Source organism: Nothoprocta perdicaria, unplaced genomic scaffold, assembly GCF_003342845.1.
Source record: "Nothoprocta perdicaria isolate Ctin4 unplaced genomic scaffold, notPer1 scaffold_106, whole genome shotgun sequence".
In the NCBI taxonomy this organism is placed as follows: Eukaryota; Metazoa; Chordata; class Aves; order Tinamiformes; family Tinamidae; genus Nothoprocta; species Nothoprocta perdicaria.
This window is the reverse complement of record NW_020454161.1, coordinates 777865-849953: the sequence shown is the minus strand read 5'-3', so window position 1 is coordinate 849953 and position 72089 is coordinate 777865. Positions and strand designations below refer to the sequence as shown.

Genomic DNA, 72089 nt, shown 5'->3' with positions numbered 1-72089 from the left:
CAAGTGAAGTCTGGCTCTGGTGCTGTGAGCTGGAAAAGAAAGACGTGACCGAGGCACAAACAAGTGACCTGCACCTGATCACATTAGCAAGAAGGTGAGCTGTGTAAGCTGGATTCTGTGGATCCCTGCCTACGTACTGGTGTGCCCTGTGGGCATTGCTTGCAACAGTTCTGCTGCCCACAAAAGCATTTATTAGATGCTCCAAAGCATTTATTAGATGCTCCAGGAAGAATGATGTCATGAAAACCTGCCCAGTCTGCTCTGCTAGAAACCCCAGTGCTGCTGGCAATACTCCTCTTTTCCTGTGTCTGGGGAAATGAGCTATGCCCAAGAAAGCCAGAGATTTCCATAGCCCAACTAAGTATCTCATTTGGGCCTCCTGATGGGAAACTAGTGAGAAATTTTTTATTTGCTTTGAATATACAGTGTTACATATGTATATAAACCACTGATGTATGTACCAYTCTTTTGGTAGGCAGCCTTGTGTATATATTTTCATCTCTGCTTTATGAAATCCACAGAGCCAAAGCACTGTAGCTTAATGTTAATCAGCATGTAACCTTTCTTTACTTTTTTTTTTTTTTTAATTGAGGCCTAGTTTAACTTGTGATGCAAGTGAAAGTCAGGTAGTCCAGATGGAGTTCTGGGCAGAACTTGCTCTTCAGTGAGAAGTTTTGTGTGCTGTGTTTCATGATCGACTAATTGGACTTCTTGGAAAAAAAATCAAAAYCACATTATCCTATCATAAAAAGCTCAGAAATACTAGACAAGAACAAAGCACAGAAGGTACACAGGAAGACTTGCTTCCCAGTCCGTTCTGCACCCTTCCTTCAGGAGCTAGAGCAGTTCTTTTTCTGCCCACTTCATCATGTGCTGGTATTTTCTTTGTCTTCTTGCTTCGCTTCTGAGACAACAGAGAGGTTTGATCCAAATCAGCARTCACCAGATGAAAGGAAGTCAGAGGGAGAGGGATAGAATGCCAAACRTTAGTGTATTTGTTGTTTCTTTCTGTATTTTCTATACTTCACAGGCAATATGTTCATCCTACTCTGTTAGTATGGCTTATTTGMAGCAAAGTTAGCTACTGCAGTCTTGTGATGATGTGCAAATCTGTCAGAAAAGGAACACTTGTGAGCAAAGCCTTTGAAAATATGAGGGTTAAGAGGCTCAGAATTGAGAAGGCAAATTAAAAGAAACCAATTTTCTCTTCAGTACTGTTATCTTAGCCTAGTTTCGGAAGCATTTTGGAGACCTGACATACATTTGGAAGCAACTGGTTCAGTTATAATGCCCTGTGCCCCAGCAATCTCCTCATTAGGACACCCTGGCTTCCTTTCTTGCAATGAAGAGACCTACAGCCATGAGTCAATTGGAGGTGCAGTGTGCAGTACTGCAGAGCTGTGGCTACGGTTGGGTGTCCTCGAGCTACAGAAACAGTCTGCCAGTGTCAGCTGGTTCTGCTGCTTAATCACTGCCATCATCCRTGCACAAGCTGGGAAGCAATTCTGTCGTTTGGTCTTCTCCCTTGAAAGCACTGGATGATGATCTAACCCTCACACCAAATGCAAAGCAATGTGACTATTCTGGGATATGTTGATCTATTAGCATAGCTCGTGATTTTCCGGGAGTCTTTTTGCAAGCTGCCAAGCAGGACAGGTTTTGCCGAGGTCCCCAACCACCTCCTGCTCTTCCAGCTCCCTGGGGCCACCATTGCCCCAGGGCTCAAGACCCACCAGGTGCTGCCAGGGCGTCCTGCAGGGAGCAGCAAGGAGCTGGAGCAGAGGAAGGAGCAGGACTTGCCCCTTTCTGAAGAGCTGAGCTTAGTTTGGCTCAACCACCTCCTGCCACAGGACTGGGTAGGATGGAGAGGGGGCTAACGGAGCTGCCCTGCTGCAAAGGCAAATCTTGCAGCTGGGGACACACGGGACCAAATCCCCAGGATGAGGTCTGCAGAGGCTGAGGAGCTGCAGTGTGGASGAGGTTCCCTGCTCACACGCAGCATGGAGGAGGTTCCCTGCTCACACGCAGCATGGAGGTTTCCTGCTCCAGAGCAGCTGTGGGGATAGCAGAGATGCTGCCTGCACCAGCACCCGTCCAAGCTGCCGCCACCACTGGGACAGGCAGCGTCTGCTGTCAGGGTCTGCAGGGTGTGATTCCTGCCATGATCAAGTGTGGTCGGAGAAACAACTGGCACAGAGGCACCGACTGGCACCTTTAGGTGCATAGAAGGGCAAAAACACAACCTGGGGACTTCTGTTTTCACTTCATCTACCTGAGGCTAAGGAGAAATAGGAGAAATACATAATATAGCCTGGCATAAAGACTGACAAGGGGCACGTTCGTGTAAGCTGACAGGCAGATACAGAAATTTAATGCAATAATTAATGAATCCCTTGGTGTACAGGAAATTTCTGTCAGTCAAACCGTCTGGTTATGATTTTCCTTAAGGAAGACGGAGAGGGTGGCAGGTGCCCTACCTGCCACTGCCGGGGTTTCTCTGGGCACCACGTTGCTGCTTCCCCACATGGGGGCTCCAGCTGCAGCTTCCGTGTCGGCGCCACSAGGTAGAAGTGGGATCATTTGGATTATCCAGGTGTTAATTCCTGTTTGTTCATCTGCTTTCTGTGCAGTTTGAAGTCAAAAAGTAGGGGGTTCCCTTAGTGTGGTAACACAGCCTTCTTTTAACTACACGTTCTCATATATGTGACTTGAGAGAAGGAGTGAGCGAAGCAAGAAGAAAGGGATGAAGGCGGGACACCTAGAGGGGTTTGTGCCATTCTGCTTTCTTTCTTTCCTTTTAAAGAACAGGAATGGGTGAAGAATCCCCACATGAGAGCAAAGCCTCCAGTGACTGTGCTTTACAGAAAGTGCTATGGATCCCAAACAACACTGAATGTAAATCTACGCTGGACAGAGTTTTAAGTGATGGATGAATTTTCAAGTCAAAAATAATAAATTCCTTCTCAGTCTGAGCTAGAAAGCATTTTTCAATGGCATCTTTCATTTTGCTTCCCCCTTCCGTGCCCAGGGGAGAGATTGCGGCTCTGGGAGCTGCTGGCCAGTTGCCACAGGAGCAGCTCTTCCCTAGGGGAGCACCGGAGCCTGGGCTAGGGAAGAGCCCCTGGGAGCGGCTGGGGCCGGGAGAGCGTCGCTGCTGCCCGGACACACGGGCTGCTCACAAAGCTGTGTGAGCGCGGGGCTGCCCACAGCCACAGCCCCTGCGGCAGCAGCCTCGAGGCATTTTACACCCCTTTTACAGCACCCACTCTTAAGTGAATGATAGGCTTAAGAGARCTCGCTCCCCAAACCTGATTAGGTCTACTGCAAGTCATATTATGATATAAACAGGCCAACAAAAGCCAGGTAGACTTTAGGGCCCTCTCCCTATCATAAGCCAACCAGCTCTGTTTCCAGTCTTAATTCTGGCTGTTAGTGCTTGCCAGCCCCAGCAGCTCTCATGGCTGCGTCYGTGTTCGGGCTGAAGCCCAAGGGCCTCTCCCCAGGCATCTCCACTACCAACATCCATGCTGTTACTTCCAGGAATCCTGATGTCTGCCCCAAGTGCCAACTCCAGCTCGGAGCCAGAGAAGGGGAAGCTCGCAGCTCCGAGAGAATAAGATAGAAGAGCCCTTAAAATTCAGCTTTGCTCCAAACACCGTGTACATCCTTGCTAAACCAGTTATTCATTGCAAAATTTACATGTGTTTTATTTGCCATATTGACATGAAAAGCATGTGCTAGATAGTCATCAAATGATTGAGATACCTCCACACTTGGAGAGCATGTTTAGTTATCAGTCTTTAGTCAATAGTGTTGTTTTTATTTGTTTTTTTTTTTGTTTTTGTCACAGTGCTTATTCATATATATATATATATATATATTTACTGCTAAACTGGGTCACTCAGTTTGTTATTTTGCCTGCAGAGAAGGATGTATTTCTGCTCATTACTGGCTAGCACAGCCGCAAAGGATAGCTGGTGGGAGGTAGGTTAGGATTATAATAATGGGTTTAATACCCCCTGCAAACCTGGAAGGAGAGCCTGTATTCTGGCGTAATATCTGGTTTTGCAACAATTCCATTTCATGGGCTGGAACAAGAACCTTGGACAATTTCAGAATATCTCTGGATTTCTGTCATTTTAAGTGGCATTTTGTGAGAACAGCTAGCATGATTTCCTTGTGGAGACAGAATTTCAGCTTACATGTCATCTAGGCAGCTTGGTCCAGACTCTCCCACTGCTGCAGGATGGCAGCAACTTGTACTTCTATTTTTTTTTCCTTCTGAGGATTAGTGTTCCCAAGAAGACCACATGTTCCCACAGTGCCTGTTTGTGTAAGAGTTTCCAGGGTTGCATTGCAGCATCAGCACCACCATGTGTCCCCATTCAGTCACTCTTCCCTATCCACCTACAGCTTAACCTGGCTGCTGTGGCAATCATTTGCAGTTTAGGGTCGTGAGAACCAGTGGTTTCAACAACTCTTCAGTAGATATTTTCATATAACTTTGATTTATCCATGCTGACTTTTCTTACCTTCATCTGATTCTTGCATTTCATCTGTCCTATGCCATGTAAGTAATTTTTGAAGGTGTGTTTGCATACAGGCAGAGCATACATGAACGAACATCAGCTTTTTCTGTCCTTGAAGGGAGTGTCATGTTATTTACATTTAAATAAACCATCCAGGCATGTGTCTGCATCATTCCAGTTGCTTTTTGACCTCAGAATCCCGTGGTTGAGGGAGCCCCATTAGCTGTTGCTCTAGAGGGGCTGTCTGAAGACAACAGTGTTATTTAAGATAGTGAAATAGCCATTAAATCACAACATATCATACATGTAACAAATCACTAAACTATAACTAGTTGTTGTAAAAGTAATAAAACCCACCCACACCAACAAAACTGGGAGAGCAAATATAATAAAAAGAGGGAAAGTGAATATGGAGAAAAGTGAGTGGGAAGGCGAAGGCAGAGGCGAAGGGAGGAGAGGGAAGTGAGCGCAGTGTCCCGGGCGGGTTTGCTGCAGGGCGACAGCCCTGAACTGCTGCAGGCCCCTCTTTCCCCTTGTCTTCTGGGGAACCGTTCAGAGCCACCTCTTTCCCCTTGTCTTCTGCCATGAGAGGCACTGAAAAGTTCTCATCCTGCCGTTTTCCCAAGGGCTGGCACTTCTCCCGACGAGACGCTGCCCTGTTTGGGATGCTGGGAACTGCCGGGATTATTGTGGGCTCTAGCGCAGACTCCCTGGGCCCMAGAGCCCGCTGGCCAAGGGAGGTGGTCACCGTGCACTGCTCTCCCTGGGCCCTGCAGGACCTGCTGGCTCCAAGGGCAGTACCAAGGAGATGCTTCTTGTTATGAAACTGGGCTTAATGGGTTCCTTCCAAACAGCTTTTCAGGTTTGGAGGTTTCTGCATTCACCAATGTCTGYAGGATAAAGCAAAAGGCCAAAGGTATGAAATGTGTGATTGCAAAAAGTGCAGCTCTACTGCTGTCAACCCCAGAATCCCACTGTTGCAGTAAAATCACAGAAAAAAAAAAGTGTTTTTATAGAGCCATAACCTCATATTTGAATTTCTTTAGATWTTCAGCATAGTAAGAGAGAGAAATTTAGGGGCATCTTTAAACACATCATGTCCTTCATATTCCACAGGCTATAAATCACCTGCCTCTTTCCATATAGATAGTCCCCTTGTAATTTCCTTCTGCCCTCCTAGTACTCCCCACAATATCCTTCTGTTTCACAGGTACCATCAGTATTTTCTTTCAGGAGATCTTRTTGATACAAATCTCAATTTTAAAGCAATTGTTCTCAATGTGTATGCTTTTTCTTAAGGTTGCTGGTTTTATTTTTGACCTGGAGAAAGGCTGGTGCACTTGAAAACTTATTGATTTTTCCCAGTGGGACTGTTAGGGCTAATAATACATGTCTGCCTGCAAACGTTTTGGTCACATCCCTGGCTACATCCACAGTTCTGCTCTGTTGCTTCTTCTGGCTGCYGGCGTTATCCAAATATCAGGCATCCCAGTAACAGAGAGGAATGATATGGGGAGGATCGTGTTGATCTGCCATGGCTGGTCATAAACTGCACTGGGGAAAAGCATAAATAGAAAAATCTCTTGGGCAACTGATGTACTGGGAGTGACTCCAACGCAAATGCATCTTGCTAAAATGAAGTTGCCATGGTATGTGTAGCCAGTTTTTCATTCTGGGTTGACTCTGCCCTCTTTTTTTAATCTCTGTGTGTTCATAAGTCAGAGGAAGACGATGTTCACAGCTATAGATCTCCCACTGAGCCAAGGTCCACAGCGGGGCCTCACGTCTTTGCAAAGCCTTTGCAGGCCTCAGGGTGGAAGGTGCAGGAGATGTGGGAGCCAGGAAACCCGTCTCGGGTCTGCGGGTGCTCGTGCTGAGCACCGGCTGCTGAGGTGTTAAACGGGTCAAGGGAAGGGAGCTGGGGCAGCCGGGAGCTGTGGAGATCCCAGCAGCAAACGCAGCCTCTCGGGGAGAGCCTCCTCGCGCGGGCCCTCCCAGCAGGAGCCGCTGTGTTGCTGCTGCCTGGAGAGGTTGCTTTGCTTTTGGCCGTGCTGTTGGACACCCAAACACACAGGCAGAGCTGGCATGACATGCGGGATCCCTCTGGGAGAGGCAGGATCAAGGCCACAAGGCCCTGGCCTCGCGCCGCATGAGCCCCTGCGCCGCCTGGTCCCCGGTGCCCGTGTCCGGGCCGCGCCGCCCGGCCTGCGCTTTCCCCAGCCCCAAACACCCACGGCAGCTTCCCCAGCATCATTCTCAGCTTCCAGAGGGGCAGGACTGAGTGGTTTTCCTCTCCTGTTTCTTTTTTTTCCAGCAGTGTGTGGCTGCAGTGGCCCTTCTCTGAGGCAAGAGGCAACTCTGGAAATGTGGGAAAAGCTGAAGCTTCGTTTTGGTTTCYGAGTTATCCTTGGCATATTTGCTGAAAAATGACAAGGCCCACTTTTCCACTTTTCTGGAAAAGACACAGTCACGTAATCGATCCTTGTTTGGTTACTTAAGAAAATAAGAGAGTACAGCACAAGCAGGTGTGAATGAGTGGCTGCAGTCACCTTATGTAATATTATTTGTGCTACCTGTGGGGGAAAGATTGCTTTGTCTTAATCAACTCCCAACCTTATTTTAGATATTGAAAAGCTATGTGATTCTGTGAAAAGCTCCATTTTAAAACAGAAATGTGATTTTGAAGGTAGTTGTTCTTGTCCATGAACATGGCAGCAATTTAAAGCCAACCCCTTTAAGATGTCAGATACCGACTGCTGCAGTTATCAGATAACTTATTGTCACCGCAATAAAGCACTTTCTGAGAAGGAGTTTTGTTCTTTCTGACCTTTCTGCAGTTCAGACCCAACAGGCTGAATCACAAATCCTCCTCCTGGGCAGGGCTGGACCCCCCACTTTGGGCAGTTCAAGCTTTGGGGACAGGGCTCAACAGGACAAGCCGAGTTCAGGGAGCCCTCACCCCGTACAGCACTGCAAGGAAGACATCGGGCCACATGTTCTCTCCCTTTCTGCTCCTCCAGAGGCTTTTTCATTGCTTAAGAGCACAAGCTGCCTTGAAATACAGCTGCACTCTCACACACCCAGCACTGAGGACCCAAGGAACACGATGAAAGTTTCTAACTTGCCACCATTCAAGTGCCCAGCTCTCCAGCTGCAGGCCAAGCGACCGGCACGACATGGTTGGAGCTTTGAGGTCTCACCCAGGATCAGGGCCAGGCAGTTCACAGGAGAACTCCCTGACCTGTATCTTCTAACCAAGGAGAAGCGGCTGCCTCAGCCTCAAGACAGAAGAAATAGAGTAGAAAATTTTCTTGCACATACGTAACTCTATACAACACAKAGCACGAAGTGTTCCTGGGCTATGACTCATACAATATTACTAATATAGCTGGTAATAAATAACATATCCTGAATTATAGTTAAGGTCAGAATTGATCTTTTAAGATATTTTGAATAGCCTTCAAATCTTGTAAGTCAAAGAGCTGCAGAGCTGAAGTAATGCATAGCTCCAGTGGTGACATACAGGAAAGGAAACCAAAAGCAATTTTAACAGCCAGACAATCAGGTGGGTAAGTTTTTATAAGCAAGAAATGTCCAGCAATTTCTCACAGCATATTGGGGAAGAAGGCTGAATCACCCGTTAGTCATCTCCGCTGCCAGCAGAAGGAGAAGGGTGAATTCCAAGAAGCTGATYGCACTCAGGTTAAAGCATCTCTCCCTTACCAGCAGTGCTTCAAAATCCAGGTGTTCTGGTTCTCTGTGCATTTCTCAAAATAAAGTAATTGCCTGAAGTTACCAATGCTCTCAACAAAACTAAAATGTTTTCCAAAAGTTGCCTACTAGTTTAATTGCAATTAATTTAAACAATTCATGGACTAAAATTGAGCTGTAGTCAAAATATACTGTGACTGATTATCTTTCCCTATGTATTATGCACATATCTTCTATCAGTGCAGTGATTTTTCCTAGTCCAGTTTTTCAAAAATAATTTTGCATTTTAGAAAATGTTTTATGTATTTCTATGTATTATTTATTTAAGGATTTTTAAATATGTAAAGGTGATGCATAAATCATATGTAGGTTAGTCATGTTTATTTATAAATAAATTACCTAAATATATTCCCTATAATCAACATTTTAACATTTATGCATTTTAAATATATTTTAAATATGYATAGATAGTGCATAATATGTAAATGTCATGCTTATTTGTAAATAAAATTACATATTATCTACTTTAAATATTTTTTATAGTAAACATTTGATCATTTATGCATTTTATTTATATTTATATTATAGAATATATAATATTTTTATTATATAAAGTATATCAAAATATGTTTTCTATTATCAAATCTGCTTTGACACAAACATAAAAGGACAGGGTATTACTCAGAAAGAAGTCGCTACAGGAGTTAGGGTTCTTTGCTGAGCAGAAATATGCATCTGCTCATAGATATCTCCTCTATTCTGAACTTTCCAAATATTAAAGGAGTAACCTGATGAGAGAGAGTTTTGTTTGCACCATCATACAAAGACTGGGGATTCACATTTCATAAACTCTCTTTTAAGATAAGTAACTTGGCTTTGAAAGCTGCCATTTACCAGCATCTCACTTGCTTTTGGCATAGCTCCTAACTTCACTTTTTTTTTTCTTTTTTTTTTTTCAATCAGGACACAGCAGCAGAATGAGATGGAAGATTCATTTGGTTGTTACATAAACCCAACATCTGCTGCACTGGCCATTCATTCAACATCTGAACCCAGYGGGTGAACCCAGAGGCAAAACATGCAGCCAGTTTTGCTAGAAAACAGCACAGTTCCCTAGGACTGAACAAAGAGACAAGTTAAAAATCATTAATTTGCCAACTGGTTAATCAATTACCATAACCAATCAGTGAGAGTTGCTCTTGTGTAAAGTCTTAATGACATGCATACACCGTGGCAAAACAGAAAACTCGACAGCCCTGCAGCCTTCCCCTAGGCACCTCAGAGCCGCGGGTGCCAGCGAGGATGCTGGATGCTCCGGCCTGGATGAATTTCCTTTCTCCACCTTGGGAAGCAGCAAGCACAAGGCAACGGCCCCACTCTGCACACTCAAACGCTACCTCAGAGCAATAGAAATGGCCAATGCAACTAAAACTTCAGCAGGGTTTCAGAAAGGGGAAGACAGGGGAGAGATTTCACCTTCTAATTCAATTATCCCCATTTTGAAGTGCATCCTATTGCAGCCCATTGCACAACAGGAGGGATGTTTACAGGTCTGACATTTAGATGCTGTTGATATCTCCAAATTGGATGCAATATAGCATGTGAAGCACTTTATTTTTATGAAATGTCTTATTCATAAGAGAACTAACTCCAGATTTGAACAATATAGTGTTCACTACAATTTTCATTTCTCCAGCAGTGAAAAACTAATGTAATGGTTGCATTAAAGAAACACTTAGGGTTTGTGATTTTTTTTTTTCTGACTGAAATTCCAGTTCTGKGGTGGCTTTAAAAGAGGGTTGTTCTGCCTCAAGGGAGTTGCATCAAATATTCCGCCCAGATTTTAAATCCCATTTTTTTTCCACCAAGGGCTAGTCATTACATGGGTTTGTGCTGAAGCTYGGCTGACGGAAAGCAGATCTACTTGTGTTTGTGCTGCCACCYGGCCCAGCTGCTGGTTGGTACAGCTGGGCAGTTGCCCTAAATGCCAGTTAAAAGCACACATCTGCATGGAAAGTCCCCATAGGAATTGATCTGGAGGATTAAGCAAGGATTAAGCAGGSAGAACTCCTGAAAACTGGAATCGGGAGTTTTTACAGCCTAATACAAAACCACAAGCTCCTTCACGGTGCAGGAGGGCCGAGGGGGCTCCCGGGAGCCACACGAGGCCTGGATAACAACACGGGCGCTGGGAACGTGTGTGTGACAAAAGAGTCTTCTCCCTCCTCCCAGCAAGGGAGCCAGACTCCTGWCGCCTCCTGTACAGCCGTGGGGCTCAGTGTTTGCTCCAAGGTGCGCGTTGGGCACGGGCAGCGAGCCCTGCCCTAGGAGCCCCCGTTTCCCTGCACAGCTGTGAGGGGAGGCCACGAGCAAACCCACACRCCTGCGGACATGGAGGCCTCAGCGTGCCCAGGCCTTCCCTGGCACCATGGCCAGGCCTTCCCTGGGACCACGGCCAGGCCTTCCCTCGCACCGCGGTCGCTCGCAGGCACCGYGGCCATTCCCCACACCTGACTTGTGCCCCCCACCTTGTTCCCCCTCCAGCAGGCGGTTGAGCCGCCCCGCCGGCCGCTCTCCCCACAGCACGCTCCTTACTGCAGCCTTTGCTCTACGTCAGTGTTGAACACAGCTGGAGAAGTAGCTTTACGCCTGCCCAACTGAATACTCATTCATACCTCAGAAAAAAACACAAATTTTCATTTGAAATGCTTCTGTTAATGGTAGCTCTCTATCAGCAATCACTCAATACTTCCAATTTGTAGCTGCAGATTTGTTAAGAGGTCAATAATGCCTGACAAATTTGCAATAGGAACAAGGGCTGAAATGGAAAGCACCCAGCTAGCGCATCGATTCCTCCTTACCACACACAACTGTGTCGCTGTCTGCTCTGTACTGCTGTAGGTTACAGGAAAGACATTATACATCCCAGTCGCAAAGATCAGTATCTACTGCAAAACCGCTATTCTCTATCCCAAGCTGGCATTCAGGAGTGCTTGCCCTGTGCTGCTTCCAGTACGGAGAACAGCTTTTGAGACACAAATTTCACAACCCTGTGATCTATTGGTTGGCATCAAGTATTGACTTTTCTATCAGAAAAAATATCCATACAATCTGATAGAGCTTTTTGGTTTCCAATTACAAAACACACTTCATTGGTTAGTTATGATCTTTCACATTTCATTTTCACCAGTCAGAACAGAAGCCTCTCTTTTCTAAACCTTATTAATCCAGTCATTCATTAATAATGTGGATTTAATCCTATCTTAAAAGGGAAGGCTTTTTATTTGGAAATTCTGAATTGTATAAAGATAGCAGCTTTTTTCCTCTGATACAACTTGAATACTCTAACATTACCCAAGATGATGGGCAACAGGGAAGTTAGACCAACTCTGTGCTGTATTGTGTAATGTATTTGCATACAGACTCTTTATAYATGATGAGGCATCTGTCAACTTTAACAACTGAGCACTTGCTTCTGGGCACCAGTGTGGACAGCAAAGGGAGGAGTGGGGCAGGGGAGGACTCTCTGCAAAGAAACTCCACCCGTGGAAAATGAGCTGGTAGCCGTTGTTTTTCCGACCTCCTGCTGCGGGAAAAAAGGGCAAATTGGGAGAGGGGGCTCTTCAGGAGGTCCCACAGTGCAATCCCCACAGCACAATGACTTTTACTCATTCATGTTTTGAAGCTAATACTTCTAAAATGAGAACGGCCGTTGCCAGTAACTGCACGTAGCCAGAAGACAGCATTGACCCTGTGCCACGTGCTCCAGTGTCCCTGCTGGAGCAGGGGGGTTGCACTAGGTGATCTCTAGAGGTCCCTTTCAACCTCAACCATCCTGTGATTCAGTTATCACTGGCATAAATTTTGCACATGCAAAACTGGATGTCTGCAGACTTGTTCTTCTGCATTTTTCTTTGAGTTAGTAAATCAAATAATCTGCCTCAAATGACACCAAAAGCAAGGTAATAAAGATTAGATGGTGATCCAGTTACCCAAGGATGTTGATTTGTGAATGTATGAAGTAGGAAAATAAAAAGTCTAGTGACGTTCTTGAACAATTTTTACTTTAAGAATTATAAATTTGCCACTAAGAATTTACAAGACAWACACACTAGCACTACGAAACTAAGATATAAAAGCCATTTATTCAAAAAAWTGTGGTGGTGTCAAATCACATACACAAGCCAATATTGAGCTACAAACACGGACCAAACAGTTCTATAAACAGAAATTGGAGTGTTCATATACCATAGTACCTGAAAAAGACCGTTAATAAAAAGGAGTCCATAAGTATTTCATTTCATCTTTCCTATATGGCTCCTTAATGAATGTCTTTGCCTAAGTTAGTGTACAGTGAGCCAGAGGTAGAGTCCCAAGTAAAGAATCTAATGCCTCAGGGCTCCATTAAAAACCTTTATTCTTCTAAACAAAAGAAAAGCCTAGCCTATAGTTTCTGTATGACACTGAAGTAAAGCCTCTTTGCTTGAACAGTACGGCATTCCCAAGCGCGTTTGGCATTAACCTAGACTGAGACTGTGCTTTGTAGGACCGTCTTAGTTCTCTTCCCCTTCGGACTCCGACTCTAGAAAAGAAAAGTGAAACACATCAGAGAGGTTGCACAAGGACAGTGGCCTGGGTAATCCCATAAAATAGCAAAGAGACATCCTTTCAAAACTCAAATKGAAGTTTGCTTCACACCTAGCACCTCCTAGGGAAGGTTGACAGATTAAACAGAATAGGCCAGAAAGAAGCCTACAGCATCAGAAACCTGAGAGCTGCTCCGTTACACTCCATTGTGGAGATCTGTTACTAGAATGAACCCAGATCACTATAAATTATTCTGGTCCTAACCTGCAGGATCAACCAAGGTGCATCTGAGCTTCCTTTAATGAGAAACCAGCATTATTTGCTTGTTATTCTAGTCTCCATGAATAGGCTGTATGCAACTCACTAAAGAAGTGGTACCTTCTTAACTGCTTGCTCTGCAGACAGTAATCATCATCATTCAGCCCATCTCAAAAGCTGTGGCTTTTCTCTACAGTAGGCATGAAATCTGCTCTAACAAAAATTTCTTGCGGTTCATATAGAATAAGATGAAAGAAAAGGGAGCAAAAGCACTTTAACATAAGTGGCTTTGTCACTTCAAGCTACTTTGCATTATATTGCATCTCTGTCCTTCCACTCACCTGAAAGGAATGGGCTTCTTGTCAGTGAACATTAGACCACTTTTTCCAAACAAGCATTTGCAGAGCAAACACGTTCCACATTTTCATTTCTTGACAATAACCTAATTCCCCTGCCCAGTGGCGTGTTTTGCAGCAGCGACTGCGGCCTGAGCATCTTGGCCTCGTCACGTGCTGAGAGCACCTGAGAGCGGYGCAGGGAGCCGCACGTGGCCAGGGAAACTGGGGGCAGCTGGTGCTACCACCCGCGTTCCCCCCGTCCCGGGGCGGCAGCGAGGCGGCCCAGGCACAGCAGGGCTCGCCACTGTGAGGGTGACAGAGCGCTGGCACAGGCTGCCCAGGAGGTTGGGGAGTCTCCTTCTCTGGAGGTCTTCCAAACCCGCCTGGATGCCGCCCTGTGCTGCATGCTCCAAGTGTCCCTACTGGAGCAGGAAGGTTGGAMTAGATGATCTCTAGAGGTCCCTTCCAATCTCAACCACTCTGTGATTTCGTTGTTTAAATGAATCCGTACCTTCCTCAGCGTTTTGCAGCCACTCCACAAATTTCTTCATCTGGTCAAGAAACACACTTTTGCCTTTAGCAACGTGCGCTTCTTTATACCACTTCAGGATAGCTTCTTCACTCAGAACATCAGCTGAAATACACAGGGTTTTTGGAAAGTCAGTATTTTTCTTACAATAGGTTAGAAGATTTTYAACAGAAGGGAAAGAAAGGCAGCATCTACTTTTTAAAAGCAGCATAAAATACAATAAAGATCACTGTAGAACAAGATTTGTATCAAGAATATTAGGCTCCCACTACAGAATATCTGATATATATTCAGGATGCAACAAATGTCTGATGTGTTAAGCTTAAAATAAAGCTTCTAATATCCAACTTCCGTGAAGGATAATTTGCTATTTATCTAAGTAAACCATGTATAAGGCTACAAATCAATGTGCACATGTTTGAAGGTGCCACAGTAAAAAATACTGTGCTGTTTCTTGCTTTTGAACCACAGAACTGTGCACAGTTCTAGAAAACTGAAGTGAAAGCCGCAGTCTGAAACTTCCTGATTAAACYGTTAGGATAGAGACAAATAGGGATTATTTTGGGCATCTTTTCTCCCTAAAGGATTTACATTGGTTTCAGCTAATAAGTATTAAGGCCATCCTCAGGGAACTGACAGATACTGCAGTGACATTTTTCTGTTCAATATCAAGAACAAAGTTACTGTTGGGAAATGTAAGAGTAAGCAAGAAGCGGAAAAAGCCATCCTAAGAACAGTGGGGATKCTCAATATTTCCAACGGATGCAAAATGAGGTCTAGCAGCAGAGCTCTAGCCTCGGGAACAGAGCTTCTGCGCCCCAGCCAAGCCGTGCAGCTCAGATACTGATGGTTGCAGACAAAATCCAGAATCCACCACGGCATTTTGGCAGTTACGTAACTCAGAAGGTGAGAATTAAAACTTCTTTTGTTCTATAAAAAGGCTGAAACCAGCTTCCTACATCCCATTCAATAACATCAAATAAGAAAAAGAGTGGAAATTAAATAACCTTCTCTTGCACTGCAGAAACCAACGGATTTACATCAAGCGGCACTGCCTCCCGGAAGCCCCTGGCACCACCCCCCCAGGGCGCCTGCCCTCAAGGGCCACCACCCCCTTCAGCTCCAAGGGCACAGGAGAGGCGGCAGGGAAGGGCAGGAGGGCAGGTGGCATGGAGGGGAGCGAGGGCACCTGCTGCTGCCGAGCCCTGGCAGCTACCTGGGATGGCGGGAACGGAACCACGGCTCTCCCAAGGCATCCCATAGGGCCTGAAGACACAAAGTTCCCCCCTGGAATTTGGAATTTAGTGAAAAGGTGCCTGGAAGTTACCTTGTGTCTCAGATACTGTTTTCAAAATAAAACCTGCTGCAGTTTGCAGCAAGTGGGGAACTGAGAAAAGAGGGCTGCACTGCCCACGTGTTTCTTGCAGCACAGGTAGGTTCTGCTTAGAGAAGGGTGCAGGGGCCACSCAGAACCTCAACTCTGTGAAATCACTACCCACAACACTGAACTTGCAAACAAACAGAAACACTGAAACAAAGAAAGAGCTTTCAAACCTTCTGCCTTAAATACTGGCTGCCAATCCTTAACATCTCACAGCCGTTTCAGCATTTAACATATCATGATTTTCACTTAGCAGGCTTCAAAAGTATTTCACGTGGACTGTCATGAAATCCGAATTTAATCCCTGCAGCTAAAAAGCTGCACTGCAGAAAAAAAGTCCCTACAAAATCCTGAAAGTCCACACTACTGCATCCCAGAATTACTTAAGCTATGCCACACTTAGGTGTCTTTAGGGAAAAGCAAAAAAATCAGATGAGTTTTCAGAAAAAAATGAGGAGACCCGATCCCCAGCTAGATGCTGGGTGCTGTGGAAATGTAAAAGTGCAAAGTTGTCACGGGGAAGAACGAGCACAAACTGCAATGCAGTGACACTGCTGCGTATTTAGGCTACTGCAAAAGCCAGTCTCCTCCATCTGGAAGCAGGAGGGATTCAGGCCCGGGGCCTGGATTTGCAGCCTACAGGCACAATAGGTCTGTTGCAGAAGGAGAGCCCAGATTTTGGGCCAGCATTACAGCAGCTCTACATGGTCTAAATCCAGAATATCAAATCAGGGGAAAAAAACCCCATACAACTAAAACTGGTAGGAAGCTTGCAACCCCACTATGTGCCTGGAAAATTAAACCATGTTCATGTTAAACAGATGAGAAATTTGCCRGCATTTATCTTCATAGCAATAAGCCTCCTACACCAGCAGTGAAAAAACAAAAATACATTCAGCTACGGAGAGGACAAGCACACCTCTCCTCTCACTTCTGAGCAGCATTATCTGCAACACATTCGTGCCTCCTGTGCTCATAGGAGATGGGAGYCTCCTGTCAGCACAGAGGTGCTCAATTAAGCAATCAAGCAGGACAGGGGGTAGTTAATCACCCCCCTAGGTTGCTCTGAGGCAATGGGAACACTGCACGGGATGGGAGGGAAYGATTCATTTTACATACACAGCTCTCTCTCATTAAACTCAATCCCGGACACGCTCCAAGGCCGAGGGCTGCAGGCGGGCAGGCGCTCGCGGCACTGCCAGCCCGAGAGCCGCTTTTCYTGCACGGGCTGCAGCTCACCGCCCAGGGCGGCACCGGCACCGTCCCCGGCGGGTCCCGGGGCTCCCAAGGGAGCCGCYGCTCGGAGCGAGGCCCGAGCAGCCCCTCTCCCGCTGCCCTGGCTCCGGGCTCGGCTCCACAGCCCTCGCTCCACGGACGCTCCTGAGGCGGAGCTGGCCGCGGTAGAGGGACCCGCTGGCCCCAACCGTGGTCACCGATGGGCACAACGCCCAGAGCTCTGCTGGGGGCACGGCCTGGGGGCTGCCCCCCACGTCACTGGGGCGGCCGCATCCTCGTGGTGCAGCTAGAGGCTTGTGTGCTGCACTGAGGGAGGGAGACTGAGCAGCRGAAGCTTAGGGGTGGTTGTGCTCCMTCAAAAGGAAACAAAACCYGCCTGTCAAGCGGAGCTCCAAGACTGGCTTCACGCAGGGCAGGGTTCACAGTGTCTTCCTTTGAGGAGACATCTGCAGCTTCTGCTTGCACAAGACAACCGCAGAGGAGTTTCTCTGAGGCCAAATTATGCTGGAGCAAATCAGGGTTCTGCTGCTTCTTTCAGCATTTCACAAATGTTGACCTGCAGTCTAATGTAATGGCACAGAAGGTATAGCGTGGAAGGATGAAGAATGGTTGAGCAATTCTGAGTCTCATGAAAGAAGTGGCTCTTAACTTCAGTAGTGCCAAAATTTCACACCAGGAATCTCCATGCGGGACACAAACAAGCAGAAAGGAGACGTGGTGGGTGATTATGGCACAGAGCCTGTAGCCCCAGGCTAACCAGCATCGTTTGTACACACATTGCACACTGTGTGCAACTAAGAGACGCAGGGCAACCTGGAACCACCAAAACCAAACCAATACCCTACAGCTCATCTGCAGCCAGCAAGGAGCTGGCAGCTCCGCAGATGTCACTCAGGAAAATGCCATAAAGATAATTGTAGGATAAGAAAATTAAGAGTGGATGGCCAACATGAAGTTGGCAGTAACTTATTTTTTAATGAAGAAGTATAGCTCCAGCAGTGTCAAAGAGTATCGAAGACTGGTGCACTACCACACATTACAAATATATCAAATAAAAAGTAAYCCAAGGATTATTTTAAGAAGGAAATAGGGAGGTCTTCAATGSAAGTGGCTGCATACACCCATGTGAGATCAGTCCCACAACCGAATTCAAAGCACAGGGGGCACTTGATGCCCATCATCACGGTGACTCTTTTCACGCTCAGAAAATACTCCTGCATGATGAGTAATAAGCAATATAATGTCCCCGTGCACACTTGTGCTAAGCTGCAGCAGTGTCTGCGCACCCCTAGCACCTCCAAATGCCTTTACTGACACTAGAGACARTCCATGGGGTGCTCTGAAACCTCCCCAAAGGCTGCCGAGCTCAGCTCTGAAATGTGGCAGACAGGGAAGAGGGGCTTCTGTTCCCACCATCGCTGGGGCCAGGAACAGCTTTTAAGGGAGCTCTCTTGGACTGTTACAATAGCCACAGTAGTGGCTCCTGCGCTTTATTAGTTTCATTGCTTAAGCATCCACAAGCACTGCGTGCTTCTAGTGCTACGTGCGCACCGCAGAGCAGGGGAAGGGAGGGCCCACRAGCACGGACATGAAGCAGACACCTCGGATGGGGCTTGATCCCCACTTGAGGCTGGTATCTTTCCTACGACTCTGGAGAGGCCAAAGCCCCATAACGTTATGCAGGAAAGCAGGAGGGCTGGTGCTGCCAAAGTCCTTCCTGGCTAATCCAGTAGCATTTCCCTGGCCACGGACTGCGTTGGACTCCAGGGCTGCTGCAGGTGAGCGGAGCCGACGCTTGGGATGCTGCGCTTGGGAGGGCTGCAATCCCGAGCAGGCTCTGGCACCTCCTGCCAACGGGGCGGATCCCGGCTCTGGAAAGGAGGACAGAGCGGGTGGCAGCTGCACAACCACGCAGGGAAGTGGGTGCATCCACAGCCTCTCCCTGCCCAAGGGAGCCCCGAGGGAGCTGAGGGTAAAATCCCTCATCCTTCCCAACAACTCTTCCCACAAGGATATCCTCAGAGCCGTAACGAGGGCAGGTAGTGCAAGCGGAAGAGATGGGGGCTGGGCTTTTGGAGCAGCTGCTGAAGTTTAATGTACACTTTAGTGATTAAAAGAAAAAAAAAAAAAACACCAAAACACTTTAGAATGACAATGTTGCCCTTGCAAGCTAATGCAGTAATGACTTCTCAAAACTTTTGTGGAGAATCCCATACAAAATTATTTCTGTTTTAACTGTAGGTTATGGTTTGAATACACGTATGTTTTGAATGCACAGTCATTACACTGCCCAAAGCGAAATTTAAAAGAAGTTCTCACTGCACGTCACAGTTTCAAGTTTTTCCTCAGTCATTAACAAGCTTTACACATTTTAGAATTTGAGGTCAGACAGATAGCAAGATTATCATCTTTTTCATTTAATCATTGAGGCCCCATATTGACCCMACGAGGATGGAAATAAATCCAGCGGATTCGTGCAGCTCTGCCTTCTGAGGCCGGGTAGCGGCTCCAGCAATCCGAACCTGTTTGCCTTGGAAGTGTCCCGGGGCGCAACTATGTGAGCAAGGATGATACTGGGTTTCTGCTCCTGCTGCTTTTTCTTCTTCAACTATTTATAGCAGGAATGTCAGAACAAACCGCCCRGCACCCACCCATCACACACAGTGCAAGACTATTAGTCTCTATGACAACCCCATCTGAATAGACCTGCTAAGAAGTCAGCTTCACAACATAAATGAAATCCCTCAAATTACTGCATCTGCAGGAAACCCACAAGAAAAAAAGAAAAGGGGAAGGGGAAGAAAAAGGGGCCTGCTCTTTCTTTCAGTAAGGGCAAAGCAAAAACTACAATCCACTTCAACAAGAAAAAAAAMCAACATCTTTTAAGAAGGAAAAAGCTTCATTCTGCCTGAGGAGAATAACAAGAAAACCATGATCAAAGAAGGTTTACACTTTTAATGCTCTCTAAATTCTTCTCCCACCGCCACAGAACATCAGAGACTTACAGGCAAATCTTCCTAGTCCTGCTTTTATACTAGGGCTAAACTGTGCTTGAGCAGAGAGTGGATGTTGGTGGGATCCTGCTTCCTGACTACAAGGAAAAGAAAGGGCTCCTGACAGAAAAAGGGCGGGCTTGTTTTGACTCTCCCTGGTGGCACATGAAGCACCTCTGCAAGGCACTTCAGAGCTCAGTAGCCTTTCCATATCCAGAGCCCTTCCCCTATGCAAAATCCAGACAGAAAACTTCTGTTTCCTCTGATACCAGAGGTGAGTGAGTGGCACAGTAACTGCCACAGGAGAATCATTTGCCAGGACAGCTCTTCCTGCAAGGAATCCCTTGCTAATCAACTGGCCTGGCAGACCAAGAGCTTAGCCCTGTGTGCAATAAACACTAATACCTGCTTAATAACTTTGCAAAACACGTGCAAGTTAATGCCAGGTACAACGTTTGTGGACAGCACACAGCACTRGATATCTAGCATTACCTTTATAAAAGAGCACCACTATCTTCTGAAAGGCTTTCATGAAGTGGATGTTGTCATAGCAGTACTCCTGAACCTTCTGGAGCAGGATCAGCTCCGACTGGCCTTGAGTGCTGAAGACAGCAAGCAGGGGGGCATATTGCTGAAAGAGGGACAGAGTAAAAAAAATGCATGTTAATACATTGAAAATAACAACAAAAACTTTTCTAATGTATGGTAGCATAAATTTCATCCCTGAAAGATCGTTTCACTGAAACCTAGGATTTGCTTTAACTTTTGCTAACTATATAAAATGCACATGCACAAAGATCCATGTAAGATATSCTGTGAATTGAATCTCAGTGCTACTTTTAAACACCACATTTTGTAAAAGGAATTAATAAAGTTCATGTATTGGAGTACTGTTGCTTGGATATTTCACAATGTCACCATGGTGCTGAGTCAGGAATAACACTTTTTTCCCATTCAATGTCAATGTCCCAATCAAAGGATGAAGCCCCTGAAAACACAAAGCTCCATTTTCACAAGGGTTTCAGAAATCTTAAAGGAAGAGAATAAAATTCAATTATTCCATGATAACTCTGATCAAATGTCATCAGTTTTTCTCACTATCACTCTGAGACTTTCATGACGTCGTTTTCTTTGATAAAGAACTGTATTTTCAAAGCCTGGTATTAAATGCTAATGWTATTCTGACAAGATAGTGGGTAGTACATCTCACTGCCTTTACCAGGACGTGAGAATAAGTTTTAGCTTTAAGAGGTTTCAATGTGAGAAAAAATGCTTAATGAAAATTCGATTTTTCTTTTAAAGGAGCAGCTACCTTTTTTATCTTTTCTTATATTACTAAAATCCCTCAAAGAAAGAGACCTTAATTCATGCACTCTTTTCTGAATGTTTTRTTCATCTTTCCTATTTCTTATTAGCAGCTTTAGCCTATAATGAGTCCAGCTAAGCCTGCAGTCTTAAAATGAACCCAATATTAAAGGTTTTTTTCAGAGCCAAAGAGAGGGAAAATTACCATCGGTGTTCAGAGCCACTGGCCAGATGTATTTTAATACTATTAACTATATTGTTTGTGCATTGATCAGTTCAGCCTTCTTCATGATATTCACTGACACTGTCAGTTTRGGGTTTTTCAGTGCACTGATTTAACAACGTTTCAGCTTGTGACAAGGGCTGCTAAATGATGCAGCGACGGCGAGACACCAGCCAGTGGGACGGGGCACTCAAGCTTAACGTGTCAGGACTTTTTAATGAGGAATTAACTCCTGAAGTTTTTATTTAACATATCCACTGAAAAAAAAAAAAAACTATTAATATGTATGAAATTAAAACTTGAAAGCTTGGTCCAGAGTACCTTTCTGCAAAATAATTATCAGTTACTAATTTACAGAAAGGGAGAGCAGAAAGTTACATAGTTGTAACAGCCAGCTAGGCAGGCAGGAAAAAATCATTTCTTTTGGAGGAAACTCTTTCACAAAGCATCCAGGGAAAACAAAGCAGCTAGCTAGGAAGCAGCTAACCTTAGCAAGCAGTGTTTCCTTTCCCTCCTGCTCTGACAGGCTCCACAGGGGCGAGCACGGGACTCTTGGCCGTGCGGGGCCCAGGCATGTCCCGGCCGGAGCTGCCTCACACTGGGGATGCCGCAGGCCCCAACGTGGACCCAACGACTGAGCACCCCAGAGCAGCGGCCCTGCCGGCCTGGAGGGCCCATCCCCACGGAGAGGGCTGCTCCAGGGCTGCTCTGGACAGCCGGCACCTGCCCCTGCCCACAGGGCTCGTGCAGCCGCGCGCCAGCCCTGCTCTCGCTGGGGGCAAAGGCCTGGTGGCCACGCAAGCCTGCGTGCAGTCGGAGCCACAGTCAGCRGGCCTGCGGGCCCGAGGACCCACCTGTCTGCAGGGATGCTTGGCGAGGAGAAACTAAAGTATAGTGTATGGTACAGGCGGCCCAAAGAGGCGAGAGCAGTGGCTGGACTGTGTAACAGTTGTTAGGGAATCCTGACTTGAGGATTGTCCYGCAAGGGGTGAGTGCAGCCGCTGCGCCGGGCGCCTGCTACTTGAGACCTGGGGRAACTCAGAGGTCCTCAAGGAAAGGGTGGGAACGGCCCCTGTCTTGTGCACCCAGGACTGAACTGCAGAGTAGTGGTATGTATAAATACATTCAGTACTGTTATATTTCTAGCTCAGCTACACMCATTGCTTTGCTATAGCCTCGTAGATCTAAAATTCTTACACTTCTCAAGTGATGATCTCTTGAAGTCAGTGCAGCTAACCCCAGAACCCCAAAGAATCCCTGTTGCTTGCTGCCAGAGGGGAGAGCACTCGTACAGTGCACAAACTCTGGGCCCAGCTCCATGCAGAACCAGCTCTTGACTCATTACCTGAGAAGCAGCTTCCCAGCTCCCATAGCCAACTTATGCAGGAAACATTTTCACACTGACTGAGCTAGGACGCTACGCAAGATCAACCAGCTCTACACAAAGGCAGCCCAGGTGCCGCCTCATCATGCCCCAAAACTTCTTTGCCCCTGGCAAAGACATTGCAAAAACAGTTCCAGCAGGGTTACTAGTCAGGTATGAGCAGAACTGGTTCTCAACATTTGTGCAGCACTGTGGCCAAGGCAGGAAGGCTATCAGAATCCACAGCACTAGAAAGAAGAATGAGGAGACACACGAGCCACGACCACCTTGCTTTGACCTAGTTTACTGCACTGCATGATCCCACAGTATTTATAATCTCAACTACCTCACTTCTGCCTCACCTTCTCCAAAGGGGAACAAGATACGTTCCCTCATGCAATATATTCAAATATGTAGGTATCGGTCATGGTGAGGTCGCACCTGGAGTCCTGTGTCTAGTTCTGGTCTCCTCAGTACAAAAGGGGTAGGGAACTCCTGGAGAGTCCAGTGCAAAGCTACAAAGCTCATCAGGGGACTGAAATGTCTGTCCTGTGAGGAAGGGCAGAGAGAGGTGGGCCTGTTCAGCCTAAAGAAGAGAAGGCTGAAGGAGATCTTCGCAATGTGTACAAACACCTTAAAGGGGATGTCAAGAGGATGGGACCTGACTCTTTTCAGTGCAGGTCAGTGACAGGCAATGGCCACAAACTGAAGCAGAGGAAGTTCTACCTGAATTTGAGAGAGACAAAAAAAATGACTGAGGGTGACAGAGCTGTCCAGAGAAGTTGTAGAGTCTCCTCTGGAGATATTCAATACCCGCCTGGGTGTGATCCTGTGCAACCTGTTCTAGGTGATCCTGCTGGTGCAGGAGGGTTGGGCTAGATGATTTCTAGAGGTCCCTTCCAACCTTGAGCATTTTGTGATTCTGTGTTAGTCCTCAAGACTCTAAACTTTCTGGATTTAARTATGTAAAAACTTGAACATATTCTGTTATCCAGCCCTTCCCATCTCCCCCCATGCACACACCTTTAGATGTTTAAGGGCTTGCTCTGCGACYAGCTCTTCCTTCTTGTTCCACTCCACAGCATTCATTACACAAGTCCAGAGGAGACCAATCACTGCTGGCTCTGGTAGCTCGTTTCTTTTCATTTCTTCTTTTACATAAAGCACTACCTGAAGCAGGAAATGAACTGCTGTCTTAAGCAATATTTCCAGTCAACTCTGACTTATCAAATATTTACAGTCATTTGCAAGCACTACCACAGTACAGAGATAATAAGAAACAAGAGTAGCATAATGAAAAGGATTATTTAACATGTTTTTATTAGCAACACTACTGTTACTTGGCTACAAGTTTTCCCCATCCCAACCATCCTAGCAGTTAAAGTAGTTAAGTAAAATGTATTCTCATTGAAGACAGTAGGACATAAAATTTTAGTGAGCTGTACTTGAAAATCTAGAAGGTGTTTTACTATTTTAGTCTTTTGAAAGCAGACTGAACTGATGAATAAATTGAAATAACTTAAAGGAAATCAGAGGAAGCCTATTAGGTATCTATACCTGATCCTCTCTACCTACTGTTTAAGTCTTTGACTACAATTTAAACAAAAACAAMCAAAATCCCCATTTACCTCTTTAATTGGGCATTCCTGAGAGAGACGCTCTTGTAGTTCTTTTTGAAGCTCTTTACGAGTCCCCAGGGACTGCTGAACTCTAAGGAAATCTGAGAGCTCTTTTAGACCTGCATCAGTAAAATACTTGGCAAAATGATCCACATTCTGCCGGTTGGCTGGAAATAGTTCCTAAAAGACAGCAATGTTCTCTGTTAAATAAATACCTAATTATTCTTTCTTGATAGAGCAGAACGTCTACTTTTTAAGAATGAAATCCATGAGTCACCTTTTACTGTGCTTTACAAAAAGGTCAATATTTGCATTACAGCTGAAAAAGTCAACACCTCATTCACATTGTTGCATTTCACTAAAGGAGTCGGAATATGAATAATCCGCTATACAGAAAACCAACTAACATTCTCYCTAGATTTATATTAATAGTTGTGAAATTAAGATGTCACTCAGAACAACCCTCAGAGGCATCACAGCTTTTCCAAATTCCRTAAGTCTTCTAGAAGATGGTAAAGTCATTATATGCTCACCATATTCACTATGCCCTCCAAGTGCTTCTAGACACTTACCTCTTAAAATATTTGCCTCTTGGGCACCTTGACCTAATATCACTATTCAATTAAATTTTGAGCCTTTCTCACAAAAACTTTTAAATGGCTCATTAGACCACATTTGTTTTGCAGACTGTTGGCATKACCTCTTTTAGGCATGTGAGACTGCTTATAGCTTCTTACTCAAAGACACTGTAAATCTACGATTTCTGAAAAAATCTACCTATTGAGAAAMAGTTAAATGATTCTAAGAAAATGCTGCAACTAATACCCCAGTTTGGCAAGGATTCAGTGGTATTTGCTTGCAGTCCAATTCTCAGTGTCTAAAAGAATGATCTTTGGCCTGGATAGCCTTTTTAAAAATACGTAACAAAAACTGCAGTCCTTCAATCTGTTTGCTTTCTGAACAGCAGATTAAGAGGAAACTTTCATCAAAGCATCTATGCTAGGAAATATCATCTCTTTGATGGCTTTTTAATATAGCAGCATAATGAGAGTAAACAGCTGAAAGCTGAAGTCAGTATGAATTGAAATAGAAATAAGACACACTTGGCTTTTATTTTCCTCTCTAATAAACAGTGTAATTAGCCAGTTTTCCAGCTATGTAGCAAATTCTTTATGATTTGGACTCTTAAAATCATATCAATTGAAGAGATAAAGGCGTGCAGGAAGATGTTTTGCTTTTGAAAGATTCTTGTGTAAATATGAATTGAGGCAGAAACAGGAAATACTGGTGAAACTGTGTGTGGTACTACACAGGATGCAGCATGTGGCAGTGGTTTACCACAGCAATCTTTTTAAGAATTAGAAAAAAGGGTACATTGATATTCAGACCTTCAGAGAAACACTGCAATGAAAGGCACAAAACTCTTTTGTCTGTTCAATTATACATTAAATGCCATGGGCCACTGCTACAGACTCAGGACCAGGCTTAACTAAAAACGCTAGAAGTTTCCTGCATTGCTCCCAGGAGCTCTGCTGCCATCACCATAAGGCCATATAACCTTCTGAGACGGACACTGCAGTGTGAAAATTAGCTTTTCTTGCTATCTCTATACTATTTAAACACTTTTGCATCAGAAAGCTATTTTCATTTGGGATAATTTGTGATCACTTGTGATTATACAAACCCTTTAATTATACACAAAGGTAAAATATTTCAGGAAAAAAAAAAGTCTTAACACACTGTACTGTATGTGGTTTATTAGCAGCTCTCAGAGAAAAAATAATTCCTGAACCCCTTTCAGAAGATATTTAACTATAGAAATACAGAGACAAAATGGGAAAATGTGTGCTATTTAATTCTCCTGAACCTCTGTCAATGCTACAGCCATAATAATATTGTCGTGATTCAAAATAGTTTCAAAATGTCAAAGGGAGTCYGAGAGGGGGCTAACATGCTTACAAGAAACTGCCACCTGAATTTTATTTTCTTCCTTTCCACAAGGAGAAACAAGAATTTTTGAAAATATGTGGTACTTACTAGCAATCTTTTATCTAGGTTGGCTTTTCTTAAAGCAGAGGTAACAGAATTGGCATCTTTCTCTGCCATCCATGCCTTAAAAAGCTTTACAGCAAAAGAAGCTGCAATCCCTGTTTGAGAAAAACAGAAAAGATMCTTCAGAATTTTTGACATGGTTGCAAGAATTCAATATGGAATGCAAATACATTTCATGATCAGAGGAACAAACATGTAGAGCTGAAGTGTACATTTTTTTTCCTTAATGCAGTTCTGATTTTCTGAAGTATGTAGGGCTGTTTGAAAATGTTCTCACTCTGTTTTACCCTTCTACCTTCAACTATTCAAAGATCTTCCTTTCTGCTTTTCCTGCCATTGTTTATTCTTCCACTGCAATTAACAGTCCAGGTTCAATGCAAAACAGAAAAATCTAAATTATATCAGTTAGGAAATGAAGGCAGGAAAGACTAGGCACGATGAAGAATTGAAAGACTTAATTCAAATGACTTCTTAGCAAGTCCTGGGCTTGCTAAACTGTAAGGCTACTCTTACCACCTTGCACGAGGCATTAGCTGGTAGGATCACACAACTACTCTTTGAAGGGGACGCAGCTCTGAGCCCCAGCACAGGGTCTCTGTGCCTTTCAATCCAAAGGGCTCAGCTTCAGTCAGTCACAGCTTTCCTGGGGAGGTGAAAGCCCCACATGTCACTGCTTCTCCTGTGCTGCTCAGCGTCACGTGGCACAGGAAGCAGCTGAGGTGCTGTCCTGCAGCTGGACACGTCCTCTTGGCTCGAGAGCTCTTCCACAGGCCGCCCTGCGTCTCCAGGGCTCAGCAGTATCACCATGTGCCRGGATCTCGAGGATGGTGGCGATGACAACGCTGCTCTACGCGGCAGCCATTCACCACAGTTCTCTACCTCACCTCCAAACAGTCCTCAAGCTCCAAGAGCTTGATGGGACTGACCAGTAGGAAGTAGCTTAGGTGTCCTTAGGCACTTTAGAGATCCATCTTTCCTGCTTCTAGGGTACATTGATTAGATGAGCCACCAAACAAAAAAGGGACTGTTCCCCAAGCAGCGTAAACTTTAAGAATACTCCGTGCAAATCTTGCTTATTAAGGCATCTGTGCCACCCTGATTTCAAGAACGTAGCGGTAAGGCACAATTCTTAGAGAAGTACTATATTACCKAGGAATGTACCATGCCATAGAAAGGAGCCCTAAAAATGCTACTTTGTGCTTGTTTTGTGTTTCAGSTTCCACATAAAATCAGCATGATGCAGAGATTGTAAACAAGCGTGACCAGACTACTCAACAGTGACCAAGTGACAACTTTTCTTACTAACAACRTACAGGTATCACAGATACCTATCACCTATAATTCTGAATATGAAAACACATTTTACGAGTAGATACATATATTAATATGCATTCCAGAGCTTTGGCAGCGCTGCATGAAGATGCCAGAAGCATTTATACTAGCTATCCACAGCCCATATGTTCTGTGCAATAAGTGAGAAAAGCGGTGACAATATCAGCCGTTCCTATGGGAGGGCAGGGGAAACGCAAACAAAACCCTTCCTCTGGGTCATCATCATCATAACCTCTAATCAGCTGTGCCTGCCAGCACATGTCTCAGTTTGGTAGGAAATATGTCTTTTAATAAAAAAAAGACAGTAATAATCCACACAGCAGCTTGTTAGGTCACACGCTACTTCTTTATGAAACAAAATATAAAAAGCAGAAGGACTGATCAGCTGCAAAAAAGCACAGCACCAACAAGGAATACACCCAGCTCTCTGGAATGGTTACCAAAATAAATATTGTCCTTGTCCCCAAGTATCGTCCCAACAGCCCTGTCCATAAATCTTTCCTCAAGGTTTACCTTTATATGAGATAAATTAGATGCCACAAGCATTATCAGAGAAAGGTTGTTTCACTCATCTATAATTTACAGTTCTAATAGAATATAGGAACTGGGCAATCGTGTATTTGTGGACAGCCACTATCCTTTCCTGTAAATAGCTCTTTCCTTTTGCTGCATTTTCCTTGCAGCCCTGTTTGCAGAAAGCAATTTCCATCACTCATGTTGTTGATTAACCCCGTTAGTTGTTCTTTGCATTTGCTCGTTTGTGAGCACGGGTGGCAATAAGGCCTCACTTAACCCCCACAAGGTCTCAAGAACACCCAGCCACTTCTCTGCCTCTGCAAGAAAAGTATTAGATGTCCCCACAAACATTTCTTTCCTCGCAACACTTCCCACTATGGCAACACTGAAAAGGGCAATCCTAAAAACGAGTTCAGTTATTGGTAACATCCAACRAACTGGACAGATCTCCCGTCAGCAGAGCCCACCTCGGCCCCCCACTTCAGCCAATTCTTTGTGAGTGTTACAATATTCTCACAGGGATCAACAACCTCAGYGTTCACCTAACTCTTCTGCCTGCGGTCTACAGATATTCGCAGCTGCCTTGTGGTTTTTTTTGTTTTTTTTTTTTTCCACTCTCCTCTCTTTTAAATAATCCACAGGAATTTATCCTTGCACAGTTGAGGTTTATTCCTTGATCTTTTCTCTGCTTGTATTTTTAATTGTATTTTTAATATATTTCCCTAAGAATAAAACTGAAACGTTAACTGAACAACCATTTTCTTCAAATTTTCTTCAAATYTTTCAAATGCTGACACAAATACATTTTTGGTAAATATGAACTCAGACCCAAAGGTTTAAGTGAGTTTCTAACAAATTCACAATGAGAAATGGCATTTTTTTCAATGAATTTTACCTAGCAATCGAATTCTGACGATATTTAATTTAAGATATAACAAGTTATTTATAAAAAAGTTTTCAGATGCCTCTTGTGTTCCCATAACTAAATACAGTCTTTTATTTCATTACAGACCATTGTCCTAAGACACAGATTAGTGCCTTTGTTTGGATTTTCTCCTAGTTTAGTTCTGACTGTGAAAGCTGTGGGCGATGACAGAACAAGGCTGCAGCTGTGGCTTTTCTTTCTACAGCATTTAGAAAACAAATGTAACAGCAAGCTGCAAATGGGAATGCTTTGTTGCTGAAAGAAGAATTCATGATAGAATATATTATAACTCTCACATTAAAACTGTATTTTAAGTTAATATATAGCTCTTCCAAAAATATATATCCGTAAAAACTGTCAGCATTGGCAATGAACTTGCAATTATTCCAGGTAATCAGTTACTAGGAGGGAAAACATATTGCCAATCAAGCACTTGGAAAATCAAGATTCCCAGGTGGATGATTTTAATTAAAAAATAATAATAATAATTAAAAAAAAAATAAGGCACCATGCCCTGAGATTGGAAGGACGATTACCTACCGTATGATAGAAGTCAGTCCAYAGCATCAGTGATTTACCCTGATTATTACTGGGAAGAAGGCAAAACAGAAGGTTTGTGGGTTTTTCTTGTTTTTCTTCTGAAATACCCACTCAGGCTGCATGTCCTCTCTGTCCCACCTCATGCTCAAATGCACAAAACCCTAGTGGCTCTTGAAAAAAAAATCGGTACCAAGTACATCTCAGGAATAGATGCTATACTTGTCATCCTCACAGTAATTTGGACAGGAATTAAATTGTGTGTGTGTACACAATATATAACTTATACAAAACCTACACCCTTTTTCTGTGCTTTTTTTGTTGTCATTTTCTGATTTTTGATTGCCTTCTTGTCAGATTTTCTCAAGTATTTGGCTTCTGCTGTCAGTATATAATTTAAAATACTGCTTTATGTTGATCAGTTTCAGTCTTCCGACTTTTAAGATGTTGTATAAAATATACCTCCTTATCCTGGTTAACATATAGAAGAAAGATCAGAAAGAAATTACCTTCTTTGACTATATTGTCAGTGAAAAGGCTTGTTAAAATCGTAGCAGGCAGAGTCCCATTGGCTAGCAGGATCCCACTGAGCATCGCCAACTTTTTCTGTTCTGTTTCAGTAAAGGCTTTAAGAAACAGCAGCAGCTGTGGATCAGAGCAAGAAACAAAACAAAAAAAAAAAAAAAACAAAAAGGAGATACATTAGAATCCCAGGCAGCAATAACAGGTAGAGAAGAGTATTGATGAGCAGGTTATTTTTCCTCCCCAAGTGCTGCTGTAATTAGAATCATGGACCATCATGGTTGGAAAGGGCCTTCCAAGCCCAGCCACAAGTCCCTCAGCACCGCACCTGCTAAACTGCATCCCTGAGCATCTCGCTCACCCACACGTTTCTCCAACATTGCAATTATTAACAGTATGCAAAAATTAACAGCAACGTAAAACCTACCTTGAAGCAAGCAGGGCTATTGCAGTARTTACTTACAGCTCACCTTGTTAAAAGTCTAAGGCCTGCAGGACTCCATGGGACACAGGCCTTACCGGGTGACGGGAACCTGCCCATTCCCATGGCCTGGATTGGAGGCGCTCACTAGAGCTGAGGTCCCTTCCCTCGCTGGCACAAGCCACACGCCAACAGTGACGATGCACTAGCGGGCTGGGCTCCAGCACAGTTAAAGAGATTTTTCTACCGGCCAAAATCAGAAATAATTTTCAAATTCAGATATTCAGCAGTCCTCACAAAGCTGATGGGAAAGCCAAGAATACCTCATAATTCCCATCACTAATAAAAATAGGAAACGATTAGCCTGAGGAAGAGCAAAAATCTCACTGATGTTTGAAGCTCTAGAAAATCTGGATTTAGCATTCACCCTGTAAAGTCTAAAAATAACTAATTACATAGATGGATTAATTCATTTATAATCCATAGACGGATTTACATTCATTCATTTTAATTATTCCATTAATTGAAATTCAAAAGCACACAGATGCAGCACATTAAATCTCCTTTCCTTTATACCAGGAACAACATTGTACAAAATATGATTTTGTCCACAGCATTGCTGCTATTGTTAACAAGAACTTGTTCTCACCATGTTAAGAAGCATAACGTAGGTGCGGAGAAAAAGGATGCTAGACAGCAAARGGCAGCTTTATTCATTACAAAAAGGCATTGAATTCCATCAAGAGCTAACACCCTCATTCATCAGTAAGGAAAAAAAAAATCAAGAATGTAGGAATATGTTTCTAAACCACTATGAATAGAGTGACATTTTACAAATCCAGGTAATAAGTTATTAAAACACAATGTTTTATTGATACCTCTATATCTGTGAACATACGAAGAGGGAAAATAATACCTCATTCATACTAGAGTGCTTATATAACATCAGCTTTAAGGAACAGTTTATATAGATCTCAACGATTCAACCATGGAAAAAAGTCATTTGGTTTTTATTGGGCTTCTGCCAAATACCTGTAAAACACAGCTTCAGCTTCAAGAATAAAAAAAAAATGAAAGGTGTAATTTTATTTCAACCAAATAGGACTACAAACCAGAAAATGTAAGAAAATCTGGGATGCAAATTAATGGAATTGTAATTTCTAAATACACGGATGAAAAATCACTGACATGCTGTATTTTCAAATGCAGCACTTCACTGGTATATAATGGTGCAGGATAGAAAAATGGAAGSGCCCCCTTTAATGGGAAGACTGAAATCATTTGTACAGAATTTCATTATAAACTAGTGCAAAATACTTGACTRATAGCCAGGATATTTCAAATTTCTTTATGCAAGCTTCATCAAGAATATTCTATGAAAACACAATATTCAGAAGGAAAAAGCCCAGCTGTGACTTCTGCTCTTCTAGTGCGAGCAGTGAGGCTGAAGCTGTTAGCCAGGACGAAGCAGCTTCAGGTTAGCAGCAAGATTTGCAGGTAGCCTGCTTAGCACCYGCTCCTTCTGTCTCTGCACAAGCAGCAGAGATTTCGACGAGAAGGTGGCCGCTATTTCAGCGCTTCCCGATCAGTTGCTGGGGTGCAGCCCGCGGGGCTTTGCCAGCGAGGGCTGCACCGTGAAGAGCCCCAGGCAGGCGGCGGCCCGGGGCAGCGGCGCCRGTCGCTGCAGCTCCGCACGGAGCCGCGCAGCCCGGCGCAGCTCTAACAGCCCCAGACCTTTTTACCCATCGAAGGACAACAGCCACTACACGCTTACATGCTGCTGTTGCTCASAAATGCAAGGTGTCCACAGGAAGATGATGCAAGAAAACTTTTTTTTTTCTACATAGTATTAATTCTAGCAGGAAAAAAAAAGGAATATTCAAACATTTATCAGCTAAGAAATCAGTATTTGTTCAAATGTTTGGCAGGGCCTGAACAGCCTCATCCTCTCTCTTTTCACCGTGCTTCTTGCAAGTATTTTAGAATGAATTTTAATTATGATGCTCATGACCTGTATTGCAGTGCTGCACCTTCAGAGCAGGGGCCTGCCCTTCCACACGTCCCCCACTGCCTAAAGCGCTACTGGTRCCCTCACATAGTTTGTTTTATTCATATCTTGAAAAGTAGTACTAGTTACCTTATAGGCTGTTTCAAGTTCTTCTACTTAAGAGATATTATTCTATACTTTAACATCATTGCAAAACGCAGCCTAATTTAGAGGAAACCCGAGTGATGCAAGGAATCAAAACCTTCAATTAATTTACTGAGGAACAAGCCATCAAAAAGAACAAGCTGTTCAGTTCTGAGCTTTTCTTTTAGATTTTTATTGCCCATTTCTTTAGAAGTTCTTCTTTTGCCATCTCTTTCCAGAAAGTCACAGTGTCCAAATTATTTCAGAACAGCACCAAACCACTCACAAAGCTCCGGCCTGATTTTTACCTGCTGTTAGACAAGTGCTGCTATTACTGCATTTGTTAGGAATACAGACTGTTTCCAGGCGTAAAATGCGCAGTTCTGGCTCACAGTGTTATACTCCTAACAAGTCTAAAAGCACTCCCACCTATTTCAGTGGGAGTTTAGAATGCCTAATACACACAAGATCAGACCTAATATGCTGTAAAATGCTATTTTTGCTTATTATATGTGTGTGTGTGTGTGTATATATACGTATATATACGTGTGTATATATATATATGTGTATATATATATATATACATATATATACACACACACACACACACACACAAACACCTTTAAGTCATGAGAATTCTGTGCATAAAAGATATACACAACCAAAAAAAAAGGTGGATACACAACATTTAAAGAGCATTCAGAAATACCAGCATGTCTGGTCTTTTGGAAGCTGGAAATCTTAACAGTGAAAACTAAGAAATTCTGTCCTTGCAGAGAATAAGGTTTCTTTTAATATGTTTATCAGCCAAAGTGGTCTCTCGCTTTAGTGGCTGGCAGTTTGTGACATTTGTAGACAGCGCTGAATTGTCCGCAGTGCAGAGAGCAGCTAACACAACGGATACCTGAGGGCTGAATCTTACCTCCTCTCTAGATGATTTAGAGCATCTCTGTTTGCTCTGTATTTAATCTCCAAATGCTACTATCCTTATCCCTCACAATTCCCAGCCTAATTTGGGGTTCCTTTGTTAGGACCATGATCAAAGGACTTTATAAGTTCTCCCTGTATTTCATACACTGTGATACAACTCAGTAATTTATACAACCTGTACTTTATATGCAGAACACTAACTAGATAAACAGGTCTGCTGGAGCATAAACCCTCCCACACAGACTACTAAAAAACACTACTTAAGTATGCATATGTACTATACGGGCAGTTCATACTGCATGCTTTGTCCATGGACTTGAACAGAAAAACACACATAGGGAGATGAACACAGTCTGGAACAAAGAATTTCACTTCAATTATTGCAAAAACTGACCACTGGTCTATGCAATTACACTAGGCAGCCACAACATGAACTTCAACCGACTATATTAAAAACTACTGAGAAAAGCACTTAAACATTTTATCTTACATTGAAATCCCTTGCACAATATTAAAAATTCAGATGTGAAAATTTAAATGTATAGTTTGCTTACACCATTACAGAAAAAAAAAACTGCAATTTTGGAAGCAAAAGTTAAGAAAAAAAATCTGGAAGTTAGAATTACAAAAGACAAAAGTGCCCACAAATAATAATGYCCTTAAGGACAAAGTTATGAAGCAAATACTTGCATGCACACTGCCACGTGAGACAATTTCTCTTTAAAGAGAGATTCTTCTTAAAGAGAAGTCCCACTGACACCATCCGGTTCCCGCTGCTCTCACTCAGGTTTTTAGGATGCCTCTTTCTGCAGGAAGAGCTAATTTCCTCCCAGTGTTCTGAACTGCCTAATAAGTCTGCTAGAAACATCTCTTCCTTTGCTGGGGCAGGGACCAGAGACATCCTGTGCAAGAGGCACCTTCCCGCTKTCTAGCCTCAGCCTGTGCTCGCTGCCATTTGCACTGCTAGACCTTGCACGGGCACCTCTGGAGATGTGAGCGCTCCTGGCCTCACCGGCAGCTGCTCACACACCTCCCTCTACACACTGATAAAAACATCAAATAGTCAAAAAACCAGCAGCCTTGCTGGTCAGGAGAGGGCAGCTGCAGGGTGGTTTTCACAAGGACAGTGGGAAGAAAAAGGCAAGAGAAACTAAAAGCAGTTTTCAAGAGTTTWAAACTAACTGCAGTGCTGCAGCTGCCACCTTCCTAGTTTCTCCTCCTCTGATACAGGGGAGCACAGGACTCTCCCCACGGCTGCCTCAGCCCTGGCAGACACCTATTCTGGCTGAGGAGGGGAACGTGCACAGGGCCCATGTCAAAAGGCCAGGTCTTTGGGAGCCACTAGGATTAGCACAAGGGCACAGAGGTGATGGAGGGACAAGATCACAAAATAACTGCTGTCCTCGGTCCAACACCAAGTATAACTGGGTGGCCTCTCTTGCAAGCTGACATCTGACTCAGAACAACACTAGGTCCTCAGAGGGACTCCAGGGGAGAAAAAAAAATCACAACTACAAAAAATATTTTAGTCTTCAAGGTGGACAAAACCACTGAGCTCCATGCTGCCCCAGCTTAGGATGCTTTCAAAAGCTTTAGTTAAGCCTTTAGGTATCAGAACTCCAGCCTCCAATTCAACTATACTTGAAATTTGTGCTYTGCTCCAGCTAATGCAGTTAATCTTCAAATCAGAGGCATCTGATGGATGGATTAGGATAGACCTATCTAAGTTGAGGAACACCTCAAGAGTCGAATTATTCCATATTGACCACCTTGTCACTTGCTTGCAAAGTGAATTCTTATACAGGATTCAAAACCAGGCAAGTTATAGAAAGGAGGAGGCAGTTTGAACTGACATGGCATTTGCTTAACTTGCTGCACACTCTGCAGCTTGAATGCTGTGAGTCAGCTTTTCTCATGTCACTGATTATAGTAATTAGCAGCAAGAACATTAGATMCATGCAGGGACTGAGGTAAATTTAGGTCTTTAGAGTTGCACATTGTGTAATCAGCATCAGTCCCTAGGCATTCTGGTCACAAGCGCAAAGTAATTTCCTATATGAGCAAGAAGGTATAAATGAGAGCCCAATTCATTCAATCACAGAAGATGGTGAGACATCCCTCCAGACTTACCCTCACTTAACCCTGTACTGATGTTTCTAATTTTTAAATAATATATAAATATACTTTTAATTTATGGCACAGCACTATGTTATTACTTTTCTAGACCATTAAAAACAAGAGAAACATGTTACTAGGAACCTGAAATACTTGGAATAGATATTTATTCTTCTCAGAAATTTCTACCCATACTTCTCCCATTTCCTTAGTAGCACAAAAAGACAAGAGAAGACTGCTACCACCATTACCTTTTTGATTTCATCTTCAAATGCCTTCTCCAAATACTTGTATCTCCTGATAAGTTTATTGAAGACCTAAAGATAAACATAGATTAATGTTAAATAGATAAACACAGTAGCTACCCTCTTTTATAAAAAAAAAAGGCAAACAGAAACTCACTAAAGTAGGTTTTGGCCATATCCATCATGAGATTCATTGGGCTTTTTTTTTTTTTTTTTTTCCTTTTTCCCCTTAACTGTCCACAATAGGGAAAAAAGAATAACTAGCACTGTTGATTTCTCCTACTTTCAGATTCTGCTGTGCAAGGTTCTCTTAGACGTTAATAAAGACAGTTTCATAGTTTTCAGGAAACCAGCAGTCAGAAGGGTAACACTTGTGCAATCCTCTGTTGCACTCTCTGTTGAGTTACCCTGAAACACCCTCTTSTGTTAGGCTGTTCAGAAATGAAAAAATTAGAAAATAAGCTTTGCAATTCTTCCTCTATGCCAGTAGTGTTTGAATCACAGAGCAYTTACTATCATTTGAGAATTTTCTTTTTTCTGACTCTCAGAAATTTTTTTGCTCTCCTTATTTCCTTATGCATAGATTTAGAGATGGGGCAGGAAACAGGAAAAAGCTAAAAGTGAAGGGTTAATAAATACAGGAACTTCTMACTCTACACCCTCTTCTCTGATAATGCAACTTTCTGGGGCAGCTGTCAGGTGTGAAATAAGACAGCAAGGCAGGCAGGTAGCACTATCACTCTTGATATAGAATCCTTATCAAATAAACTAGCACAAATGCTTGCAAAATATGCTCCAGCTACAAACATTGGGAAATCATTTTCCAGRGCTACAAAAAATATTCTCCTGAAAGTGATTTTTAAACCTTTTTTAATCCTATCATGTGACCAAATGATTTTGAAAACTGAGAGGTAGAGGATACTCTCAGATGGGAGAGATGAAGTAAATAACAAATCATCTGCACAGCAAACTCAAATAAGCAAGATAGCTTGTAGTATAAATTGTTGCCAACTGTGACAAGATCCTTCTTAATAAAAATCAGAGATTAGATGGAAACAGGGCAGGTCACTGCTTAGACRAGTTGTCACTTACCCTACAGCAGTCATTGCAGGCTGTTTGTCCCACTATAATCCCTTTTCATTCCTAACTGGAAAACAGTATTCAACAATTCCTTTARCAACCCTCACCTGAGCATAGTTGCGGATGGCATCATGATCTTCATCTGCAAAAAATACACAGTGGTTGGTCATCTTGGTCTTGTCATTGTCATCTATGCGTGTGCCTCCAGGAGCTAAGAGAAAGAAAGAAAAAGAAAACACATAAGGAAAACAAAAAAATCTCTACTTAGAGAGTGTCCCACAAATAGAAGATTTAACAATTCTTATATTAGTATCACTAAAGTAAAAGGTGGAGTGGGAAGAGGGGGAAAAGGGGAGAAAAGAAAGTAGAAGGSAGAAAGATAAAGCCAGAGCTTAATTAAGCTGTAGTGGCACCTGTCACATCAGGCAGCCAAYATGCTGTGTATTAGATCACACAGACCTCTATGGCCCCAAAAATAAAAATTGGTAACACTAAGAAATCTTAGCAGTTTTTGAGACTGTGTGATCAAATAGGAATTGGTTGGAGCATAACTCACACTCTTGCACTTAAAATAAGTGTTGCTTTAAAACATTAGAATAATGTAAGTCCTTTCCAAATGGAAAAGTAGTAGCTCTGTTACTAATTCGAGGGCTTGAAATGTGCTCCTAAGCTCTCCAATTGTTAACAGCCCCACGTAAACACTGAAAACACCAGCGCAAAAACATTTCTCCTGAACTATTTTGTTGACAACTTTATTTTTAGATCYACTGGTTCTCTTTTCCTGCATTTCTTCAATTCTTCAGAAATAAAATATTTGTTTCTTAGGTACCAATGAATAGGAAGCAGGAATTCAAGTGACATTGATCAGTAAAGACTGACAACTGATTCTAAATCCAGAGGAAGGCAAAGGAGGGGAGAGCTTCTCCCCTGCTGCCTCTGTCATGTGGGATTCCCCAGAAGCARCCACAAAGCCTCCCTCTCATCCTTCCGATCTCCTCTTTGCCTCCCTTTCTTGCAATGTTACAAAGAAATCTTTGCAGCTCCTGGGAACCTGCAGCGCTGTGTTACACATTCTGATGCTAACACGTTATTCTCTCATTTTAGCTTCTCTGTTTCCGCTTAGACTGAAGGATTCACACAGCACTATCCATTTTCTGTTACATTAGTGGGATGTGTCACACAGCCGAGTCCCTAGGTATTCCTGCTGTAACAAATAACAACTCTGTGACACTGGATCCCAAAGGCATCTAAATAACTGAAAAATAATACAATTTATAATTTCTACTTGGTTCAGGAGGACAGTATCTTAAGCAAAGTAAGGGTAATCCTCTAAATTCTGCACTGGAGGCTGCATTTTACCTAGCATGCTGCCAGCTACCAAAATATCGAAGAGCGTGTCGGCATAGCGGCGATAGTCGAGCCGGGAGCCTGCTGAATCCAGGAACTTGGCTATGGCCTCCAGGTCATTCCCAGCTTCATTGAGACCTTGGACAATGGTATCCCTGAAGACTGTTGGTTCAAATTTCTCCTTTTCATCTGAAACAGAGATTAAGGAGAAGAAAAAGGAGCAGCAGTCAGCTTCAGTTTTCCAGGAAAAAAAAATCCTCACCCTCAAAAAACCTGAAAATACATAGCACAAACAGGGATAAATGAAAAGGAGGAGGGAATTGAACGTACTGGAATTATTTTCGGATTTCATTCTCTTTACTGCTCTCGTTGAACATTTTATTCTATGTGCATACTTTCAGATATTGTTAAATTTGATAGCAGAATAAAAGATGTGTCAATTTTGTCTAAATAATCCCACTCTAGGAACACTCCGTTTTTCATTTCTTGATATTTTTTCTTTAAATAACTACAGCTGCATGGCTAAAAAGAGACGGCTCCAGGAAGAGAGGGCAGCACATCAGCCATCAAAACCATATTTCTATAAGTTTTGGGCACCCTGTACCATGGCGTAGCCCCAAACCTTCTTTTTCTTGTTCATGGCCACRAGYAGCCCCGGGAACCCAGCGAGGCCGCGCTGCTTCCGCAGCCCTTCCTGGCTGAGCTCAGGGAGCGCTCGGACACGGCCTCCCTGCGGAGGCYGCGCGGAGATTGAGGCCTGCGGCYGCCGCCGGCCTCTCCGCGCCGCCTGGGCCCTCCCGAGCTCCCTAGAAGGCCCCATCCCGGCCTGATCCATGCGCAACGTGCGTGACCATCCAGACAGCTTTGCACTTCAGTCATGCAACTGCAGGAGGTTTGTGACATTCCGAACAATTCTAGATAGTCATCACCTATCTAAAAGGAATGTTGATACACCTAAATATATGACATCCTGAACGTAAATCCAGAGGTTTTAGTTACTGAGATGAATAGGAATTGTTTTTAAAAAATCYTGCCTAAACATGTGCTAACGCAGTCTGAAACTTGCCAGCTGCAGCTCTTAACATGTATTTTTTTAATGGTGTTGGCAAATAACCTCTAGACGTTCCCCGTCCTCAGGCTGCAGGATTTCTTTCTCTGCAACTCATGGTGCACCTCTTTTAATCCCAAGCACTAACCCCAACCAGCCCACAAAATACCTTCGAGTCCAATAATTCTCCCGCCTATTTTTTTCCTACTATCACCACAGCCTTAAAGCAATTAAATAACTATCTTGCTATGAATAGTTTCACTAGCTTTAATATTTTTTTAAATAGAAACATTTGCATCTGTTTTTGTTTCTCTGCACCTGCTTGCAGTGCAAACACTCCTTGCAGTGCAAGCAGTGGCTTCCACCATCCAACAAAAACAAGGCCCTTTTCCAGGCTACCAGTAACTCCTTCCCAGGCTTCCACCTCACCCTGACCTTGGGGATAGTCACGCTCTATGCCTTATTTTGATCCTCCGCCTCGATCAAGATCTAGAATCTGCATTTGAGTAACCATCATGGAGATCTGTGGGGCACGTGCGCAATGGACAAGTCCTATAGGGCTGGCTGGGAAGCTGAAGGACCCACCTCTGCTCTGGGAAGATGCCCACAGAGAAACACCCTGTGGAGTCCCACAGGGGCTATGAGACTGCTCAGCGACCACCTTCTCACATACAGCTCTCTTCCAACTTGATCTATTAGGACAACCAGAAACAAGCAACAGACCAAGTAACCCACAAGCAAACAGGGCTTCTACTYAAGTCTAAGCACTTCAGCATGTGTGTGTCCTCTGGGTGGTCTTATTTGCGCACAAGAAACACAGCTCCACCCATAAACAAATCTGAGTATCATTACCCTCTTTGGGGTCACCACATAAGTACGTAGTATTTACATGGCAAAAAAGCACGCGTGACGACTCATTGACCAGCAGAAGAGACAGTCTTCTGTCTTGAGAGATAAGAGGAAGAAAGAACTACTTTAGTTTTTCATTTTATTTAATTTCMATTTTATTTTTGTCAGAAGGTTTAGGACATTCTGGTGTTTAAGCTGAAAGATATACACTTTGTACCATGGATACATAGATCTCAGTATAAACACAGCCACCATGACTTATATTTGCTCAGCTCTTCAAAAAACCGGATCTTCTTCTGCCTTTTATCTGAAGTACCCTCCTATTTTCTTTTCTATTATAATCTGAAAGCACACACAAAGAGCAGGTGTACTCAGCTGCAGGAAGAGTGTCTTATAACGTCACCAGAACTTTTTCCTACCGCACTAATACACCGAGGAGCCACGTGAAGAGCCTCAGCAAGAGGCTGAGGGGGAAGCCAGCACCAGGACGCGGCGCTGCCGAGGACACGGTCACTTCCCCGCGCGCTAGCGGGGCAGGGGCAGCTTGCAGGCGCAACGCGAGTGACATCCAGCGCAGCAGGGCTGCGCATTTGCATCACGTTCCCAAATCTTTATTTATTTTCTTTTGCTTCTAAGGAAATCATAAAATATATTTTTGCTCCTTAAGAATTAGTCTTGACTCTTCAACAGAAGGTCCACAGTTTGCTGTGGAACAAAGAAATGAGAGGCTCGGTTTGGTCCCCCCCTCTCTTCTCCCCTTACCGTGAAGGTTTTAAACATTAAGAAAGCCTTTTTACTGGCTAACTTTCGGGAGGAAATTATCAGCATGCAGCTACCTACCGTGCAACATTGTGGTCCATGCTGATAGGAGGTTAATCCTATTAATTATTGCAGCACTGTAACATCTTCTTACATATACTAGAAGTTTCTTTAATACTAAGCACACTTACAAACATGATATGATAGTTAAGGGCACTTATAGTTTAAGAAGTTCTACCTATATGAGCTTTGCAAGTCAGAGAAAATTATTTGTGTAAAGGAAGAAAGATGAGACAAAATAGACAACAGATTTTAATAGGACTGCAGCTGAACTATTCCACAACTCTCACCCAAGTTTCACAATCTTTCTATATCTTAAGGCATTCACATCACGAATTCATAACAGATGTAGTAATTTTCTGAGAAAGGCCAAGCACTTTTTGCTTCTCTCATTCACGTGGATAAAGTACTTTGTTTACATCATCACCATGAGTAGCTAAGGGCAGGTGTTAGCTTTTAATCACAAACAGAAACGTCAAGATAGGGGAAGTTATTAAATTACAGACAGGAATCCCAACCGCGCTTGCCAAAATCATCTGCCACTTCAACAGAAAACTCTAGGCTTCCCTTTCACAAAGAAGGCACTGTCCTGAAAATATTTAATTTCTTAAACACGCATTTACTCCCTGCTTCCAAGTGTTGGGCAGTCACTTATTGCCGGACACCTAAATCATAAAGAAAGAATTTTAAGCTAGCAAGCTATGATAGAACAGCTATCATGCTAGCTAGCAAGCATGATAGAACAGCACTGAATGCTTTGATACACAGGATAATTAGCACTACGCAGCTTTCTTTGAAAAATATGAAATATTGTATATAAAAACTTACCCCTCTTCCGAGTTTTGAACCGCTGGCCTGTTAGCACCGGCTTCTGATTCTTATTCATAAAATATCTGGAGAAAAAAAAAAAGATATTTTTACTGAAATGTTTGCAGACAACAGGAATACCTAAAGCAAAGCAGAGATCCAGGGCAGTGAGCGCTGGCGTGTGGAAGGGACAGCAAGTTCTCAGTGCTCATTCCCCCAGTAAGTGCCCCGTTCCTGTATCACTACCCACAGAGGGGCGGCTGCGGCGGGCGGTGCTTCCCGCAGCGCCTGGCCCGCGCGCCTCGGCTCTGGCCATTCCCACTGGAGACGCCAGCCCAGCGGCAGCTCCGCGTTCCCGGTGAGGTCACGTCACCTGGTGCTCCCCACGGAGCTCCACAAGGGCAAGTTTCAAGCATCGAAACCTCTCAAATACTCTTCTCTTTCCAAGCAGCAGCAYATTTCAGAAATCATTTGCTCCCAACACACCTACCTGCCTCAGTAGCAGCGGAAGAGGAGCCRCTGTTTTGAACTAGGCAGATACTCCTAAGAGTCAGCAGGGAAAGCCTGGGAATGGCCCCCAGACCAGCTAGACCCRACAAACCTACCTGCTCTTTTCCTGTGCCCATGAATCATTTGTAAAAGACTGTAAAGTGTAATATTCACCGGGTATTTTTGATTCTTCATATGCCTTGTTGGTGCCCACAACACATTAACATCCCTCTTACTGAGAATAAAAACGTCAGTTTTAATCCACTCCAGGAGGGGCCCATGACATGTGGAAAGGAAGCATCAAGCAAGCACCCAACACACACGAACCAGCTCTACTGCAAGGGCTCCTGCAGAGCGCAGCCGGTTATCAGGCTGCCCGCAACACTGCTTTACGTCTTCAGGAAAAAAACAGAAGCCCTGGGGGCAATGCAATGGCTGGACTGCACCGCGCTGGTACCAGTCTGCTTTGCCAGTTGCTATGAAGATAGACACACACATTTCTATTTTTATATATACATATATATATACATATATATATACACGAAGTTTCTAGAACTGGACTTTTTTCACCTCCTTTGCTGCAATGTCTTTTCCCACTACTTAGAAGCTCTGCACATGCTTGAAACTGGATTTTAAAACTGCTGCTGGATTTTAAACTGCTTTTTGTACTTATAAAAAATTTGTCTCAAGACAGCTGGGAACAGCAACAGCAGCAAAGTTAAACCCACCACTGGTAGCAGCTTTAAGGACCATCAGTTCAGTGCAACACAAGTCTCCTGAACAGTTTGTTACTGCACACAGGATCTGCCTTAATCTATATTTAGCCTTAAGTGCATTGCGCTCTAATCTGCTCCAGCAAGCGACGGGCTTTATAAGGCRCTCGCTCCCTGCCACGCAGGTCCGGGAAGCGAAGCGGCTCTTTCATCAGGAAAGTCGGGACACGGAGCCTGGCAAAGCCGCGGGCAGGCCAAGCCTCCGAGGCATCGGTACCACCAACGATGCTGCTAGAGCTCTTGCCACCCTATTGGGGGCCTGAATGGGTGTTTAAAATGATGAAAGTGAATCCAGTGCAAAAAGTGGGTATTTTGTTTTTAATACAGAATATGCACCCTCCAGTGATGACTTCTGTCCTGCTCAGTCCAGCAGGGCAGTGTTTAAGCGTGCAAGGAGCATTTGATTGCGCTGTGATGCAGCCCGACTACCAATAAGCCACAGAAACTCAAACACAGCTTCTCCATCCCGAGTTACAAGGTCTGAGCAGCTCAAAGACCAATCTGCAATGGCAGCTGGGTACGCAGCTGGTTTCAGGGGACTTCAGCTAAAAGGGATGGACAAAAAGAAGAAACACTTTCTAATACAAAACCCCAAACATGTCATTCTTTTATCTCAGAGCCCAACATTGTCCAGTACTTGTATGAGTTGCCAGCAGAAAACAGGGCAAAGGAGGTGGAAATAACAGCTCCTTTGCACACCTTTGTCAYAAGCATCACTGCTCTGTCAAAGATGGGAGAAGCTCCGCAGCAGCACTCGGCTCTTGGCTCTCTTTAGGAACTGGAAAAGTTCCTGTAGAAAACTCATGATTTCAAATCCTACACTGATTCCTGAGTAAAGCTAGGCTGGTAGGAGGYGCCCAGCGGATGATGGAACAAGACACCACACACTGCAGAACAGACGCCCAAGAAGCTCCCCATGAATGTGGCTGCTGGCAAATAACCTGCAAAATCACCTGCAAACCTGCAAATCATAGCCAAAACCTTAACAAATGACCTGAACAGCTTCCCAAATTCCTCTCCCACTTTAGTTAAGAGGTTTCTACAAACTAGGTTCATACTTAAAAATATGCAAGTTGTTGAGTGGCTACTCTCTCCTGAAACTGTCCAAGGTTAATGAGTTCAGCTCCTTCTGCAGTTGGTTCTCATTTATCTGATAATCTGACCAGTTAAAATGAGACTGARGGACATCTACAATTAAAGCTATTCAGCAGTTTTTATAATTGACTAGTTCTTCTCAAACRACTCTTGAATTAATAAAAACAGCAACAGATTAAAAAAGAAAAAGTTATTTCAAAGCTTCAGCAAGTTTGAATCAGAAGTGTAGCCTTTTCCCCCCACTCCCATGCCCCAGGGAAATTCCTATGATGCTTAACTCCTAAATTATTTAAATCTTTGATAAGGTTGATGTTTCTGCCAAGCTRAAATACTGAAAGTGTTTGTTCTTGGAAACATATGCCTCAAATTGAAATCAATGTTGCAAACCTATACCCAAATCATTTTTATTATGATTTGACCTTATTTATTTGAACAAAAACTGCCTSATGAATCGTCTGTGATTCTCCAGACATCAGCACGCTAACCATGAATTCAGGAACTGCAGCTCCACAGCAGCAAAACTTTGCTGCCCTGGTTGCAAGAAGAGGGAAATCAATGCCAGACATCAGAATAAGATGATCTATTTAGTCAAACTCACTACCAGGCTTTTATACCCCTCTGCAGCGCGGGCATCCCGAGCACAGCAGCAGCCCCACGCAGGGGCATGCCGCAGGCTGCAGCCCCCCAGCGCCGGCCCCGCTCCGCGCAGCAGGGACCGGCACCGAGCTCAGGAGAGAGCCCTTAGAGAGCTGCACCGAGAGGGCACCACGAAGCCCACACGCTGGCCAAAGATGACTCCCACCTTTCTTCTCATGCTCCAACAGCCTAAAAGCCATCAGCACAYGTTATATAAGGAGGACACCAAATAAAATGGAAGGAAAGAGGGATGCTGAGATTTTCTATGAAAAACATGCATCAAGGCCAATCTTCCTCCTCCAGAACTGGAATATCCAGGACATTAAAAAGTTTTACTGGGTTCTTCTCATTCATGGTTGCTCATGGGTGTTTTTATCCACTCACCATTTCAGATTTAGACTTAAAAATGTGACAAGCCAAAGGCTTATATTAAAGCTGCCTGCAGGAGACTGGTGACACAGAGGAAGAGCTGCCCTTACAATCTTACCAGGAAGGAAATATGTCAACATCAGGGAGCAGCTGCCGCTGCTGGCTGGGGAGGCAGACATCTAGATTATGAGCTAACCAAATCTGTAGGTGGAAAATTCGTCTATCATTTTCAGTAGAGAAGAACAAAGCATGTTCAAGGGATGACAGGGGAGAGCAGATGTGAGGTAGCCACAAGCTCTTGCCAGATTCTTGAAAAGCTTCCCATTTTCCACTACGATATTCAGCCAGTGCTGCGATTCTCTTCTCCTCTTTTTCCCCAAGCAGTTTCACAACCAGTGAGCACGACGGGAGCAGAGCAAAGGCTCCGGACATCTGCAGCAGGGCCTGCTCAGCCGCGACGGAGCCACCTCGGAGCGCCGGCCTCGCGGCTCCACGCGCTGCCTGGGCCCAGGGGCCCTCTGYGGCTGCCAGCGCTTCCCTGGCTCCCTCTCCGGGAAGGGAAAGCCCCTTATTTACCCTCGCGAGTCACTGTGTCCGCTGGCCAGTGCTGTGAAGAGCTGCACTGAGGCTCCCTGCAGCCTGCAAGGGTTACTTTGATATTATTATAAAAATAAGCAAATGAAAAGCTCTGTCTTTTTGCCATTTCTGGCATTTYGCGTGTGTTAATTAAAGGAGCAGAGCAGTGGTGAAAAAAACATCCCCACCTGCCCTGCATCTCCCTTACTTCTGAATAACATCGGGCTTCGGAGCGACTAAGGACACCCAGGGGGGCCACACATCCCCACATTGGGTTGAGCTGCTGGGAAACAGCCCCGTTTTCTTTACACAACCCGGCTTAAACCATCTCCTCACCATTCTCCTACTCTTGTCCTCTGTCCCTAAAATACTGTTCTTTCAAAGAGAGACCAACAGCTTAAGAGGCTTTAACTTTAACCACGGAAGCCACAGGTTTGTCTTGTTGCTTTGCCCAGAGGCCACTAGAGCAACGATGCTGGTGACACCTTTATCCCAAAGGCCTCATCCACCCCAGAGATCTGTTAAAACAACAGTCAGATTTTTCACCAGGGTAAAATTCCCTCCCACAAACTTATATTCCATAAATGATCTCAATAGTAACATTTAAGAACTACATAGTTACATTACTGTATGTAGATTAAATATAATCAACCTTGCATTTCAACRTTTACATGCAATTAAACATTGCTCCTAACCCCTCTGTTTACTGCTGAAAACTCCATCTTCTCTTATGGATTAATTTTGCTTATGACATTACAGTACACGAAGCAACTTGATAGTGACCTTTAATTTCATATTTGGAAGGGAGCTTTAGTTACCCTGGATATCAAGTTTAAGAGCATCTGAAGATAGCGTGGTAGCAGGTTTTGACCAGCCCCGAGCACCAGCCCTTTCCCCAGAGAGCCTTCCAGAAGCYCCGGGGCCGCTCTCCACCTCAGGACAGCTCTGCGCAGTGACCGTCCACGTGCGCTGCCATAAAAGCGCTCGTCTCATACTACTGCGCCTGGTGGGAGGGAGAAAACAGGGATGAAACGCCTGGGATTTGTTTCGTACTGTAGCAAGCACTCAACCAGTAGGAAGCAAACAGCAGAACGGAAGGGAATTTACCACACACTAAGCAAATAACCCCCACCAGCATTTCACTCATGCAAGATTATCTAGCCAAGATTTYGGAGTAATCTGTGATTAGTTATCCAATTTAGAACCAGACATAAGTCAGAAAACAGACTCATTACACTCATTATAACTCATTAGGCTCATTAGAGCTTGCACTATAAATCACATCACCTGACCTTGCATATGTTTCTTAAAAAACAGTCCAGAARTCACTCCCACCAAGTAACGTACAATCACAGCCCAAACAAGACACATCCGGTGGGATGTATCCCAAGATACAAGGGAGCTTATTGCAGGAGAGCAGGACATTTCTACAGCCATTGCCAAAGAACCTCGGAGGATGCTCCTCTGAATGACAGGGTCCAACCGAGAAGCCTCCCCCAGACAAAGGCAGGAGGACCACAAACTGCATCACCAGTCAGTGGACTTCTATGTCTAGCAGCCAGTGACAATATCAAATACGCACAGGCAAAACAGAGAAGAAAAATCTTAACGGTTAACAGGTGAAACACAGGTCAGGAAAGCCAAGCACACGGGCTGACAGCCACACAAAGTCATCTTCCAGCAGGGAGGTTCTTTCAGCAACCGTGAGGAGGAAGGAGACACAACTGCCCAGCGCCGCGGGTCACCAGGGGCTTCTCACTGCCCGTTCTGCTCGCAACCCACTTCGCTCCCAACTGAAGTACTTCAGGATATGGAAACTGTGCTGCAGATCTCTTCATACACAATTAATAATAATTTTAAGGTAATGGCTAGTCATCTAACTCAAAGCCTGCATATCTTGCCAGAAACAAAACCTGTTAGAAAAAGAACAGAATAAAAAGTACTGGCAGAGACTGGGGTCAGATTAACTTAGAAAACAAGTAGAAAACAGTATTTCTCCCAACTTAATTGTCAAGGTGTTTCTTCTTATGCAAGACACCACTTGCTGCAGGCTGTGCAGGTACTAAAACAGGATTCTTTAATTGAAAGGGACATTAACTGTACAATGTATACTAAAAATGCAATCAACTCAGCAACCACTGTAAAAARTGATCAAGTTAAAGGAATATTTTAGCTGAAATTCCATTCAGTGCTGAACTGGGTCTCTGACTACAACCTCCCATGTTCAGTGGCAACGTGGGGATGCRGTTGATCAAGTCTGCAGTTCCCGACAGCAGGCCTGCAGAGGCCGGGACTGCCCTTTCCCTGCCCTTTTCTCTACCTGCAAGGCTGCTGGCTAGAACGGGAAGAGCAGATGCCTCACGTACARCACCACTCTTCTGCTCCAGTCCTCCCTTTTTCTCTTTTATACTGTATAAGCACACTTATTTTTATGATGTCAGTTCTGCTCATGATATTCAAATACCATAGCAATAAAATCTGAAAAGTGACAGTTCCATTTTTCTTGCTACCTTAAAGCCCTGAGCAGCGACAAAAGCACTGGAGATCACCAGTCTCCCGAGGACACAGCCGTGCCCTATTTGGCAACCTATAAGTTGTCTTTAGAATTACCAAAGCAAAGTGCAGATTCTCCRAAAGCCAATCTCTTCTGGTTATTAACAGTTTTTTTTTGTTTTTTCCTTCATGAGCTACAGTAATTGGAGGAGGGACATAATAATCAGCATCTCTTCAGCTTGCACGTGCTGAATGCCGCAGCTTTAATGAATGCCCGCTGCTACAAGCAGCGGAGCAGGGGGTGGTTGGAAGGGCTCAGCTGCCCCCCAAAACGCACGCAACCCATGGTGAGGAAGGGCCTGGCACCTGCGCAGGGCAGCAGCTCGGGGATCCCTGCCTGCTGACATTCGTGCAGTGGAGGCAGTGAGAAGAGCAAGCAGGAGCTGCGTGGAACACTTTGCACGACGCCAGCTACTCTCAGCTCATGCCGACTGCAGTGTTAGCAGTATTCGCCTGAACACACAGAGAGTCCAAGCAACCTGCACCCCTCTACCGCAACAACGCTCTCAGGTTCCYGTGGCTGCTGCCCCTTTCTCACAGCCGGTTACATATTTTGACAGACTGCAGTAGCTCAGGGGGATTGTCCAGGCAGCGACTCATTCAATTCCCCTCAGGCCGAGCTGTCCTAAGGCTACAGGAACAAGGAGTCGCTGGAGAGGTGCTGGCACAGCACGGGCTGGGTGCCCATGGCCACCTCCGGGGTCCCGCGCTGGCTCCCCTGCCCGCCACAGCCCTGCACTGCCACCTTCCCTCACAAAGGGCCTCACATCCACAYGGAGCCAAACGAGCCCCTGGGCGAAGTCATGGAAGAAAAGTCTGTCAAGGGCTATTAAATACAAGGTTGTACAACAACCTAAACCAAATACTTCGGGAACGAGGACAAGTGATTGGGAAAAAAAAAATAAATGCAGCTCTCCCATCTCTCTGACTCTCCTCTCTCCCACCTTCATAAACGCCCTACCCATCTACCACAAGCCACTTTCAGAGAGCAGCTTCTGCACCCAAAGCCAGCTCATCCTGCTTCGCCCCAGGTCAGGTAACTCGCAGGCATCACGGATTCCGAGCAGCTTYCTCCGTGCCCCAGGGCCAGCTCTCAAAGCCGCAGGTCCCAGGATGGGCATTAACCATCCGGGCCAGCGTATTCCACTTGAGAGTAGCACGACAAGCACAGGGTTGTGTGGTAATTCAGGAAGCAAAAGCACTCAGGAAAGATATCAGCACAACAAGAGACCTTCACTGGCCAGCGTATTATACTGCCATTTTTATAAGAGGATTTTAGAGTTTGGGAATTCTGTAGGATAAGAAAACACATTAAAGCTAGTCTCCGTGCTTATGAAAATAACCAAACCACATTGATAGCAGGAGACCTTCTCTGCACCATCAGTGAGCTAGTCCGTGTACAATATTGCGATTTCCACAACCGTATGCTCTGCACTTCGCGTCAGCTATGCTTTTAATACCGAGTACTTACATAAAGGCAGCTGCTTTATTCCAGTTGCTCCCTTTCTACCATGTGTTCTTATATGAAGTCATTGGCGTCAGGATTTGTGACATCAGAATTCTCACAGCTGATGTCAGACAATGTTACAATTCCAGGTAGATTTAAAAGTGAAGAATAGATAAGGGAAAAGCAAAGTAATGCATACACGTAGCCTTCTAAAACAGAGAAGAAAGTACAGCACATACAGTGCTAGCTACACATCCTGCCTACATTTCAAATTTTTTTCCAGGGGACCTTCAATCCCAAGAGTTAAAACAAAGATGATTAATGGAACAAGCTTGTTTTTCTTCAGGGGAAAAAGAAAATATCTAAYGAAAATATTCTAATGACTCAGTTATGTTCCTATCCGTGCTGTAACACAAACATGCTGTAAAACAGCCCTACTGCCTCCAGTGTTAAACAATCACGTGTGGCCAAGTCTCTATTTTGACACCACTCAACGGCAGACACAGAAGTGCCCAAAACACATCTTTGCTACACTGCAGCAGCTCAGCTTCCCTTTCTTAATCTTATTTCAAGTTGTGTGTGGATACAAACTGAATCAAATGCAACACTTGCATTTGAAAAGATAAACACATAAAACCAGAACCTAAAACTGTGCTGGTGGCCCAGACCCACCACCTTCCACAGGCTCCTAAAATACACAGGGAGCTTTAAGAGTCCTTCACACTTCCCCAAAGAATTCACCATCTAGGAATAAACACATTCCTGCAACACACTGCAAATAAGAGCAAGAAACAACGGGGACCAAGGATAAAAAGAGAAAATGAGGATGAACATAATTTTGGCTSGCACCTCTTTTGCTATACATGCATCTCAATACCTTTGCTCCTCAGAAATATGCATTTATTAACAATTGTGATCATAATTAACATTAGATAAAAATTCAGTTCTCAAAAATGCATTTTTATTTACAGACGGCTAGAATTTCAGGATTCATATTTTCACATCATGAAGTCAAAGAGAGCAGCAATATAAACCACCAAAGCTGGAAGCCAGAGTAATTAGGCCGTTCCTTCACTAATCTGTGTCTAGTGTCTCACTAACAGCACAAAATTGCTAACAGCACAGCAACGTTACAAAAAGCTAGCAGAAGTTAGGGGTTGAGATATCCACATAATTCAGGACACCAAGACTTCCCCCACCTCCTGATTGCACTGCCATTATGTAGCACAAGGGATGACTGTGGGTTTTGCAATCAGTCCCACCAAAGCCACAAGCCATTGCACAAGAGCTAAGTCCAGACACACCAGACAGAATCCCAAACCGATCACTTCATTCTGTAGCAGCCTTATGCTTTCTGTGCTACCCGCTCAGTGCGAGGGCCTGGGCTACACCCACCCTTGCCTGAGGAGACAGGTCTGCAGCAGTAGAAGGGCAGACTGAAGCTGTAGCCAGAGGAGGAAGGAGAACAGGAGGACAATCCTTTTCTCCAGCAGCTAAAAGATTTGGTTTCCTTCTGTGGATGGCCACTAATCACAGCTACCAAAACAGGAGGCCCTGAGAGGACATGGAGAAGCGGTGACCAAGAGCAAAAGCTAGAGCAGAAATTCAGTACTACAACGCCCAAGAAATCCCCTCAACAGAGGCTGTGGAGAAGAACTGTCTCAAAGTCCCTTTAAGCAAGGACAGACCTGCTGCCATCCTCCCATGGAGCTCAGGATCGGCAGTGCTGCTCAGTAATAAATTCGCGGCCAGTAAATCAATTGTCATGACTGCCCTTACAGAGGTCTCTAATCTTATGAAGCAGKGGCTGTGACACCCATTATAAATCAGCACAACACACAGGAGGTTGAGGGCTCTGACCATGTGTTGGCTTCCTAAGCAGAGGCCACAATGTTGGAAAGAAACAAATCATTCAGTCCTGCTCTAGCAAACCCAACTCTGCAAATCAATCCTGCTCCACTTCAGATGGCATCAAACAACTACCACATCAAAATTCTCCAAAACCATGGTCATTGCTGGAAAAAGGGCATTTGCTGCATGGCTGTCACTCCACTCCGGTGCTRCCGTATTCCCAGATCATCGACCTGTGCTTTCCCTGGGCGCTCCACAGCTTCCTGAGCCCACCCAGCACCTGCTTGGATGAGGACCCAGGCCAGCACCAAGCAAGGCAAAAAATACRAAGCTGCCGGGCAGAGCCAACAGAGGAGCACCCTGCCCTAACCCACAGCGTGCAACTACACCCTGTACTTCAACTGCCAAGCTGAGGAGACTACTGCAGTTGAGCCCATCGCTTCCTCCTGAAGTGGTCAGGAGCACRTGTGTAATATTTTACCCTGCTCCAGCACAGAGACAGAAAATTCCACTTCAGGGCACTAACACTTGTGCTACTGCTGTGTCTACACTGAAACAGTGAGGCCAGAAGAGCTACAAGTCAACTCAGTTTGGTGCAAAACCTGACAATTTAATTGATACTGGACCACTGCCTATTTTACTGTTGATCATTTTAGTCCACAGTTATGTATATATCCAAATATATATCCAAAATTCTATATCCATTTTTGTCTGAATAGACGACTTACAGGCACAAAGATCAAATTAATGCGATCCAATTTTAACAGTGACTGACAAGAGATGTGCAAATCAGACCTTGTGATCCTTGGCTCTCCCAAGTCACAGAAAGACAATTCCAAAAGGCAGTGTATCAAAAAAATATTTTATGTGCCCATTTTAGGCCAAGATCTTAAAGGAGTCTCTGGTGAACAGCTTCTGCTTTAGACACCTTTAAAAAATTTCAACTAGACCAAACATACCTTATGCTTGATCTCCAACCTCCCCAACAGTTTCTACATCATTAGAGACAAATTCACAATGGCAAATTTACATTCTGCTGCAGTGACAGATAAAAACACTTTGGGCAGAATAAAACTCTAATTACACAGTCAAAATTAACAATAGTGCAATCACGAAGGGGATGCTACTCAATTCTATAGCTAATCCAGCAGACTTCATTGTTGATCTTTCCTAAATCATTCCTGCAGTCCCCATTGTTCACAGAGAAGTTTCAAAATCCAGTTTCTCGCAACCACGTTTACAGAATAGGACCAACGTGAAACCACAAGAACCTCCACTCAACCCARTGTCCCAAGTCAAGAACTGGTGCAAGAGCTACTCATTTCTAACCCTGGCAGCACAGTCACTAAAGGACTTTTAATGTCTTTTAAAGTGAGCACAGAGCATCGCTTTTCTAACAAGCCTGGCTTCCTTTAACCTTAATCCATACCCTTGGTTTGCAGTTGTTTGGTCTGATTAATGTCAGCTTAATACAATGATATTTGACACTATTAATCAGGAAACTCACTTTATTATTTAGAGCATTGTTGTTCATGCAATGAAAAAAAATCACTAGCTTCTGTACATGACATAACAAAGTTTCCTCAGCATGTATGTATAGATATACATACATATATAAAGAAAATAAGAATTCAAATAAAAGCTACCTTAGATTTTTATAATTTCCAGTTCCTAAAAGAAAGCAGGATATTAAGAAATTAAAAGGTTTATTAATGAGACAACTAATCCAAGATCTTTTTCCCCTTAATTGAGAAAACACAAGAAGCTTCTTTGACATTTCAGAAAGATCTCTCTCTTAACCCAGGGCTCTCAAATGTTGGCTTCTAGAAACACGTTTTTACGGAAGACTATCAGCCTTTAGTGGAAAAGGGTTATACACCTTTCAGTGCTCCATCTCCTGTGTTTCCGGACCAAACAGAAGCTTTTCAAAAGGCAAATACTAGAACTGCTCTCAGTTACTGTATCCTTTTACAGGCAAAAGGTGACTTTTCTAGAGTACAAACAACGTACCAATGAAACAAGGCTAAGATCCTGAAAGACAGGGATGTTCAGTCAAACCCTCCCAGGCGGCGAGCAGAGCGCTCAAGCCCAGGCAAGGCAGCCCCGGCACGCTGGCCTCCCGCCCTGCCGCTCTGCCCGGCCGAGGCGCTCCGGAGGGAGCGCTGGCGATGAGGAAGCCGGCACGCGCTCTTCGCCAAGGCGGCTGCACCGCTAGCCAAAGGTATTTTAAAAAACAAAAATAAAATACTCAGAATGATTTCAAATCAGGGGCTTTTTTTCTTGACAGCACTGCAAGGCTATTTAACTTTTTTAAATACTGAAGAGAAACAAAAGAGGGTTGRTATTTCACATTACATGTTGCTATGAACCTTTGCTGAGAACAGTTGTTGAGAACATTCATTAAGCTAGTTATTCAATAAACTACCAACCTAGTCATAAGGAACCAAGTTTTTATATATATATATATATAAATATATATATATTATATATATATAAAAAACTTATATATGTAACAAAGATGTTGAAAAGAATAAACAGACCAACATCCCGGTCTACACTAGGGACACAATGTCCTCTCTTCCACCAACAATTTTTTGATCTCTCTTAGCTTCAAATACAAATTTGTCTCGTCTCCTCATACCATAAATATTGCTTCGTACCAGGTCAAACTGAAAAAATGTGATCAAAGGAGCTCTTGTCAACAACTGTTTAAACTGACAGTACAAATCAAAGGAAAATTGGAAAGAATCGGATCTTCCCACATGCAAGAAACAAAAACTATTGTGTGTTTGAGGGGTGGGGACAGACATTAAGCTTTAAACTAGCCCTCGCTTCAAGCAGGCCACGCCTGAAATGTCTGCAAACGTCTGGCTTCAGGAAGGGGTGGACACCAGGGTGCACCRGCACTGCCACAGAGGAGCATGTGCAGGTTATGAGTGCGCCTTAGTTGAGCTCCATGATCACAAAGGAGGCATGAGACTGCTATATAGATGGAAACTCAAGCCTTTTTAATCAATTTTAATCCATAGATGAAAACTCAGTCCTTTGAGGTATAAAACTGCAGTCAAAACAAGGGAKGAGCTTTCTATCTGCTAATGCTCAGAAACACGTTGCTAAGATTTCACAGCCTGYGTCTTACTGCAAAAAGGGATGTGTAATTTGGATGGGCTGAATGACTTTATCTAAAACCATTTCTAGAAAAATATTTTGTTCAYGGAAATAAAACTTGAAGTGAAAGGATAACTTGAAACTTGCTTTTCTGCACGGTTGCAAATGGATGCAAGCAGAGGTTGTTACAAGCAGCAGGAGCCCCGAGCCCAGTGCGGTTGTTCTGTCTGCAGCAGTTACAGGAAGGGGACAAGGGTGCAACTCACTGCGAGTSGAGACACCCCAGGAGACGCTTCCTGTTTCCTCGACTGACCCTTCTGTCCCAGACTATGTCTCACATTTTCCTTGCATGACCTTCTTGTTCTCAATCYTAATTGTCACCAGGGATAATCCCCTCTTCTTACAGGCTGGCTGAAGCCAACCACCTTTGTCTGCTATTAGGAACCTGCAGTAACTGCAGACACTCCCTACAACTGCCACAGCTGACAAAATTCAGTGCAATAAAGCAAGGCTTCAAGAGGACTCCAAGCACATCTACATGTGAAGCGCTCGATGAATTTTACAAGTCTTACAAACATTTAGGTGAACATTTCTGCTAAATCACACTTCTAATTTCAAATGATGTATAAAGCCTAGAAATAAACAGCTACTTATAGACAAAGTCTCTACTTCGGTAAGAATTCCTATTGATGTACTTCCTGGGAATTTTTTCCTGCCTTCTAGGAATTTATTTTGAAAAATACACAAGTTAATAAAAGATTAATTATTCATTCCATGAAACACTTCAGGGATTTCTTTTGTATTATATTAAAACATGCTCGCTGATAAAAGTGCATCTGAAGTCAGAGCRGGAACAAGACTAAGCCACAGGTGGACACCGTTACCACGTGTATCCACAAACATCCAGGGTTCCTCTCTCTATTGCCCTGGGCCCCCTGGCTCAACTCTGAGCTACTTGGCCTTTGCCTAGAAAGGATGCACCAAAAAGGTCCCTTCTCACAACCTGATTCCTGTGAACTGACCCCTGCAGCTCCCCAACCCTCCTGCAAAACGGTGGCCCAAGCCAGGCTTGGGCCGTCCTCTAAGAGCAGTAGGCCAGAAATATGATTTCCCTTTACCACGCTTGCTCGGTAACATGATACTGCATAAAACACCAACGCCAGGAAAAGCGCTTAAAGTTGAAGTATATTTTTACCTTGAAAGGCAAGTATTGCATTCTGCTTTCAACTTTACAGTAAATGAGAGGATTTTGAGGAGCACTATGCTGACTTGGCATGATTGCCATAGGCCCGTACTTACCAAGCTGACTGGACTATTTTTCAAGTGGGCTTTCTCTTTATTTGGATAGGCTTTTTATTTTTACCTTTGTGGTCTCTTACCTAATCCTCAATTACACTTAACAAGTAGGTTGCACCATATTCAAGTGGCTCTGCAGAACATTACTGCACTCCACATTTTCTCTCTCCCTAGAAAGAAGCAGCAGATTTTTGCATTTGTCAATTTTCCTCTCATATAACAGTGTTAGCTGTTAATGATCCTTGAGTATTCTAGTTACTTTAAATTAACAAAGATGTTAACTATGATGAATTGCTACAGCTGAGAGGAGAAGTGATATATAATCAAGGACTGGTGACGTGGAAGAAGAAATAGTACTAGTAACCAAGTCCACAGTTCAATGGACAAGCATGGYGGTTCATAGGAGTAATTCATTGCATATGACTGACATACAGAATTACATTTATGTGTAGGCTCAAGCAGTGAGACAGAGATACACGAAAGTTTCTTCACACATGTAAGAATTCTTATATTTGAACAAGAATGGAAACACAGTAAATCATAATATTCAAATGCCTCAAAATTCAGTCTTTGCACAGTAAAACCTCACCTACCTGTAGGAAGGTTATGTGGGGACCACCCCYACACAATTAGCAGTTAAAGCTATGCCCAAAAGTAAAAGCATTTCCTCAGAAATGCACCACACAGCCAATGCAAAGGCACTCGTAGTAGTTATCTGCATAGATGGCTGCTGAGCAGGCAGTGCCATGTTCTGGGTGCAAAACATTGAGGTTAGGTCCACACAGGCAGATCAGGCCGAGGAGCACACGAGCAGAATTCTTCCTAAACCACACTAATAAACCCCCACAAGAGACAATACTGTTATGTGAATCTTCAGGCCCTAAAAACTGGCATTTTCACACTACTGGGGTGTATTTCCAGCTGGGCAACAYAACTGCTCAGCTGAATTTCCCCCAACGTGTTCAAACATGCAACAGGCACTTCTGCCCCTAGCTATCTTCAATTACTCTTTTGAGGTATTTTAATAATCCATCCATTGGTACAAAATACAACCTAGAAGCGTTACCAGGTTCTATCACACACCCAGCAGCTGTACCAAGACACAAATAAAAGTGAAACCTTAAAAATACAGTGAAATAAAAATTCTTAAAGGAAGCCATGATTTAAAGTGACACCAATCAACTAAAATAACCATCTATCCAGAGACAATCAAAAGAAAAAATCAGGAAGCATAAAAGGATGCTTCCATCAATTTAAAAAAAAAATTAAAAAAAAAAAAAAAAAACCAACCTTGAACTGGTCTGAACTTGATTCAAATGTACAATCATATTAGATACTTCCTTTCATCTCCCCCCGCCATTAGGATATGGCTATTAAGTGTGGAGATGGTAGGACCCAAAACCGACAGAGGTTCTGTCTGAAAGGTTCAGCTCCACTTCATGGGCTATTTTCTACAGCCCACATCCTGCAGAAAAGAAGAACCATCTAACAGAAATGTACTTGAGAGCTGTATTGAATTGTTCTTACATAGGAAGGACAAAATGGATTTAAGACTTCAGTTTGACAAAGAAACAAAGAGGAAATGATATTTCTCTACCATGCCTTGAACTGCACAAAGGTGAACAGGGAACAGGTTTTCATTGTCTCCAAAAACAGGAACTAGAAAGAATTAAATGAAACCACGAAGTCAGAGGTTAAAAAAAAAATAAAATAAAAGGAGACAGTTCTTCACGCAGCTGTGGAACTTAAAACCACAGGAAGCTACAGATGCAAAGCATATTCAAGTTCAAAAACACCCTTTTCATGCTGTCAAATGCAAAGGTAAATTCCAGGATACCACTCTTGGTTCAGAAAGTGATTAGCCGCTAGAAGCAGGAAGAATAATCCTGGAGGTATCGCTGCTGGTGTGACCTGTTCTTAAATTCTTCCCTAAACTACGTGTACAGGGTCAGACCCAGTTTCTCACTGTGCAAAGCCTTGGCACAGGAACAGGTTACAGGAACTTTGACCCTTGTSCTGTTGGCACACAGAGCAACACAGTACACTGCTGTAATCCGAGCAGCCTCCGAGACACAAACGTCAGCCACTTAACTCTGATGGGAAGGCAACAGCTTGAAACCACCAAAACCTGTTCAGCATTTCCCTTCCCTGTCTTCCACAACCAGAGACTGAAAGTTTTGTGGTCTTCAAGGTGTAACACCACCACTTTCTCCYTAGCTCATGGCATGCTGAAAGTAAATGTTACCAGCATTCAGTGAAAGGATATTCACAAGGATATTGCTCTCCACAGCTGCAAAATGAATCAAGTATTTATAATTATTCTGAATAGCAGAGCCATTATGCATTCTCACTGCCAGGATCCTACACATTAGGACTGGCTAAATGGAGGGGAAAAACACTGCCGCTTGTATCAGCTTCACAATTAAGAACTATCACATGCATAAATAAGCTGAGGATGAAATGGGCAACTCCTTATATCGCAATACTTACCTATTGCAAGCTAACCAACGCTGAGGTGTGGCAAAACTAACATTGCCTTCTTCCTCTGCAAGACCCCAAACTTAAAATATTAATTACCTACAGCAATACACACAAGYTAAATTCATGTAAAAACCAGAGACAGTGAATAAGGTACTGTAAGAGCTAAGACAACGTTTAGAAGCTACATTTTTCAGATTCCAGCTCTCTGTCCTCACACAGATTTCCTACATTGTCAGGGAAAAGCATTTACTGCCTCCATGCATCAGATCTTATACATGAGATGGAAACAACATAACTTTAGTACTTCATAAGGAAAAGCAAAAGATGGTGAAATGTCCACATACAGGACAACAGTGTATATAGACAGGTAAACACAAGAAATATTTTATAATAGCATTAAAACATCTAAATCTGCTGTAGCCTTATTCACCAAGTAGCTCCAGTGCGACCGAAAACAAGGTTGTTTGCCTGATTAGTCTGTTAACTAGGGCGCAATAAGAGCACTTCTGACTCTCTCAGAAAAAATATATTTTAAAAAATGCAATATGCCTCTATTTATGTACAGTTCATGGCAGGTTATTTTTAAGTATGATAAGAAGCCTCTAGGCATTTTTTTTCTTTTTCATCTTCATTTTTTTTTAACCTAATGCTGACAGATTATCAGCAAACCATAATATCACAAAATTTGTTCTCAACAAGGAAAATCCACAACCCACAGTAAACCAACAGAAGGCCATTTAAGCCTTTATTTAAGGTGCCACAGTAGCTCCTGCAGCTGACTTCTGCTGGCAAAATGCAAGAATTTCTTTCTGGACTGAAGCATAGAAAGGATTTCTCTGTCTTGAGAGAACATTTAAGGTAATTTGGGGATGCCATGAAGAAAAGTGGATTTGTTATAACCTGAAATCTCAATTTCTGAAATCTCAGTTTGTTATAACCTGAAATTTCAGCACAAGTCTTGTAGCAAACCCTCTTATTTATACTTGTTGATTCAAAAAAGCATACATTTGTGTACTTAAAAAAAAGAAAAGAAAAATCAGAATTGAACTGATTGTTGAACCAGGTGTTAAAATAAAATATAGAAAAACATAGAAGACTAATTAATAATTAAGAAATACTTCCCAATAAATAACTATGAGATGACCCTGCGAGTACAACATGAAAAAAACCAACAAAAAACAGTTTGCCGATAAGGTTCTGCTTTCAGCAAGGAATTACAGAGGAATAAGTAGTTAGATGTCTTTCCTAATGGTGCAAAAGTTACATTTCGACGAGAAGGACGAGAGAAAAACCGGCCGCCCGCATGTGCAGGGTTCCGCTTTGCCCTCTCACAAACACCCGCTCTCGGGAAGCGGGGACACGCTGGAGCCCGCAGCCCCGTTTCTCGCCGCAAACCCGCTGGGCTCCAGCTGGAGCTGCCACAAAGATCATTTTTCCACGGGCGGTTTAATTTTGGAAAGGTGCGAACAAAGGACGCCGCTYTGGAGCCCCCGCACAGGCCGCCTCGCTTCCCCGTTCACCGAGCCCCGCTTCCCCGTGGCTGCGGCATGTCGCGACACCACTGGGCCTTCACGGAGCCGCTTTAGCGGAACAAACAGCTTTTTCCTGTTGAGAAAGGCACGAAAACGGCGACGCATAAAATAAAACACAAAGGAAGGCGAGAGCCGCCTCCCCCCACGCCGCCCCGGGAGACTTCCCGGCGTGTCCGAGGCACRGGCACCAGCCCCGCCCGCAGCAGCCGCTACCGGCGCGGCCCGCCGGGCAGGGGGATGTGTCGGGGCGCAGCCAACGGCTCTAACCGTTCCCCTAACGGCCGCAGCGCCGTTCCCCTAACGGCCCGAGCGCGGCCCGCGCCGTTCCCCTAACGGCCTGCCACCTCGCCGCGGCCGCCGCAAGGCGCGGGGTCCCCGCGAGCCGGCACCTGTCGGGTGGTTGCGCTGTCCGGGCGGGCGGGCGAGCGGCGGTGGCGGCGGCTGCTGCACACAATGGAGGGCTGAAGGACGGACACATTGACACACGGGCGCCGCCGCGGCCGCCCCCTCCGCCCGCGCGCACCACTCGCGGCGCCGCCGGGGGGGGGGTGCGGGGGGAAGAGAGCCATGAGGACCGCAAAGGGAACGGAAACTTGAGCAGTSCCGGACGCTTAAATTTTTACAGAAGCTCCACAGAGCTCACGGTCTATCTCCGCAGCGGTGCCGAGCTGCAAGGGCGGCAGGAGGAACGGGCAGGCGCGGATCCCCCCACGGCGCAGCGCGAATGGTCGGGGCCGGTGGCGGGGCGGGGCGGCGGGAGGAAGCGGCCATGCCGGGCAGGGCGGGCCGAGCGGCCCGGGGCTGCGGCGCGGAGGAGCCATGGCCCCCGCCAGGCGAGGCGACCTCAGCGCCGAGGAGAGGGACTTGATGGCCGTTATCGCCCAAGGTGAGGCCGGTGGCCGTTAGCGGCGTAGCGCGGCCGCTGCCGTTGGCCGTTARCGGCGCGCGCAGCCGTTGGCGTTGGCCGTTAGCGGCGCGYGCAGCCGTTGGCCGTTAGCCTTGGCCGCGGCGCCGCCTCGCGCGGCCGTCGGGATAATCCAGCTCCTTGTGCTTTATTTTCCTGCGTGTGCGGCGGGCGGGCCGGGGTGCCCGTGCGSGCTCCGTTGTCTTTGCGCTAGCGGAGCGCGGGCCTGCGCGGCGCCCTGTGCAGCCTTTAGCCTCCCGCGCCGCCGTGWCGCGTCTCGAGCGGGCCGCGCGCGTTCAGCCGCTCGGGACCTCTGCCCTGCTGCCTCATCCGTTGTCTTCAGCGTGTGTTTCATGGCCCCCCACAAGTAGCTCTGTTCTAAACTCCATCTGAACTGAGCTCGGCTTACAGCTGATTTGAGGATCTGAAGTCAGTGTGTCCTGATGATTGATCATAGACTAAATAGAATCACCCAAATCAAGACTCTTACAGCATTTCTTTATTATTATTATTTTTCTGTGTTAGGTCTGAGGGAGGGCCCAGGGAAGTTGTATCAAAGGCCTTTGCACTAACTAGAGTGGGCTTTGTGCCAAATCCTGGTGTCTGTGACTTACCTGGAATGTTTCCCATAGAAATTTAAAAAATGAAACCGTAAAAGTATGGGCTATTTGTGTCACTGCACAGAGTTCTCAACAACTAGAGCATCCTTATGGATTGGGTTATTTTCAGAAGTGCTAATGACCAAGCTGCACCAGCCCCAGTCCTTATGTTCCCCTCCTGTGGRCCTGTGTTTTTGCCTGGCTGGTGAAATGCTGCCAGCTTTATATGTAAGCAGAAAAAGAAAGGGGAATAAATGATGAAAGGTTTAATTGAGCCCAGAAGTCTCTAATGTGTGATAACTTCTTCTTGCGGGCACTTRGCTCTTTGGATATAGGATTCTCCAAAGTATAGAAATGTTTAAAATATTCTGTATTTTTAAACTCACAGGCATTGTGTTCTGGTGGAGTTTATGGAGAGAGAGTGCTGTTCTGTCCTTGTGAGTGTATGTCGGTTATGTCAGAGAAATGAATGTTTGCTCTTAATGCATGTTATCAGCTACTGTTTCTTGTTATGAGTTTTTGRCTTTTAGCTCCTAGAACAGAGCACTCTTCTTCCTTAAGCCTCTTACTTAGATGTAGTTGATTTATTGGTAATGACCACCAGTGATTTACTTAGAAAGGTTTTGGTGTAAATTGTCAATGAGACCAATTTTTCTCTTAATTCTTTTTTTCCCCCTCATTCTCTTTTTCTCTCTTTTTTTTTTTTTTTTTTTTTTTCTCCCTCAATTAAAGGGAACACTGAAGAGGCTGGAAGGCTACTGGGCAGCAAGAATGTCCGTGTCAATTGCTTGGATGAGGTATGACAAAATTGCAAGTATGGTAGTGAGTTTAGCAAGAAAAATACTAGCTCTGGAGGTGGTCTTGTTATTAAATTATGTTGCTATGCAGACTCCAGGAAATCAGAATTCTTCTGAAGAACTTTCTAGCTTGTAGCTGAATAGTAAGCCTTTGAAGAGTTTTTGATTTTTTAAGAAAAATTAAGTATCAACGTTACTGAACATATTACAGAGTTTTTCTGTCTCTGAAAGCCCTGCATGAACTTTCTGGTGGGTTCTTTCTGCTCTAAAATGAGCACTGCAGCAAGGTATGTGGGGAAGGGCCTTCCTTGCCCCCTGTCACCTCCACCAAACCATAGTGCCTCCATTTAGGTAGCAGAAGGGAAAGGAACATGTGTCCCCATTATTCATCWGCCCCACATTTGTAGGATGTCACCCAAAACCTCTGCAGCACAGTAAGTGTAGAAAGGAGCTAGGTCAGAAATGGTAAACATTTAATGGTAAACATTTTCCTATCTAGAAGCAGGTGTTACAGCCATGTAGAACACAAGGTTTAAGTGTCCAAGAAATTACTTCCACCCGTAGGTAACAAAGTGTGGGATGTCTGTTTCATTATGTTTTTCTTTTTATAGTGTTTTATAAAAGAATGAAACATTAATATGTAGTGCAAAAACTATAATTACCCAGCACATTTTAGATCAGAAGGCAATTTATCAAGTGAAGTGTCCAATTGCATGTGTCTGTGTGTCATTAGATACTTCATTTGAATGGGTGCTTTTCTTTTCCCCAACTTTAACAATTCATATGATCCCCAAGAAATTCAGGCTGAAAGGGACCTCAAGAAGCTTCTAGTCAAACTTCCTGTTCCAGACAGGGTCGTCGATGAGGTCCGATGAGGGTGCTCATAGCTTCAAGTCTTTAGGTCCTGTAAATCTCCAAGGATGGTGACTGCACAATGTCTGGCAGCCTGTTCCACTGCCTTATTGTGCTCATGGTGTTCATGTCCAGGCTGAACCTCTCTTACGATTTATGCCCCTTGCCTGTTGTCCTCCAGCCACATGTAACTGTCCTGCCTCCATCCTCCTGGTAACCTCCCCTAGGCACTGCCTGGCCACTAGTAGCTTTCTGCCCCCCATGGCTGCTGCTGCTTCTTCAGGCTCAATAAGACCATCTTCCTCAAAAAAAAATAAAAGTAAATATATATATATATATATATATTTCTTTGGGCAAATGTGCCAACCCCCAGTGCGGGAGCTCTTGGACTGTCCTCTGTTGAACTCACTGCAGCTTATTGATTTCTTTCTAGTAGTGGAAAGTGAGCCTGGCAGTCTCACAAATGCAGATCAGAGGGATATAATCACCTCCTTCAATCCACTGGCACGTGCCTGGGAGAGCATTAGCACTTTTTTGTTTTGTTTTGTTTTTTCTCTCTCCTTATCACAGTGTATCAGTTATATTTATCTAATTTTATTTAAAAACAATTTCTTGCACATAAATCTCAGCAAACGCCAGACAAACTAATCAAACCCTTACAATAATCTCTAGGAACGCAAGGTTCATTGTAAGTATGCTTTTGAGTGTACTGTTATTTGAGCTTTGTAAGCATCTATTTTTGTTTAAAGGCTGGACTAGGGCACGGGGAATCCTGTGCAGTATTAGTGCAGCAGGTGAGATTACTGCTGATAGGATATGCTTTATTAATAGAAACTGTCACTGAGTGACATTGAGGCTAAAGAATAACTACACTTGCCTAATGTTAACGTCTGAGTAAATATATCCAAAGCATATAAGACTTAAACAATTTACACAAAGAAATTGTTACAGTCTCATTTTTTCCCCCCAAGACTGGTGCTTGGTAATTGCATGTGACAGGATAAGATTCAGATTTACTTAGGATTCCTAATCTACCAGTCATCACATGACAACTTTTAAATTTTGTTATAATTTAATTTTCCTCAGATATGTTATTCTAGTATCTGTACWCAAGTAAATAGTGTGTGAGACCTCAATTAAACACTGGTTTCATCAGTTATCCCAGCTAGGCACAATTGGAGCCTACATTGAATGTATCAGGTCTTACTTTCCTTCTTCACCTTAGCTGATTCTCCTGGAATTTACCTTGTTATTTATATTGCTACTATTGTACATTTTTGTTAATGTTAAGAAATGAGGAAACAGAGCCCTGAGAGTGAAATGCTTAGATGCTGATAACAGACTGTGACTGCTGTGAGAACTAGAGTGTTTTTTCCTGTCCCTTCTCCAGGGCTTTTTTTATATGGGATGTTTTAAAAGTAATTTTGCTTAGTTTGTGGCCTGCCTCTTCTATTTGTGGTACAGCAATCATGAGTCACACTTTAATAATTGCACACGCTGGAGAATCTGCAATATCCAAGAAGCAGGCTGTGCTGTGCCCCCAGATTGAAAATACCTGAATACATGAAGAGATGTCCCATTAATGCTTGTGTTGATTTTGTCTATCTGTGCATACTGAGGCCCCCTTTCTGCTGGACTAAAAGCTGTTGAGAGTCAGCAGTAGTTGGGAAGGTTGTTAGTTTAGAAATGTACTGTGGAAGAAAGTGTTCTGGAACTTTTTTCCTCCTGGGAGTACAGAGCTTGTAAATATTGTTGTGACTTAAAGTTGGCAGTTTGTAGACTTTAACTCCATCCATATGCAGGATGTGACTGAGATCTTGGTCTGCAGGAAGCACGTTGGCTTTCTAGCCACAGAAGTTTCCTCTGGTCGTGCTGCTAGTTAATGTTGCCCAGGGGCACTGTAGTGCCACAGTCCTGTATTTTCTTGACAGCTCACTTCAATGGATCAAGCAGAGAGGCTTGATCTGAAAAGACTTCTTTATTTATACTTAAAATATTTCAATGTACTTTATAACCTTACTATGTACAGAACTATCATTTGGCATTTTCAACTTCACAGTTTCCCTCTGACTTGGTTAKTCAGCTTTTCATTTCTATAATATAAAATAATCTTTTTGGAAACAACCTGCTTTTATGTGCTGATTACAGAGCTAAATAATTTCTGGAAGTTACTGCAACAACCTGCTTACTAGTGTGTGAGGTCTGTGCAATTGTGTTCATACTGATTGGCTCCAGTGGTGACTTTTGCAGTCAGTCGACCTTGTTGTTCCAGGATAAGCTTTCTGTTAGCAGGAAATGCCCAAAGCCTTGACCTTTACTGAAGAGACAGAGTTCTGGCTTTTGACATTTTTTTACCTAGGATTTCAAAATAGACTAACTGGAGAAAATTCAACAACTATTAAAAATCTCCTGGTTTCAATTCAGATCTTTGGTGGATGTGGAATTTAACTTCTCATCACTGCATATAAACAGAAATATTATGGAGAAGCCTGATGTGATACATATGTGAATCATCAGCTTAGCAGGAAGACTATAAAGGAGGACTATAATTAAGATAGACATATCAGCATGCACTGAAAAGCAATTCAGATTATRATTAGTTCATACGTAGCAATAGACGAATTTATTCATAGCTATCCCTTCCAAATCTAACCATTAAAGAGAGGTAGAGTGATTTTATTGAAGAACTTTAAGGCTGAAATTTCTGAAGGCTTTTATTTGATGCTAAATGAAGTTATGTGCTTCTAGATGAGCAGTGTTCAGTAGCGTTTCTGTTACAGGTCAGTTAGAGACATTTTTGTAATCGACTTCCAAATATCATCTAGCTGAATTAGGCTTCATCTAATGAGATGGTCTGATTTGAAATAATGTTTCCTCCTCTTATTTAAGGAGAGGTGAATTTGAAGACATTCATCACATCGTGACCCCTCTGTGCTTTCTTGTGGCACTGCTATTTCTGTGTTATTTCCCTTTTGGTAACTTCCCAAGTACTGTCTGAAACAAAAGCCATGCTGCCAATCTGTGTGACTAGCTTATAATTCCTTGAATGAATGGAACTGGAGCAGTTGTCAGAATCTGAGGAAGAAAATAAGCCACTTCATCCATGTTACGTGGTTGGATTCCTCGCTGCAAAATGGTCTGGGAACAGCAGATGACTTAGCAGTGTCAGTGTCTGTAGCAGTTATTCAGCTAAGGTTTTTCCAGCCTTTCTTTTCCCTGGTCCTGTTCACCACTATCTGCCCCGTCACAGCTCCCTTAGCCGCTAGTTMGCAGCTCCCGGGCCTGCCTGCAGCGGGAGGGCAGAGCTGAGCGCTGCTCAGAGCTCTCTGCAGTGCGGCCCAGCCTAGGGCAACAGCAGGAAGCGTGAGGTGGGAGGGGGGCGCTCTCCAGGGYGCTGGGAATTGGGTTCCGTTCCTCAGGTTTTCATGGACAATGCAGATTTASCAGCTTGCCATATTGTGCACAATGCAATGGCTTTTAAATACATATATATGTGCACACATATTTATAATTACATATGCAATATGTATTTAAATATATACACATGCATATGTATTGTCTGTATTTTTATAGTCATTATGCATATTCAGATGTTGGTCATATAATGAACTTTTCTACCAAACGTGGGCTGGCTGCTAAACAGAATTTATATTAYGTGTTTGGTTGGTTTGCCAGCGTTTTTTTTCCCCCTTTCCCTTACCCCCATTCCTCCAGTCACACTATTGAGAAACAGTGTTGTTGAAAASTACAGAGGAAGATTGCAGGTTGTTTTTCCAGCCTGCTGCCTGTGAGAACTTGTTCTTATTCCTCCTGAGGACCACACCTGGGTGCAAAACTTCCCTGGTGGGGTAGGGAGACGCACTGTTCTGTTCTCTTGTCTTCCCTCTATCCTGGACCCGGAGCCCTGGCCCTCTGCAGTGCGCACCCAACCTGCAGAGGTTGTTCTTCTTGCACCCGCAGCAGCAGCGCAGCTCACCTCTCACCTCGTGGAACGGCCCCGTTGGGCGGGTGCTGGCGTGTGCTCAGCGCGGGGACAGGCAGCTGGCGCGCGGTATTGCTGGGCTGGCACTGGGCAGAGCTCTGTGCCAGCGGGTCCCTGCTGGTTGATTAGCAAAAATCCTGGCCAMGGGAGGTGCCCAGCAATGCCCATGGGACACTGCAGCTGTTCCCAGTGGGCAGTCAGACTTGCAGGGAATGCCTGTGACCTTGCAGAAGATGGGAAATGTTAATGGTGGTCACTGTAGCATGGTGACCACCACCGTCCATAGGGACGTAATGTCCCTATGAAAACAACGTACTAGCAAGAATAACATAATAACAAGAAACTAGGAAAGATTCATTTTCATTGTAGGGAATGTGATTTGGGGGCAGAAGAATTACATAGTTCCTGCTAGGAAACATAGTTACATAGTTCCTGCTAGGAAACTAGTTCTTTGTCCTAACTTCCATATTGGAAGAATAAAGCAATTTGTTCCATCTTAATAAACACTGTGCCAGCTTAGTCTGTTAAGTATGTTCTTTTGGTGAGTGATCCAGATGTCGTGTGTCAGAACACACACTGTGCCTGGGCCTGTCTCTGTACTTAGCCGGGGGRGGATGTGTGCACCGATTCCGTACAGGAATGTCATGCAGAGTGCAGGGCATCTCCGGCTTCTCCAGATGTGCTGGTAAACAGCCCCACTCTGCTCTGTTTGTTTCTTTGCTCTGAATATGAAGGACTGATATTAGAACAGCTTTAAATCCAGTTTTGTGACATCTGTCCACGTGCTTTCTGCTTGATGAGTTTTATGATCRACGTGAGAGCTTTGCACTGTCCAGATTTAATCAGAGGTTCTTGCAAGTTTCCCAGAAGGAGGGAGGACAGAAGCAAATACCATTCCCTTGTCATCTAATCTTTAGTCAGATTTTTGAGGAAAACAGCAGGCGTGCAGTGTATAATCACACCTACGGTCACCATGTCCTCAATGTTCATTCTTTGATCAAAACCTTACTGTGTTCTTTTCCTGTTACCGCAGTACTTCTCTAGGCTGCTGAAGAGAGCCTATATTATTGCTCTGAACTGGGTTTGTCCCAGGAAGATGGGTTTCTAGGATATAATGTTTACTTTCCTTTGTAAAATTGCMAATAAAACCTGGTAAAACCAATTACAATTTTGTTTCATGTTTGCAAACTACTTCGTTTAGGTTTTATGTTTCTTTAATGGCAGTTCATACTGCATTATASCAAAATATTTCAGGTTACTTATACTGTGCCAAAAATCACTTTTTAATGTTTCCAGTTAGGGTGGGGAGTAATGGAACTGTACTATTTTAATGAGGTTAGCCTAATTTGAACTTGCCTGTTTTCCATCATCTTTAAAAGAATTTTTTGAAAATGATACTAAGATATTTTAGTTTTCATTCTGTCCTAGTTGGAAACAAAGTACCAAGGCTCAACCTGACGGTTATTTTGGGAGATTACATCAGCATGTATGTACTACACTGTAGCACTGGTGTGAGTGAGTGTTTGCACATGGCCTTAACCTGCCAAAGAAGGGAGGAAATTCCCATTTTGATTTCCATATGGGAAAGACTGAGTTGCACTCCTGTGTATTCAGCACTGGGGAACGTTACCAGGCATTTGCTGCATCTTGGCTGCTAACATGGATCCTGGTTTGATGTTCACTGAAAACAACCAGCAAGCTGGAAAAAAGCGTATCAAGTTCTAAAACCAGAATGTCCTGCAAATTTCTAGAGAGAAATGTGCTTCTCCCCACCACTTGAGAGGGAGAAAGGCACTATTGCCAGTTCCCCCTGGGCTGCCCCTTGCCCGTAGCGTTCACAGAGGTCGGTGGTCACTGGCGCCCTTGGGGCCAGCGCACGGTACCTCGGTGCCAAAAGGCCGGGCTCGAGGCTGGGTGGTTCTGATGTCTGGATGGAGCAGGGCAGCCTCAGAAGAGCGTTTGTACTGGTGTAACACAGAGGCACAAACCGGTAATCACAGCTGCAAGTGAGCAGAAACTGCAGATCCTTATAGTGGGGCAAAAAGCAAGGGCCTTCTGTGTTTTTCTTGCCTCTTGTATATAATGCAAGGGAAAAGTAACAACTTAGGAACTTTAAAATGAAGGTATTYATCAGACTCATTACTTGTCTTTAACACCAATGTCTTTTACAAAAGAGCATTAACTAATTGAGAATAAATGTCTTTGTTTTATTGAAGACTGGTCTGCTTCAAATAAATAGCACAGTGTATTTAGAAAGCAGTGACTCCAGTCTGCTGTACGTTAAGAGCCACATTTATTCATCGAGATTCTGTGAGCTTATTTGCTTCAAAACCTGCACACATGTAAGGTGTTGGCARTTGAAATTGGATGCTTTGTGTACAAGTGAAAATGATCCACGGTGCAAAGAGGGAGACGTGTGACTCACACTCTTCTGATYGCTTCTCCTCTGCCGTCTCTCCGGTCAGCATGGCATGACGCCCCTCATGCACGCGGCCTACAAAGGGAAGGGAGACATGTGCAAGCTGCTGCTGCGGCACGGGGCGGACGTGAACTGCAACGAACACGAGCACGGATACACGGCRCTCATGTTTGCTGGACTTTCGGGTAACGTTTTGCTAAAATGAGGTTGCTGGGGTCAGTAATGTCGATGCGGGCAGCTTGCTAGAAGTTAGTAACCAAAAGCATTGACACTCCTGTATCATTCAGGCTTTCTGCTGCTTACCTGAGTCATGTTAATATGACCAGGCCTGTAGAGGTGTCAGGACAGCAGACGGGGTAGCTACTGCTGAGGGTTAGGATCTTTGTTCTGAAATAAGAATGGGCTTTGGCTTTTTGAGGCATCCAGTCTATGTGTACCTCATTTGACCTGTTCAGTCACAGATCTGAAAATTCACTCTGGTGATACTTTTCTTGTGCAACGGGCAGGTAAGTTCTCTTGAAAAAATATACTGTCCTGTCCTGCCTTTTTAACTCTTTACATAGAGTCATAGGACCCTTAAGATTGGAAGGGACCTCTGTGTTCTTTCACAATAAAAAGAATTTGGAATTTATTAGATTTGAGAATATGAGTTTATTTTAAAGTATCTTCATTAGTCTATTTATGTCTTTCCCAGAGAAAAGAGTTTCTGGGGAAATTTGCTTAAGATTTTTGAACAGATAGAATGTTAAATTCTGCTTTCTTTCATCATTATCACGAAAAAGAAAGGCCTGTGTGTGCAGGGGAACTTTACCCAACTCAGTTAAATGCTGAGATTCTGACCTGCTACTTGGGGTGTGAATACTTCTGCATATTGGCTTTAAGATCTGTTGTCTGTGAGTACAAATGGATGTGAGCGCTGATGGAGCTTTTGTTTTTAAATTGGAAACATTAATTTCCATCCACCACCCACTTCATGGTTTAGTTAACATGTGCACAAAAACTGCTGAAGTAAGAATACCTTTGAATACAGAACTAGCACAATCGGTGACAAATGTCCTTATTAGCCTCTGAAGGGCAGCAATTAAGTCATTTAATCTTCCCATCAAATTTTAGCTTCATTTTATTTGGTGCTTAGCCCAGCCTGAACGCCCAGTTCCCGCTGGGGAGAAAAGAACAATCTGTTCTCTTCCCTGTGCCCCTGCTACATAATAGTACTGAATTTGTTTTTCTTCTTAGAATAGCAGATGTTGTAGCTGAACTGTCAACCTGGATTAGCACAATTTGCTTCTCTGCTGCTATCCAAGGGGACCAAGTTCTGCTGTAGTTATATACATGCAGCTTCCATAATGGGGAAGTTTCAGGAGAAGAAGTATTTTACAGAGGGCAGTTTGATCCTGAATGGATATTTTCCTTTGGTTTGAACCTCTTGAACCATCAAAGTTAAGGAGGCAGCATTGTATCTTTCTTTTAGTTGTTGCTAAAATAGGGACATTAAGAACGTTTATTTTTGTCAGTGTTGTTTCTATGATTTCTTTAATAAGTTTGCTACTTGTTTTTCATCAAAATAAAGGGTTCTTTTGTGTGTATGTGTTTTCTTTCTTCTCTCCCACATCTTGCCCTGAATTCAGGAAACAAAGAAATCACCTGGATGATGTTAGAGGCTGGAGCAGAGACTGATGTTGTCAACTCCGTGGGAAGGACAGCAGCTCAGATGGCTGCTTTTGTGGGTAAGGTGAAAGGTGGAAGTCTCTTATCACTTCCTAAATTTCTACCCAATATGAAATGTTAGATTCTGGTGTCTGTTTACTGGAATGGCATTATTAAATGGCTAGTTCTGACATGACACAGAAATTGAGCTTTTTCCATATTTCATCCTATTACACAGTTGATTTGTACTTTATTTCCCTATAAATTCCCTTCTTAACCAGTAAGAGAAATCTGGCAGGGTCCCGGGGGCCTGGAGGGCGGGTAGGCACAAAGGGCATGTTTGGAGCTCCCTCCGTAGGAGGGAATGAACATGGTGCCCATGCCTGGAGCGGGGAAGTCACCTCTGCGCTTTGCCCCTGCCATGCTGTGCATCAGCAGGGAGTCACCTCCTGTCCTCCTGTGCTGCAGGAGAACCCCGAGAACCTCTTCTGAGATAGGTCAGGCCCCGCTCACCTAAACGTGACTAGAACAAGGGAGAAGATTTACTGCTTGCTGGAATGTGCTGTGTGACCCTGGACAGCACAGATGTGTTGGGGGTTTAAAACCTTTTTTACTTCCCTTACTACCTTGATAGATTCCTGGATTAACATTCCCAACAAAATCAAATATACTTTTGATTTTTCCAGCAAAGATGTGCTTTGAGAAAAAAAAGAAATCTTTTTCATGAATGAACTCATGCTGTTCAGATGACCAGAGACCAGAAACAAGGACTCCTTTTCTCTTTTCAATCCAGCCTTCTTGTGTTGTTTAAATATAAAAAGAAGTCTATTGTGCAGGCTCTTGAGTGCTTCTGAGTGCTGGATTTAAGATCTGTTATCTGTGAGATAACAGATATGTCAAAACACGTTATAAGTTCTGGATCCAAAGTCTACCTT

General features: G+C 43.9%; 2 protein-coding genes across 2 annotated transcripts in view; one reads left to right on the top strand and one right to left on the bottom strand.

Moving 5' to 3' along the window:
- Positions 1-12369: 12369 nt before the first annotated feature.
- On the bottom strand, positions 12370-60428 carry BZW2 (basic leucine zipper and W2 domains 2). Its single transcript, XM_026044935.1, has 12 exons — positions 60344-60428; positions 41770-41834; positions 38238-38414; positions 36986-37089; positions 35805-35870; positions 29944-30079; positions 26110-26219; positions 24082-24252; positions 23477-23623; positions 20055-20193; positions 13935-14057; positions 12370-12822 (listed from the first exon to the last, which is right to left on the bottom strand). The coding sequence occupies exons 2-12, from the start codon at positions 41825-41827 to the stop codon at positions 12794-12796; spliced, it is 1260 nt and encodes a 419-aa protein (XP_025900720.1). The 5' UTR covers positions 41828-41834; positions 60344-60428; the 3' UTR covers positions 12370-12793.
- Positions 60429-62190: 1762 nt separating this feature from the next.
- Positions 62191-72089, top strand: part of ANKMY2 (ankyrin repeat and MYND domain containing 2) — a 19062-nt gene continuing 9163 nt past the window's right edge. Inside the window, exons 1-3 of the mRNA XM_026044982.1 lie at positions 62191-62254; positions 69554-69692; positions 71136-71234. Of these exons, the coding sequence (XP_025900767.1) occupies positions 69560-69692; positions 71136-71234 (232 nt within the window). The 5' untranslated portion in view covers positions 62191-62254; positions 69554-69559. The remainder of the gene's footprint in view (positions 62255-69553; positions 69693-71135; positions 71235-72089) is intronic.